The following is a 71,553-nucleotide window of genomic DNA, read 5'->3' on the forward strand; positions in this document are numbered from 1 at the left end:
AAGATTAATTAATTAATTAATTAAAAAAAAATATGAAATTGGGTCACTAAGGTTTGTACACGTCACTTTGGAGCCAACAACTTATCAACATAGACAAGGGTAGGATTAATAAGTCTATCACTAGTATGTCATATATGATAATAATAATAATAATAAAAAAGCTTTGATGCATTATTGACTACAATAATTCTCAAACTTATCCTCGTTTCATGACTTTTGATGACCATTGATGGAGGATTATCTAGTAAAATGGAATACTACAAAATTGGTTTTGAACACATTGTCTTTTGGGTTGCGTTCCCACCCCAATTGAAATTACATATTATCCAAGTGGTAAAAATCCATTCCCGATTACTCGAGCATCATTCACGTTCTTATCACAAGACAAACTTGGATGAGCTCCAAGAAAAAACGTCTCATGTAGTCAAATCTTGAAAAGTTAGATTATCACAAAACATACAAACCCTACTCTACAAATTATCATAAATGATTGTTGACAAGCTTTAGCAATTGATGCCACCTTGGTAAAATGATTAAATGGTTGACTTGCCAAAGTAAGTAAGCTAAGCAAAACATGCAAAATTACAAATTGAACAAAAATTTGCTAGTGCAGACTTTATCTATTAAGCTAATGATCTAATCGCATGATATCATCTTTAACAATACTCTTTAAAGTAAAGAGCATTTTTTACCAAAAAATGATAAATATTATTTCAACTAGTCTAAAATTTATTGACTCAACAAATCTTTCTTTATTTTTAATATTTTATATTATTTTATATTTGTTAAAATTTAGTTAAATTCATCCAACGATCATGAGTCCGCATCTTGACATTCAAAAACATGATCTAATGTCACAAGTTTGTAGATAATGGAATTCTAAATTTTTTGAAAAAAATAGAAGCACACACACATACACACATAAATTTTCACCGTTAAATTTTAATTTTAAATTTTGAGAGTCATGTAGTCTTTCATTTTCATCACCTTGAATCAAGATTGAAAAATATTTGAAAAAAAACAATTTGATATAAGCTTTTCTATGAAATCTAAAAAGAAGTTGTGTTGGATTTCTAGTGTGGTAATCCATGTGAGCCTAACAACTCTTAGTTAAGATTTAAAATCTTATTAATCTAATAAGAAAAATGTTTTCCATTATTTGACATTAAATAACTAATTTAAGAGACTTTTTACATGTAGAATGTGAAACCTTAATATTTATTTTAACATTTACTTCTAAAGAATTTCTTGCAACCAAATTTTTATCTTTCACCTTTTTAAATAAAGAAATAATAGACTTTACAGAATGAAGAGGCTACGGAATTTAAAGAGTCAATCTATTCCAAAAATTTCTCTCTAGTAACCAACAACTCTCACTTATTTAATATATATAGCATTGAATCATAACTTAACACATAAATTTTTAAACAACAAATCTTTGTTGGTATTTGCCCAAGTCACGGAAGAAGAAGTATAAGATAACTAGAAGTCTAAACACGTTTTTACCTAATTACATATCAACTCTCATGAGAATAATGTCCACTAAATAATTCATGAGTCATGTGGAGGCGAAAACTAGCTCCACCTTGAGATCCTTCTTATACAAGTCTTCTCATTTTTCTTATGTACTTGTGAGAAGGTCTGCAACAAAATCACTTCGACGTCCAAGTTAAAATTTTTAATGTCGATTCAATAATATATTTTCAGATAGGATATTTCATATCTTTTTGGTGTATTGGTCTCTTGTACTTATAGGATTTTTTGCTCTTAGATCTTCTTGGATTTTTTCTGTGATTCTCGTCGAAGTGGTTATACTTGCTTAATGATTTATCTTGATTTTCACGGGAGCAATTACATCTAATTTCTCAGTTGCGAGAGCAGTTATACCTAATGTCCCAGATTTTACGAAATTTGCTTCGACCTCCACACCAATGTAGCTTGGGAGATTGATTTTAATGTTGATCGATTAACTTATCACATAGTTTGGTTCTTCGACTAAAATTCTTTAAAATTACCACGTGTCACTTGGTTGAAAAATATTCTCCATAATTCATATAAATATTTTAAATTCAATAAATGCAAGATATGCGATTTCCCATTTTGAAATTTAAACTTTGCCAATTTTCAATTGAATTAGATCGAAGTGTGTATGTAAGTCTTTGCCTTGATTATATGTCCACGTGGCAGCGTTTGAATTTCAATTTTTTAGCTGATTTGGCAATACCTTTGATGTTGGGGAAAAAATTCCCGCCACAAAAGATATTTTGGCCGGTCCTGCAAGCTGTCTTTCCTACCACGTCAGCAAATAGTGGCCCCACTGTTAAAATAGACCTAAATGCAAGGGTCATGCGCCCTAAATTCACTCCTAATTCAACTCTACTCAAATATAAGACGGTCAGGTTTTCGGGCAGAGGGAAAGTCACAGAAACCGTAGGATTAACATTCCTCTGTGGATCAACGGATAAAGATCAACCCAAAGCTTAGACGGGCAGATCTGGTTTCCTTTAAGAAGTGATGCTAGTGCACCATTGCTCCTCGCTTGTGAGGGTTTTGGTAACCGATTTCCCTCGCTTCTACAATGGCTCCTTGCAGGTTTTTGTTTGAGTTTTCTCGGCGGAAGATCGCCGAATTCCGTCTGATCTGAGAGGTACCGTACATGTATGGCTTCCGCTCTCTTGGCCGATCGGAATGAATCTTGTTGGACAGAACGAAAGGTTTACATGAGGAAAAACCCTAATTTGAAGGCTAATCCTTCCTCTAGATCTAAAAGAAGTCCTAATAAACAGATCTGTGATCCATCAATCCGGATTTATGGCAGGAAAACGGACGAATCGGCGGTCACTGCACCGGTCGCATCGAACGATTCATCTTCTCTCAACAGGAAATTTGTCAGTCTCAACCACCGGAGAGAATCCTCCCTCGACGGATACGTCACCTTCAACATCGCTCTGTATTCGAGAAGAAAGCTGAAAGATCTGAAGAAACGACTGCTTGCGGAGCTGGAACAGGTCAGGATCTTAAGCGATCGGATTGAATCGAGAGAATTTCAATCTAGAAATGGCTACAATTCTTCTCAATTGTCTGGTGGTTATCGCGGAAGGGATGCTCCAGATGCTTTTGGTGATGAGAGATTGAAAGAGAAGCAAACATCGAAGGAGAATGAGAGGAATCCATCTGAAAATCTCAAGAAAATTTCAGGAATTAAGCGTCCACTTCCATCAATTTCTAGTAAGGATTCAAAGCGTCTGGCATTGGAGCCTGAAGCCAGAAAGAAATTATCCATCATGATGAAGAAATGCGGACACTTCTTGTCAAAGTTAATGAAGCACAAACATGCCTGGATCTTCAATGTGCCTGTTGATGTTGCCGGCTTGGGGCTTCATGACTACAATCAGATAATCAAACATCCAATGGATCTTGGATCTGTGAAATCGAAGCTTGGAAAGAATCTCTATGCATCACCACTTGATTTTGCAACCGATGTTCGATTAACCTTTGAAAATGCTTTGGTTTACAATCCAAAAGGTCATGATGTTTATGTCATGGCGGAGCAGATGCTAGCAAGTTTTGAAGAAATGTTCGAACCTGAGTACAAGAAGTATAAGAATAAGGAGAGGGAGATTCAATGGAGTTCACCCAATCAAATTAGGGCTCTGGAGACTGCGACGAAACCTGATCCAACCCCGGTGTTAAACCTACCACGGCCATCACCTACACAAGCGGAACCATCTGTTAAATTTGGGAAGCAACCTAAGCCCAAAGCCAAGGATCCTCACAAACGAGAGATGAGCTTCGAGGAGAAGCAAATGCTGAGTATGAACTTGCAAAGCCTCCCACAGGAGAAGATGGATCAGGTGGTGCAGATCATTAAGAAAAGGAATGCTAATCTGGCACAGCATGATGACGAGATTGAGGTCGACATTGAGGTTGTTGACAACGAGACACTTTGGGAGCTTGAGCGATTTGTGGGTTATTGTAAAAAGATGATGAGCAAGATCAAGAGGCAAGCAGTTGCTATCAATCAGAACTCCTTGGCGGCCCAAGGGAACAAAGTTAAGGCTTTGTTAGTGCATAATTCAGATGAAGAGATGCCCGAAGTTGCAGTATCTTCGAAGAAGAGCACGAAAGGGGAAACAGGGAGCGTGGAAGAGGATGTTGACATTGGTGAGGAGATGCCAGCAAATAATTTTCCTCCCGTGGAGATTGACAAGGATGCTGGATCAAGCAGTTCCAGTAGCGATAACTCATCGTCCAGTGGTAATTAACTTTCTTTCTTCCCCCATTTGTTCTATGGGACTCGTTTCAGATTGCATAGAAATTTCTGACCTGTGTTTTGATTATGCTATTGTATGTATTGGGCCTTGCAGATTCGGATTCTGGGAGTTCGTCTGGAAGTGATTCTGATGCAGATGATGCTGAGTCACCTGGACATTGAATAGAAAGCTTCACCAGGGAACTTAATAGGAGGGATTGATGTGTTGTGTCCTTTCTGCTTCCATTGCTGAGAAGTGGAGGAGATAGAGAGGTATGAATGAATACTGCTGTTTGTGATGCTACTCAGAAATTTATATGATGGGGATGATGGGTCTGAAGTGAATGTGAATTTCGTGTGTTTGTGTTTGGTTGTTGCAGTTTTGCAGATTCAAAGAAGGAAGAAAAAGGGTTTTGGGTTGGGTGTGGCTTTGATGTTTGGCTCAGGTGTACGATATGTAAATGTAAGGAGGACCAAAAACAGATGAAAAGAAGATTCATTAAGAGTAGGTTTTGTGCAGTCTAGTAGAATCCACTATCCAGTGAGAGAACAAGAAAAAACGTTGCTATGTTCAAAGAAGGGTTGTAGACAATAGCTAATGTTGTAGTATTACAAGTGTTAAACAGAACCTATTTGATCTCATTTTTAGTTGCAATTAAGGCGGCAGTGGAGAGGTGTTGTGAAGTTGTAAAGAAAGATATGAGAGAGAAAACAGGCAAGAAAAAAATAGGCTTTTCATATTTTTACCTTAATGAATGACAGACGTGCAAGTTTTTTTTTTATCTGCCCCATCAGTTGTTATTTGTTAGTTTCTGCTTGCTTTACAACTAGTTAGCATTACTTAAAGCTGTTGGCCATCAGTTTGTTATTTAGAAAAATCTTGAGCAATGCTTGAAAATGAAGTTCACATGTGTTGATTTGTTTATTGTTGGTAACTTATATCTTCTATATGAAGAGGGTTTAAGCTGCATACACACAGAGACGTCTTCATCTAACATCACATAAAACTTGTAGAATGTTGGGAAACCAGCACTTAAACAGAATTCTGAATTCCTTGATGATTAATGCTGGAGTGACCTTGGGAAAGGGGGGGGGGGGGGAGACACACACGGGGGACGGGACATCTTAATGTGGTGGCGCGAGCATGTACCCAGCTGAGTTCACTCTAGCACGACTCTTCCTTGATGGAGATTGGGCATGCAAACCAGGCATTATTTCCACCCAAGGCTTGGTGAAGTGCTAACTGGTGGAGTTTTGTGCCCATGTCTTAAGTTCAAACCATGGTTTTAAAACTTGTATGAGATCAAGACGTATTGTCAGAGTCATCTTGGTATCGCCCAACAATGAGATGGGCGGACATACTTTTTGGGATTGGCAGCATCACACGAGCTGAACAACACTATTCAATCTCCTCTATTTTCATCCTAGCCCTATCTTTTTATTTTCAAATCAATTATTTCTTCTCTTCTCAATCAAGTGAATCAGAGAACATAGGGGTTTGCTAAAAAATCTTCATTTTCTCTATATACCTATCAAAAAGAAAGGTTGACACCTGGTGTGACACCCCAATAGGAACCCTATTGATCATGTGAGAGTGAATGGTATTCTTGAAGGGATTCATGGCATAGTGGGGAGGCACATCAAGATTAACGTGAATAGTTTGCTTCAAAAAATACCCCAGATCCAATGTCTCAACTGTTCACCACTCTATGTAGGGTAGAATCCATGATTTTAAAACTCGGTTTCGTGTCTCATCTCATCCATGCCTGATACCGAGTTGACTCGGACAATACATCTCTTTTTGAATCTTCTTGTTTTAATATTGAGACAATGATTTTTAACCATTAAAAAAATCTGATGAAGAAAATGAAAATTTTCACCCCATTTGAATTCAAAGCCTTAGTTCTCTGGATCACTTAGTTGAGAAGAGAAGCAAAACTCGATTTGGGAGTAAAAATGATACGATTTCAATCATGAAAACTAGTAAAATTCATTCGTCTCAGATATCTCGACTGAGATTTTCTATATCTCGTCTGAGACGTAACATTCATCTCGTGAGATTCCGCAAAACCAAAGTACCTTGTCCATTCGTCTCGGCCATGCCTGATACCAAGATGACTTGGGTCATCCATCTTGGTCTTGAAACCATGGTGGGATCACAAAAATCCCTTAGTGTCCATGACAAGGTTTATCAAATTTTGGTTAAGATTTGACCTATGAATGACACTACTTGCATACACCCATTTGGGTAAAGGAATTAAATGCGGCCCTCAGCCAATAGCATTGAAGGTCGCAAATGGGGAATGAAGCTGGGAGCAATAAAAGCAGATAGAAAGAAACCTGGTAACTTTCACAGGAATGAATCCAGGTAAATTCAAGCTAGAAATGGAGAATCACAGATCAGAAGATGACAAATTTTTTTTTTTTTTTTTTCTTTTCAATTGCAGTCATTTAAAGGAGTGTCCTTAACTGCCAGGCAAAATTTGTCATGGCTAAAGCCTAGATCATCAATTACTGAAACAATTAGCTAGGTATAACATAACTGAGCATCGAAAAAGAACAACTAAATAGGTTGTTCTAGATCTAGTTGACTCAAATAACCCTACAAATCCACAAAAACAACTGAATTGCCTTGTATAGCAGAAAATGAAAAGAAAAAAAAAAAAAATTGGTGATCATACCCCCAAAAAAAAAAAAATTTATAGGCACCAACTACATCTTGCCTGTAACACCTACTTCTTCACCTCTTCATACTCGGCCTCTGGTGGCTGGTCACCGCCTTGAGACCCCCCACTGGAATCACCTGCCATGTGCTGCCCAATCTTTGAAACAGCTTTGTTTGCAGCATCAAGTTTAGCTTGAATCTCATCCACGTTGTCCCCAGACACTGCCTGCCTCAGATCTGCAATTGCAGTCTCAATCTCAGTAGCAACCTCAGCAGGAATCTTGTCTCTGTACTCACTCAAGCTCTTTTCTATACTGTACAATGTTGTATCAGCACTGTTCTTGATGTCAATTAGTGCTTTCCTCTCCTGGTCTTTTTGAGCATGTAACTCAGCCTCCTTCACCATTTTCTCAATCTCATCTTCCGCTAATCCACCTGAGGATCGAATTGTAATTTGTTGTTCCTTTCCGGTGGCTTTGTCCCTTGCTGACACAGTCACAATCCCATTGGCATCAATGTCAAATGTGACCTCAATCTGGGGCATACCCCTTGGAGCGGGAGGAATGCCCATAAGCTCAAACTCTCCTAGGAGCTTGTTGTCAGCTGCCATTCCACGCTCACCTTGCAGCACACGGACACCCACCTGAGTCTGGTTGTCTGCAGCAGTTGAGAATACCTGGATGCACAGATTAGGGAAGTTCCAAGTTAATTGGCACAAAATATACCAAGACACAAATTTCATACCAAAACGTGAAAACATTGTATAATTAATTACCTGACTCTTTTTTGTGGGAATAGTTGTATTTCTATTGATCAACCTTGTGAAGATACCACCAAGAGTCTCGATACCAAGAGATAGAGGAGTGACATCCAAGAGAAGTAACTCCTTGACATCTCCACGAAGGATACCACCTTGAATTGCAGCTCCCATAGCAACAGCCTCATCGGGATTCACCCCTTTACTTGGATTCTTCCCAAAGATTTGTGTAACGACTTCTTGCACTTTTGGAACTCGAGTCATTCCTCCTACAAGAAGTACCTCATCCACATCCTTTATAGATATGCCAGCATCCTTCAAACAACTCTTACAAGGATTTTTTGTTCTCTCGATTAAGTGATTCACCAAACCCTCAAACTTTGATCTTGTCAGAGTGATATTCAAATGTTTTGCACCTGATGCATCAGCGGTGATAAACGGCAGGTTGATCTCAGTTTGGGACGTGGATGAGAGTTCTATCTTGGCTTTCTCAGCTGCTTCCCGAAGCCTCTGCAATGCCAGCTTATCTTTTGTAAGATCAATCCCTTCGGTTCTCTTGAACTCATCTACTAAATACTCTAAGAGGGCATTGTCAAAATCTTCCCCACCCAAGAAAGTATCACCATTTGTTGATTTCACCTGAAAGAAGGCAGCACTTCAATAGATGGTATCTACTTAACTAAAAATCTTGAAAAAGGAAGAACGATATGCCTACCTCAAAGACACCGTTGGAGATTTCTAGAATGGAAACATCAAAAGTTCCACCCCCCAAATCAAAGACTGCTATGAGACCCTCCTTGTTATTTAACCCATAGGAAAGTGCAGCTGCTGTCGGCTCGTTGATGATTCTCTGTACATCTAAACCTGCAATTCTCCCGGCATCCTTTGTTGCCTGCCTTTGAGCATCGTTGAAATATGCTGGAACTGTAATCACAGCTTTGGAAACAGACTTTCCAAGATAAGATTCGGCAGTTTCTTTCATTTTGGTAAGAATGAATGCTCCAATCTGGCTTGGTGAATACTGCTGCCCATTGGCTTCTACCCATGCATCTCCATTGGGAGCCTTTACTATCTTGTATGGAACCATCTTCATTTCTTTCTGCGTCTGTGGATCATCAAAACGTCTGCCTATCAAACGTTTGGTTCCAAATACTGTATTTGTTGGGTTGGTCACAGCCTGACGCTTGGCTGGAGTTCCCACAAGTAGCTCTCCTTTCTGGTTGAAGGCAACAACTGATGGTGTGGTTCGAGCTCCTTCAGAGTTCTCAATCACTTTAGCATTCTGCACATCATGCTAGAAGTCATCAGAGAGAGCTTCACCAAAATAAATCTTTCAAGCCACCAAGAAATCTTACCTTTCCCTCCATAACAGAAACACACGAGTTAGTGGTACCCAAGTCAATACCAATAACATCACTCCCAGCTGGTTTTGAGCTGGATCAGAAAAAGAAATGATCTCATTATGAAACAAACAGAGGACAAGAGAGACAAGTTGTGGTGTTAAATGTCAAACAAACCACTGGTACCTGAATGGTCTTGCCAGACTTGCCCATTTATGACTCAATGGAGAGCTAGCCCATGATGTGGTAGCATTGCTAGTCAACTGTCAACAATCCAGAACAAGTGTGGCATTTAGATAGTGATAGAGATGCTCATATAAGTTGTGGAAAAGAAATCTCAAGCATAATTTATTGGGTCACTAATATATCACCATGGATGGATATGGGTACACAGGCACACCAAACCTCAAAAGTTTGGATCATGCATCACAAATCTTCATATTTTCTCGAGTAATGTGATGATGATATAAATACAGTCTCCTCGAATATAGAATCCAAAACAAAGACAATTCAACAGATTCTAACATTTCCATATCAAGCCCCTCATCCAAGAAATAATTCACCGCTGTTAACTTGCCTAATACACGTGAAGGTTCTTAACAGATAAAATTCCAAATCATCATTAGGATTTAGAAGAGGCTTACAGTATCCAACACCATTGTCTCTAAAGCACATCACCCAATGCCACAATTTATAAACCCATTTTCAGTTTGCATTCTTGCTCCTCTCATTGTTGAACGAGCCTTCTCAAACATATCGGAAAACTCGTCCAAGACGGCAAAACGAGTTTTAAAACCATGATTACAAGTAGTTTTTGTTTTATTTACACCAATGATTGTAATACTACTAACAACTGATCCGAGTCAACTTGTTGATCATTTATATGAATCAAATGACAAATGGGTCAAGTGAGTTTTGGGGTTTTAAAAGGCTACTCAGCCACAACTACAATATAACTATAATTGCTAACAAAATCGAAAAGCACCAAAACACAAATCCACATGAATTCGAAGGAGAACACAAATAATTGCTTACAAAAATTCTAATAACAAAAAACCGAAACACTGAAAACCTAAATTTCATTATTAAGAATAAGAAAGACACCAAAATTCCTGAAATACTAAAGCAATCTAGAGCATTTACACACGGAACACACTCGTTTATTTCTCAAAAATTCTAAACTAATGGAAAAAAAACGAGGGTCTAGACTAATCACTGTAGATCTCAAGTAACATCAAGAAGCAAAAAACACAGCTAAACCCAAAACAAGAAAAAGCAAAGATTGTGGAAAACAGTCAAACAAACAAGAAATGAATCACAAAAGATACATCAAAAGACACACAAAAATAAAATGAAACACGTACGGATCTATAAGCAGATAATGATGAAGAGATATCGCGACGCCTCAGAGATCTGAGCAACACCGAAGTCGCCATAAACGATCTTCTGTAAAGAAAGAAGAGGATAAAGAGGGTTTTAGGGTTTAAGAGGTTTTACTTTTGTCCTGCACAGCGACAAATGTAATTCGTTCCAATCCCCCGAACTAAATACTTCACCTCAGAAGTGTGTAGAATTTCTGGTGGTCTTAATAATCTTATTGACCATTACTGACACGTGGGTCAATCCCAAATAATGTATACAATGTTGCAAAATCGATTGACGTCCACAAATAAGATTATACCGAGTTACGATTGATAATCTCGAGGAAAACGGCAGCGTTCATATATTCCTACCAAGACAAGACATTCAGGTGGTATCAATAAATACCAGCGTTCAGCCGTTAAATTAACGGTGAATTTGCCACGTCTTCATTAAAATGTAAAATTTTGCAACACAATTATATTTTGGGAAATTCTTTCATAGTAAAATTTTAAGCATTAGTGGGGGTCGTTTTGTTCAAATGAATCGTAACATTGCAATCCAACGTCACAGCCCTCTAATCTCATAAATTTTTTTTTTCAAAAATCAATTTTGTTTGGATTTGATCCAAGGTTTTGAAAATGGATGGGATTATCAAATTTTCACTTCATTCCCAAAATTTAAAATTAAAATTCAATAATAAAAAATTAAATTAATTTATTTTTTTAAAGTTCATATAATTTTATTCTCTACAATGCTTAAGCATTAGATCATGGTTTTCAATGTCACAATGGGAGCCCATGGAGCCTTAGTAAAGCTAGTTGAACCCATATATTTTAACCTTAGATTTAACAACTTAAAAAAAAAAATGCAGTTTAAAGGATATTGAAGGAAAATTAATTTTGCACTAATATTTAATAATTAATTATAATTTTCCATGACCGTTCAAAAAAAAAAATTATAATTTTCCATGATATTGAAATTTTGATAAGAAAACTACATTTAGTTGAGAGAGAAATTGTTTATTGAGATCTTGTAACTTGGGGTCTTTGTCCAATATTACAAAATTATAATAAATGAAAAAGATTGATTAATTAAAAATACCTAGTATCGTTGCTCCCCATTACTTAAAAAAATACCCCAGTTTGCATTCTTGGCTAAGTTGCATTTCTAAAAATAAACTCTTAAGAATAAGAGTACATATCATTATCATCTTAGTTTTGTTTATTATTTTCCACCGTCATTATCATCTTCTTCTTCTAAAATTGCACTTCATACATATAACTGCAATAGTGAGAAAACATGCACACTAGTTCGACTGATAATAATGTCAAAAAATTGGAACACAGAATGAAGCCCCATAACTGTTTAACACACCCTTCGGTGGTGAAGGGGCAATGTGTCGTGATATCTCTGTCTTTGTGTTCGACATGAAAAAGTGCTAAAAAACCGTGTCACCATCAAATGAGATTTAGTTTACTAAGTTGATTAATAGTCAAATCCCAAAATGCTCTCTCCCTCATCCATATGAATCTTATCATTCTCACATTTGCAGACCAAACAATCTAGATAATTGAAGACGAATATACCAGTTTAAAATAGGTAATTTTGCTTTTCAACGTCCAGTCTTATTATGTTATGCCCTAGATTTTAGATTTTGAAGGAAAGATTAATGGAAAATAACCAAAGTATCCTCAATGTCAAGTCTTATTATATTATGCCCTAGATTTTGAAGGTAACATTAATGGAAAATAACCAAAGTATCCTTAATCTCAACCTCAACTGCTAACCAAAAACCTATTTGATTTTCCTATTCAACCTGAAGGATTCATCTTGTTCAACCTTCAAGCTTCAAGAACAAGATAGGGTTTGTTCACGAGATAGTCATCCCAAGTATGAGCGATTTGAGAGCTTGTAGTCCTGTTAATATCCAAATGATAGGTAAAGAGAAAAAAAAAAAAACTGAACGAGTGGATGACAAGAGGTTGAAGATGAGAGGATATTTAGATAACTTTTAATTAAAACTTTCACACAAGATCACGGTAACGAATCTCAAATTACATCAAAACACGGAGGGATATGCCAAAATTAGCAGGTACACCAACCTCTACATTAAATCAATAGAAGAAAAACGAGAGAAACAAAATCATAGCCACGAGTCACACCATCTATGGGGAGCCGGCACCAAGGCCTACGCTCCATTCAGGAGGATCAGCCTCTCAAGGTCAACAGACAATGAGAAAAGATTATAATTGCAAATTTGAGTTTCAGGACATTGGGATGACAGACACTCCACCTAATCAGAAGGTAAAAGTGCTCTTTTACAATTGCTTGTATTATACATTAAGAAAGTGAAAAAGTACCGAAATCCATTAGGTGGGGACACAAAAGGGAAATCATATTCATTCCACGAGTAGACTATAAAGATTTTTAAAAACAATGTTAAATTTGATCGCATCATCACATTCTTCTGGTCACAACCTCCTCATATTCTATTTGTTATCTATGATCTATTTCTTCAAAATCAAATAAAAGTAAAAAAAAAAAAAAAAAAAAAACACATGGTCTAACGGACTATGGATGCCAAAATGTTCATAGGAACCATTGGAAAATGGCAAAAGAGAGTTTGTCTTGTGTTTAGTGTGTTAGGATAACATTTGATGGGAAATACATTTTCATGGAAGGGTGCAGTTGCTGGTAGAAAGTCTGGAAGGAAATAATACACTTGAAAATTGCATTTTTTAAAGAAAATCAAATTCATGCGCATTTTCCAGGCACAATGATGTGTGTTCTGACATTGGTGATGAAGAATTCTAGGATTTAATTATGGAATACCGATTAATTCTACCTGAAAATTAGTTCTGTATTATGTTTGCTTCTCCTAATGGTGCATGAAGCACCTAAAACACTAATAAAAGCTAATATATTAACTGTTTCCATTCATTAGTATTTTTTTGGGTTAGACTTAAACAGAGAGTTCCAAGTTACACACAGATTTTTTCATTTTTCTGGAAAAAACGTATTATACAGCTCAACTTTCCAAAGGTGCAATAAAACCTAAGTATTTTTGCCAGTATATCGAACACAAATTAGAAATATATCACACATTAATTGTGATTTTCAAACATCTCAATTTAGCATAAAATTATAAAATCATCATTTTTTATTTTTTTATCTCTGCTGAAATGTTTAACGAAAAAAACAGACTGAATTATTCTTACCCTATATTTGTAGTGCACTTGCTAACTATGCCATGAGATGGGTGACAAAAATAAAGGAATTGTAGTTGGTGAAAAAATTCGAAATCTAAGTTCACAAATACAAATCGCAATTGATATATTTGTTTACCATAAGCATTTATACAAATTATATAGTTCCACACTTATCCAAGTACTACTGAATGATTCAGTGACGTTCTGCTTTTCTTCAGGGAGAAGAATAATTATAAATCTAAAACTCTTGCAATGACAACTTCAGCAAATTGAATTATGTTGGTGTCATTGTCCTTCAATATTTTCTAAACAATCAAGACCAAGTCCATGGGGTTCCCACGTCACTAATTCATTAAGATTTATAACCAAAAAGTTTAATGTGTGAAAAAAAGAAATAACAAAGAGAAAAACATGGAGAGGAGGTCTGCATTTTGTAGGAAGTCTTGAATATAAGAATGCACATTGTGTGAAAAAAGGAAACACAAGAGTCCTCGAATGTTGATCCTATTGTTTCTCCTCTTGAAGGGTTCAATTTTTCAACTTTCCTTAAAAACATGCTTATTGGTTAAACACAAAAAAGTACTTCAGGTATCCCGAATTCGGATTTTTGGGTAATCTTTCCATAGGCACCAGGTGTAGGAACACAATGGAAATTGTAAATGAATTTGGATATGAATCTAAATAACTCTCTTAATGTTAAATTCGTTTTCAGATTTAAATATGGAAGTTTTCAGACACAAAAGGTTCTACTTATTGTGATTCAAAATCCTTTGTTTACTTTTCTTGTAAAGCAAGCTAAATAAATACAAGATTTTGGAAGGGTTAAACCATGCATCAATGTAATAAGGGCAATCCATTGGGTTCGACATGTCAGACATTGGGTCATACAAATCTTATGAAATATTTTATATTTCACCATGTAATCAGATACTTCAGGGATCCAGTTATGGTTGTCAAGCTCAAGTACATCAGATAGGAAGACTGATATGCAATTAATATTTTCAGAGAGAACATGTCAAATATCTTTTCTTTGAAGTCTATTACAAAAAACTAGTGAGCTACTACATGACTTGAAAAAAGCTCAATACTTTGTGGAACATAATTAGCAAAGAACATAAACTACAAGGAAAACTAATTACCTTTTAAAAGGGATTGCAGAATCAGGGAATTTATTTATATATGTGTTGTTTTTTTACTACAATAACATCATCCAGAAAGGAATCAAGTAAAAAGAGAAGGATTGGCAGATGCTGTACCCACTTGGACTTCAAGAAGCTCAAGACGACGCTCCAATGTATTGAGCTTCTCATTCAGAGATGCTAATTTGCTCTTTGTTGTTGCCTCTGGAAGTGTGGAAGAAACCATTAAACGTCAGAGATAGGCATAGACACAATAAACTACCACTACAATGTATCAGTATTACCTACTAATCGAAAATAAAGTTATCAATCTTTGTCAATGGCATACTTATAAAGTCAGATTATTGGTGGAAGGGCTCCAAGTAAAGTAATTGTTTCTACTAAAGTAGAACCTCCCCACTCTTACCTAAAGAATGGCCACAGTGATCCAAGTGAACAAATAAAAAATGGACTTAGGCACACCAGAATGTTAGATAAGAGAAAAAAAAAGTTCCTGATACGTGTCTAAGGCATGATTTTAAATCTCGTATGATATGTCTCGGTATCATCTACCAACGAGATGGATAGACAAGTCAAACGTTTCGGACGAGATTTAAAACCATGGTTCATTGGTCTCATTGTTGAGCGAGATGACTAAAACATACCGGAAAACTCATCCGAGACGACTCGGTCTCGTTCATGGACGAGACGTCAAAACGAGTTTTAAAACCATGGTCTAAGGAGAACTTTGGCCACATCTAGGTCTCAAAAACAGTGATACCGAAGTATCCCATCTCGAGATGAAATTGGCCAAAATGATCTATTTTGTAGAAAGAACATGCAACAATCTATGTTACCTATAACAACAGGAACTGCAAAAGAAGATAGCTTAGGAGGATAAGCGAAAAGATGACAACCTATAGCCCTTACAGATCATTATAAAAAAGCAAAATTATGATACATGGAACACATCCAAAAACCCTCACTTCTGAATTAGTTGGCTCAATATCTCAATATTAGAATTTTGAGAATCATGAAAATGAAAGTAAACATTCTAAAATAAACCAACAATGGGGTCCCTTGTTTGGTAAGATCTAGTTATAATCTTGAAATTGAGAGCAATGAAGATTAACATTTTCATATAATCTTGAAAATCAAGAAGATAACAGAGACTATGCAAGCATCAACAATTGAGAGTCTGAAACATTGAAGAACATGATCATCGTCATCATTAGAAACTTATTGAATCACAGAGTTTGATTTAAGCCCTAATTAAAGAACATTGACCCTAAATCATCAATAAAAAACAACAAAGAAGAAAAAATCTAGTGAGTGAGGAATGGGATTGACACCAACCGAACTGAATGAGGAATTCAAAGAGGCGACGGACATTAAGAGAGATATGAGAGATGAATTCTCGATTCTCCCAATCTGCTTGGACGGCAATTCCAACATTAACTGCATTTGTAATCCCGATTCCTCCAGCTCTCGCCATTCCCCAAACTCAATTAGCTCTTCTGAAAAATAAATTCGAAACCCTAATATCCAATCGAGATAGTAAGAGAGACTAAACTTAAAAAAATAAAAAAAAACACACTAAAAAGAAAGAACGTTCGAAGAACAGACCTTTATATTTACGGAGATCTATTAATGGCGGCGTTCATTCACTGCTTGAGAAAGTAAAGCATGAGAGAGAGGGCTTTGGTTTTGTCTGGACAGTATATTATGACTGCGAGAGTGCGAGTTGACCAAGCTGTCTGAAAAACTAAACAAGGTGTATTTAGTGGATTTTGTTAAGGTGTGCCCTAAGGGCACACGTTAAAGTACAATAACTACACTTTGGATATTGGATTTTGTACCAAAAATGACCTTAAACAAATTAGTTTTTATTAAAATACCCTCAGATTCCAATTTCCAAAGTGTATTTATTGCACTTTAAGTAATAATTGTCGTAATTGTTGTTGTTTGTTTTTCATTGTTTTTAATTTTAGAGAGCTTCTATTGCCGCACCATCTTTTGCTAAGAGCACTCCAAAATATATGGGGATTTTCCCCAAAACGTGCATAACTTATGTGCAAATTCCAGTTTCGGTACTTTTCATTTTAATTCCCTAAACATACATTTCGAGTGAATTCATCACTTTTATAATCAATTAATTCATTGGTATATCTATGAATTCATATATATTAAAAGTGATAAACTCACGAGTTGCTAAGTTATAAAAATGACAAATGCATGTTTTGAAAATTAAAATGAACAGTGTATTGAATTCGGAATTTGTTAATATTTAGTGCACGTAATAGAACTTCACCCAAATAAATACTATTCTTTATTGGGTGAATCTCTATTTCGTGCACTAAATATGAAGAAATTCTGAATTCGGTACACTACTTATTTTAATTCTCAAAACATGCATTCGTCATTTTTATAACCTATGAACTTGTGAGTTCATCACTTTTAACATCCACGAATTCGTAGATGTACCAATGAATTCATTGATTATAAAAGTGACGAAGTCAATAAAAATATAAGTTTGGGAATTAAAATGATAAGTGTACTAAAATTGGAATTTGTACATAAGTTGCATGTTTTAGGAAAAATCTCATTCTTTATTAATAACATATGATTGGGGTGCTATTAGTAAAATTTGGTGTGCCAATAAAATATCACTTATTTTATAATATATACTTGGACTTGAGCACTTGACCGTGATCAAATGGGGTAAAGATAAGAATATAAATTGGTTTTAACTTAACCATAAATTCAAGTAATCCAAAATCGAAATTAGCACACTTAGAGCTTTGGAGTGGATCCGAATAAAAAAATGGGTAAAATATGATTATGATCCATCCATATCCAAATAAGATATTACTTTGAAAATTATATATTTATGAGTTGTGCTGGGGTCTACATTGGGATCTACTGCGATTCTCACATTTCTGATGTGAAGTGCATATAACCATAGATGCATTTTCTCGAGATATGAATAAAAGCATTTATGGTTATGTGTGAACCTCCAAGTCAGAAATGTGAGAATCACCGGTAAATCCAATGTCACCCAAGCATTAGTGATCTTTAAGAATAAATTTTTTATTCTTTTTTTACCATATAAATTCTTATAGGGTCTTGTTATCCTGTGATACACTTCAGAAATTATATTTTATACCAAAAATACCCTTAAAAATCATTTTGTACCAAAATGCCATCAGATGCTTATTCCCTCTCCCCCTCCTTAATTTTTGGAAAAAAAAAAAAAAAAAAACATAATGTATCAATTTACAAAGAATAAAATGGAAGGAGCGGGGGCGATCGTTCAACTGGTCCAGAATTACTCAATGTGGATACTTTCCGATCTGACGGGCAGGACCCATACCTAGGTGATGACATTGGCTCCAAGTCCAATTCCATAATATAAAAAAATTCTCGAATTATTTGCACAAGTGAGTGGTGGGGACGTGGTCTTCGAGAATCCAATCTAATCATTTCTTTTATAAGCTAGGAGTGATGGCTATTAGCTTTTAAGGCAAAGAAAGATGATGTACAAGTGTGCATTAGAAGTGAAGATAGTGTCATTACCAAATTCGAACCGCGAGTGCGATGTCAACATCTCCCTCACGTCTTGTCTTTCTTCAATGTTCTTTTTCTTTCGATTATTACTTTTATGCTCAACATGCCTTCAGAATTTTTTTACCAACAGACCTTCACAATTCTAACTCACGAAGGCTGGTGTTCCTAATGTGCAGTAGTTACGACTTATGACTCTCTAGACTTGGAAACTTTATGTCCTCATCGATCCGAAAAGAAAAACTAGGATCTTAGAATGTGAGACGAAGATCTTAGAATCACCCATTTTGTAAGAAGTTGAAGTAAAACGCAACACCACAACTAGAGGGGAGATGAAACTCCTGCTTTGAAGACACAATGAAAGTCACTGAGTTTAACCTACAATGGTACCGACAAGGCTACTACTCTGTTGGCAAATTGCAGAAATTTCCATAGTAACAATAGAGCCTCAAATTCCACCAGTGTGGTCTATATGGTAAATACCAATTAAGAGTAAAGGATAGCAATTTGACTATTAGATTGTGACATTACTTATCAAGCAGATGCTGTAACTGGCAATAGGCCATTGTGCCTTAGCAATGCCTCTGGTGAAGGTTCACGGCCTCGAAATTCCACAAAAACCTGAAAGTAACATAGCACAACATCAAAAAGAAGAAGAAAAAAAAAAGCAGAAATCTAGAGAATAATTTTGTTGATGTGTTTATAACAAACAATTCAGTGTTTAGCCAGCATTGCGATGCCTGATCCTTGAACAGATTTGACATACAGAAGACTAAATTTACAGGGAATCTATGGAAATCTGTTGTCTTACCTCAAGTGGCGATTTACCACCTCCAAGGGCAAGAACGGTTTCCCGGAACTTGTGACCAGTTTCTTTGATAGCCTGTTCCAAGAAAGATTGGTATGTCACTCATCAAGCAAATTTATTTATCAGTTCCCAGAGGATTGAATATCTCCATCAAATGGTCAACGCTAATGGTCCTTAGAAGATAGACGCAATAATCAATCTTCAGAAATTATTTATATACGAAAAATTGACCTAAAATAATTATTTAAATAAACAGTCCAGATTTTTAAAATTAAACACAACTTTTCACTAGGTGCAAAATGGATTAAAACTTTGTGAAGCCGGTTTCCAAGGTATGGACAATTCCTTATAAATTTGGACTAGCTAGCATATATCAATATGAGCTCCAGAAGTGAGACTACGAATAAGGAATAGGTACAAACTATAATTCATATCATACATGCATATCTCAGTGCAAGTTGTGAAAAACAGTGACCACCTCTTGACAAATTTTTGAATGCACCATCGATGTATCTCTCAACTATATAATAATGAAAAAAGAACATTTGTGATGTTAGTCATTCTGAAAAAAAATTCCTCAAAACAAAACCCCCTTGTAGTATCAACTAATGATATTACTATTATTCAGGGAAATTTTGTATTTTTTTATTATCGGTAAGCCTGTTTTTAATGAGTTCAGTAACTCGATGCTGGCAGGATTCAATCCCAGGTTTATGGTATCATCACTCAAAGACATTACCCACTAAGCTAGCTGGCACAGGCTAAATTTTGGATTTTCATTATTAGACAGTTTGATTTGACTAAAATATTAGCTGTCTGGTTACATCTTGCAACAAAAAGTTTGTTTACTTTTATTTGACTAAATCCAATTTGTATAGAAACTGATTGCACAATCGGATGATAGTAACAGATAAATCTAACAATACTAGAGCAAGAAAATGGTCATGAGCCATAAGAATGATGTAGAACTTGGAACAATACTATTCTAAAGCAAGTTTAGGGCCATACCTTATCATTGTCCAACCCAGCCTCCTCAAATGCTGAGAAAGCATCAGCTGACAGAACCTCTGCCCACTGCAAAATCAAGACATAACATCAGCAAGAAATGCAAGGGAAGATATCCATACCAACCGTTTACTTCATAGTCCAACAAAACCACCACATCAAGGAAGACATAATTTCTGGTTTCATCACTGAACAGGACTACATGCACTGCATGATCTAGGGCACCAATTAAATACTAACATCTAGGGACATTACCTATATGGTGGACAGGAAACATGCAACAGCCACTTTTTGTTAGCATTTTGAATTAAAAAAAATTCATTGTGCCTCTATTTTCCAGATGCAGTCACAGTGATAAGGTGAACTTATCTAAATCAACCTCAAAATAACATTCAAGGATACACGTAAATTTCTTTTAAAAAAAAAGTCCCAGCTTCTTGTAGAAAATAAAACATTGGTTTCATGAAAGAAATCAATTTTGACAGAATAATGAGTGTAATTCTATGTTGCAAAGGTGAAAAATTATGATTAAGACAGGAGCTATCTGAAAAGCATGAAGTAAGAAGCAACCTTAAAAATAAAAAAACAAATGAAAACAGAGACAAAAGTTACCTTGTAACTGTAGTATCCAGCTGCATAGCCACCTGATAAGTACACAAACAAATGATTTAAACACCACCATACCGAATAGCAACTAAAACCATATAAAAACACTTGGAAAACACTTGGATTTAATGGACAAGTTAACTAGACAAGCAAACCTGCGAAGATATGGCTGAAACTGCAAAGAAACCTGTCCTCTGGAAGCGGTGGCATAACTTGTGTTTTTATACCCACTCTATGATCAATATCATATATAGATTCTGACCCACCAGGAACATACTTTGAATGCAGCTCCAAATCTATACTTGCAAATCGTATCTGAAAAATAATTACAACATAGCACACAGTCACTTAATGTCCTCCATTGTCCATGCTAGTTGATTTACAATTTAGTTGTTGCACATTTCTTAGAAGATCTATATTTAGGAGATTACAACACATTGACAACATTTTGTTGTGGCAAACTAGTGTGGGTTCAAGTTTAAAATTGGAGACCACAATTGAGGGAAAACAGTCATCAAAAGACAGCATTAATTGTCCATGTTTTCAGTTTTTTGAATACTAATAACTTCCCTACGCTTGCCAACGCAAGAAGGGATTCCAAGATGCATGCCTGGGCTAAATTCATATATCATGTCTATTGATGGCCTTTATGCAGCTACACCACCCTGCTTAAACACACCAAGATTGATGCTTTCATTGCTCCATATGGTAGATCATTTTCACAATAGGATGACTAAACAAAACCAACAGCAGAGGTCCTCATACTCATCCCAAAGATTTGGGTTCAGCTAACCAACAACAGAGGAAGTAACCAAAAGTACAATCCTTAAGAAAATTAAAACCAAGATCCGTAAGACACATTTTAAAATGCAAAACAAAACAAAACAGAACTCACCTAGCTTTGTGAACAAGAGCTAAACACATTACCTCAACAAAACCCTAGTGTATGAGCCAAATGTTTCAGAACATTTACTAACCTGGCGAAGGCTAAACGAACCAGCACGGAAAGTCCTTGCTGCAAGGAGTTTAAAAAATACTTCTTCTGGTAGACTCTCTCCAGTTTCATAGTGTTTTGCAATGCTCAGCAGAGTATCCCTGCAGCATACATTAAAAGCAAACTCACCGACGATGGCTGATGTTTACAAGAGGAGTTCATGTGCACATTTGAGAAACAAATATTTCAAATCAAATGATCAAGATAGACTAATTGAACAATATTCAAGCAGTCAACAAGTAGTGAACAACATGACGAGAACTTTGTTATCAAAGAAAATCAACCAGTTAATAAATAAACGATATATGAAATAATTAGAGATGAATGGCAATATTAAGTTTATAACATGTGTGTACAATGCTTTAAACCCAATCCAAAGTGAATAACAAGTTCCACCGTTAACTTAGAGGGCCATTTGTATTGAGTCATCCCCAACTCAGCCCTATATTCACTATGTGGAATCAAAACACCCTCTAAAGGTGAGAAGGCACCCCATTTATCGAAATAGAGAGACTCCAATCACTGGTATAATTGTGTATAAACCCTATCAGAATGATACCAGCAATATAGAATTCTTGTATCCCACAACAAAAACCCAATCATATCAGACTATAAAGTAATAAAACACAGCAGAAAAAGAACCACCAAAAATTCCCATATCTCGAAAAAAGAAGTGGAGAGCTTACGTTATACGATAACTTGGAAAGTTTGGAAATTTTGTTAACTATGGATTTTCTTTTGGGTCTTGTAGTGACATCTTGTGCATCCCTATCCCTCTTAATAAATATTCTTTTCATTTGGGAAAAACAATTAAACTACAATCCCAATTTAGTGAAATGAAGGAAAGAAAACATTGGTTGAACAACACTACCTCTGATAACACCAGTTCTCCATGAATTGAGAAGGCAATTCAACAGCATCCCATTCTATTCCACGGATACCCGAAACTAAACCCTCATCTTGCTTGGTGAGCATATGCTGAAGTGCATGACCAAACTCATGGAAAACAGTCTCAACCTGCGTAAAATCCGAACAATTAATATGAAGACTTTAAATCCAAAAGTTCAAAACCAATTTGACTTTGCGACGTTTCAATGCCCTGTCAGAAATAAAAAGTGAAAATTTAAGGACAACACCGTTAGACCAAGCGTGTATGGCTTAGTTCCCATTCATGGTGAATGGTTCGAGTGCCACAACGGTTTCCAAGAGGTCCATGCTTTCCAATACTAAGTTGTTGGCGGTGTGTTCCTGAGAGAGTGTGGTAGACATCCATTCGCTTGTCAGGGATGTTCGATCTCATTGGGTATAAATGTTTCTGACATTGTACTGACCATCCCACTAAGGAGTATCATTGTGAGAAATGTGGCACGGATTTTCACCTCATGAGAATTTACCCCTCCTTACCTCATAGGGCATCTATATGTCTCCCTTCCCTCCTCCAGAGGAAGGGATGGCTTCTTTGGCATCTTCAATCCTCCTTTTTGGAAGATCTTTTTCATGGTATACAAGCTCATTCAGATTTTTCTCCTATGTAACCCAGAGGTCATACCCATCACCCCTCTTCTTATTCTCTCTTTTAGGATTCCCCTCCTTTCCTCAAAGATCGTAAAGGTGACCGAACAGCTAATGATGTGGTTCAGGCAGCCGTCAGAGGCACCTCTATGGTATTCCTAACTTGGCACCCATTAAATCATCTATGATTGGCCACTCTGGCCATTTCTCCGCTGACTCGGCAATTCTAGTATGCATCATTATTCACACTAATCATAGCAATACAAATCACTTTTATGATTCAAATGTAACTGCCATATGAACAAAGATGTTTATTGAAAGGTTTACCTCACGGAAGGTCATAAGGCTTGGCTTGTCCCCCAATGGTGGAGTTTGATTGCACACCATGTGGGCAATAGGCAACCTAGCAGAGGCACCATCACGTGCAAGTGCCCGACTTCGAGCAACAACCTCATCCATCCATGCCCCACCACGTTTTTCAGATGGACGAGAATATGGATCAAAATAAAAATAGGCAATCGGATTACCTAAAGAATCTTTGACACAATAGAATCTGACATCATTATTCCATACCTGGAGAATAGTACAACTTTGTAGTTAGGATATGAAAAACATGTTGATGTTACAATAACTAAAGAAGCAAGCAAAAGAAGAAATCGAATAGATATATTACTGGAGCTAGGCCATCGGCTGGCTCTATATCAATTTCGAAGAGCATCTTTGCAAGACTAAAAAGACCATCCATAACCTTCGGCAAGGAGAAAAATGGGCGTAATTCTTCCTGTTAAGTTAAAGCAGAGAAAAACAACACATAAGCCTCTTGGTACAAAAGCACATGCATATTTGTATTGCAGGAGTCCTCTTACATAATGCTCATGCAAGATTTAGATAACTCCAAATTTGATGGTATTTCTTTTTTTATTTTTTTTATAGGTAAATTAGAGACAAATCTAACAGACAATCTTTATAACATGCCTAAACGCACATCCATTTCATTACTAATTGGTATCAATAATCAACACTTCCAAATTAGCTCCTTTACTCATTCTACACTACCAACGTGTCATCTTTGATATACATAAACTTTCATTATATCCTTCCTCACACACTAAGAGCAGGGACAAAATCATAAGCATTTTTCTTCTATTCCCAGATTATATAATAAGGACCGAAGTCATTACAGCATTCCTTAATGGGAGAAATCACAGCTTCTAATTTAAGTATGATCACTAGCCAACTCAAAAATACAACAGATTCTAACCAGTGTTTTAAAAGTCGTATGCCTCGAGGCAAGGCGAGGCTTATGATTCATGCCTTGAGGCTTAAGCCTCAACAAATATCAGTGAGGCTTATGCCTCACACCTTAATATGTTCTGCAGCCACCAAAGTAGTGGGTAAAAAAAAATTGATTTTTTGTTTTCTTGCTTTATTTTACACCAATACCCCCCATATCTTTTATTTCCAAAATCTACGAAATAGAAGTGTTTTTTTCGTCTTTTAAACATATGTTGTTTTTTTTTATAAATATAAATTGTATAAATAAAAAAGAAAGGGAGGCTGAGGTAGCCCCCAAACAACAACAATAGAAAAGCAACAAAGGATAAGCAAAAAGAAATAAAAAAATACACGCCCCGCGGGGAGCTAACTAACACCAAAGATATCCCAGTTAAAAACAAAATCTTGGAAACGCACTCCCTCAAAGTCTTTGCTCATCTTTGACCACATGAATAGAAACCCCAAAATCTCTAAGATCACTGTATGAGACGAGCTCTCTTTGCAATGGAAGACCCTGTTATTGCGCTCTCTCCAAAGACTCCAAGCAATGGCAAAAGGCAGGATAGCCCAGAGAAATCTCTTTCTTGAATAGAAGATATTGAAACTCCACCCCTCCAAAAGTTCATAAAAAGATAAGGGAAAAACCCAATCCACATGGAAGCGAGCTAAGAAAAACATCCAAATAACTCGAGAAAAAGGACAATGGCTAAGAATATGATTAACAGACTCTCCATCCCTATAATAAAGAAGGCAAAAGTTTGGAGTAATCCACCCTCGTTTTATCAAATTATCCAAAGTAAAGATTCTACCCAACGAGGCAAGCCACATAAAGAACGATACCTTAGAAGGAACATAAACGGACCAAACGCCAGATGGTAAGGATGAGACTTCACCCGACGGCAACAAACAATAATAGAAAGACTTAACGGAGAACTTCTTATCCTTAACCTGGACCCACTCCCTTCTGTCATGCTCGTTCTCTCTGAATTGGATCGAATTCAAGAGATTTAGAAGAGATGTAACTTCCGTCAATTCTCAATCGTTGAAATTCCTCCTAAATCCCAGATCCCAAGAGTTTGTGTTCCTGTATCGAATCAAACACTGCCTAACAGAGTTATTTTTTAAACATATGTTATCAAGAGATCTCTCAAAATCACTCTTTGAAACCCTAACATCTCCCTACATCTCCCAATACTCATCCAATTTCGAATCCATCGATTCCTACCAGTGTTTTCAGAGGAGCTTGAGGCGTAAGCCTTGAGAAGCGCCTCAAGGCGAGGCACACTAAAAGGGTGCCGAGGTGTTAGGGTGAGGCGACCAAACATTTGAGACGTGGTTGAGTCGTATAAAAGGCATACGCCTCAACTGAGACGCAAGTAATTTTGTTGAGGTGTAAGCCTCAGATGTAAATTAATTTTTAAAAAAAATCACTATTAATTTCATGTAAGTATTTTTATATACCTATAATACTACTAAACAAGTTGTTGTGGATGTTTTAGAAAATGATACCATATGATCAAATCAAGAAGAAGATGATACGGATGATGTAGAAGCATTTCATATGGTAGAATATAGAAAGTGATTGGGTCTTGAGATTATTTTTTAGTGGTGGACGTGAACTTTTTAATTTTATATATTATAATGGTGGATCATGAACATGCTTAGTATTGAGTATTGGCCATCAACTCTTAATTATAGGGGATTGAAACTTGAATTTGAGTATGGGGATTAAAACTTGGAATTTTAAAATTAAAAATATACGCTGGTTATCTTATTTTTTATTTAAATTATCTACATATTTTATACTAATTATTTGAAAAAAAAAAAAAAAAAAAATCATGCGCATGAGGCTTACGCCTTGAGGCACTGGAGATCCCAACGCCTTAGCGTATGAAAACATTGGTTCCTACAACTTTCTTACAAAGATTATAGTCAAATAGAACCAACAAATCAAGGATTTTCTATGGTTTTGAGGTATGTGATTTTTCTATGTACATTCTTGAACTTTTTACTTTTTTTTTTCTTCAAAATCTCATATTTCTCTCTTATTTTTGTGTTTGTTTCTTTTTTATTATTCTACCTATTTATAAGGGTGGTTGATAGAAATGCCTAGAGGAAGTGGATTTTTAGTTGTTTTAATTCTTCTCTAGTTTATAATAGGGTCTAAAACTTCATTCTTAGGCTTAGAGTAGTTGTTTATTTGATGTTTGATACTTTATTACTCTACGAGTGATGATACATTGTTATTTTGTTACTATATTACATTGATACTTCCCTACATTTTCATTGTTTAATATTTATTTGACACTTGAAGATTGTTTACTTGTTTTTATATTTTTTTGAATTTATTATAATTTATATATATTTTTTAGGAATTTTTTTTAAAAACTAATTGAGGCTTACACCTCGCCTCAAGAACCCAAAATGCCTCAAGTATGCCTTAGGTACTTTAAAACACTGATTCTAACAGCATAACAACACAGAGGAAACATTAAGGTATGCACCATGTCCGACTTCTCTGTGTCAACATTTCAGGACCTGTTTGGATGCACTTTATTTTTCACGTGTTAATCTGAGAAGTGTTAAAAATGAATCAATCCAAAATGCATGCTAAGAATGTAGTCTGAATCTGCTTTCAGTTTTCTTTGTCAAGTTTTAAAAGTTGGGTGAGAGCCTGAAAATTTGTGATGCCTATCAGTTTCTCTTTGTTTATTTCATTTGATCAGTTGGATAGTAAAAAACATGAGAAGTTCGGTTATGCTTCTTTTATTATCTTGTTTTGTAATCAGAACTTTATACTTGTTTTTATTTGATGCGATTCAACAGCATTTTGGCAGTCCAGATTTCTGGAAACATTAAAATATGCAAAATAACTTGAATAACCTGTACCAAAACCTGTACCAAAAGAGGCCCTAGCATATAAATTTGAACAACAAATAAGCTCCATGGGGACAAATAACCCCTATATCCAAGGCTCTGAAGTCTGAAGTGCATAAATCTAGGTAATTACGCATGCACCAAATCAATCTCTACGGTTTGCAAGACAAGTAACGGACAAACACAGTATTTTGACCTCTAAATAGTGATGTTTCCCATAAAGCTTTGCAACATTTTAGCTCGGTTGGAAGTAAGGGACCATAATTGAAACCTAGATTTCCCTTCCCAGTGTTAGTGGCTCATTATTTGCATATGTACATACTAACAATGTGTCTGGGTACTTTGAACCGTGGTCCAATATTTTCCCAAAAGAGGGATTTGCGCCAACCAAGTCCAGGAAAAGTACCTAGAATTTACAAAAACAAAGGTTGCAAGAACACATACCTTCCACACAAAGTTGCACAATAGTGAGACAAAAAGAACATGAATTCCACAAAACAGACCCAATTATATATAGATGCAAAAATACCCACTAACTTTACAACTACATCAAACTTGAGTATCGAGAAAGTAATAAATGTTTCTTATCCAAAAATAAAATAAAGCTGACCGTCTGCAAATTGCATTATGTTCTACTGATTCAAATCTATGAAGTGAATTTTTTTACTTATTTTATCTCAAAACAGTATGGAAGCACACATATGCACACATGCAAGCATATAGGAAGTGGTGAGACCTACCTCATTTATGTCATACTTTGATTCACGAAGTCTCTCACTCCAAAAGTTAATGTCCCAGTGGTTCAAATCATTAGCTTCTATAGCACCCTGGTCTCTAGAGAAATTCTTAAGGTCTTCCATATCTATAAGAAATCAAAAGAACATTAAGGTCACTGAAACCTTCGACAACTTAAAGTACTTGTTGGAAAAGAAAAGGTCTACATCAGGAAAGATGAATTCAGGAGAGAATACACTTTCAAACATTCACCACATAAAGGATAGACTAGGGAAATTGAGGAGCATAACAATTCCAAAGAACTCAAAAACAAAAGCAAGCATGACTTAAAACTATTTCCGCAAATAACTCAATGAATTTCAGTATATATAAATGAAAAAAAGAAATGAAAAGTAGAATGATTAAGAATCAATAACGCGCCAGATTTTTTTCTCTTAACGTAGGATTGCAAAATTAAAAAAGAAAAAGCATTGGTCGCTGCCAAATCAGTTTGCATTGCATGATTTTCAGTGCAGTCCTAGAATAATGAATTTTGAGACAGCAAGAAGATCTTCTATAGGCAAGTATCTTTTTCATGAGATTGAAATCCTAAAAATTTCCAACCTAGAGCATCAAGAAGTTGAATACATGCAGCAGGCTACCTTGAACTGCAGGATTCCAGGAAGCACTCCGAAGCTTTTCAAGGAGCTCTAATGCTTTATCAACAGTCGCCATTTTCAATGCCATGCTTACCTTGACGAAAGAAAATTTCCTTTCATTCATAAGTTTGTGAAAAAGGAGCATCACTAATAAATAAGACACCATACCTCAGCATAGTTGTTGTAACCAAGGAGCTTAGCCTTCTCTAACCTAAGCTTCAGGATTTGTTCTATAATTGGTGAATTATCGAGATCTCCACTAGAGGCACGAGTTACGTAGGCACGATAGACTTCCTCACGCAAAGATCGGTTCTTTGCATGTTGCACTACAGCCATGAAGCATGGAGCATCCAACGTAATAACCCATGGACCATCTTCAGCAGTAGCATTTTCATGCCCCTAAATGTAATTAAAGAAAATATTAAGGAGATGAAAGCAAAGTTTTAATATACCCGAGGGTAGAACTCAAACAATATAACAAATGCAAAAAAGCATATGTAGCATTTCAACATGAGTTACCTTGGACACTGCTGCCTGTGCAGCTAGACCAAGTGCAGTAGCAGGCAATCCTTCAATATCCTTCTTATCTGTAATTAATTTTTCAAACTTTTTAGTGGCATCCAGAACATTCTCCTCAAACTTTTGAGATAATTTTTCCAACTCCTGCAAACCACCACAGAGAGAAAGGAAAGAAATGATCAACACACAAAATGGACACATGGCATCGTCATCGGCTATATTTGATTGCATACCATTTATAGATTCAAAGTTTAACCCCAATGCTTACCCCAAAAAATAAATAAGGTTATCAATTCAACCCTTAGTGTAAGCTACTACCAGATTTCATTGAAAGTGCACATTTCTGATTTTGGGTTTAACAATCCTCGTACTCATTTCAACATCCTTATCACTACTATAGTCATTCTAGGAAAATATAGCTTCTTAATTCCTTCCCCAAATTTTGCTGTATAAAGCATAGCCATTATCATTGACACTTTATAAATTTATACCTATAGTTTAATTGGTATATGCCTGTCACATAACATGATAACAATCTAGGAGCATATCTTCGATTTAGCCACCCAACTTTATGGGAAGCATCTTTAATCTCTTGCTCCTCTAGCAATCCAATTCCAGTGCTTTTAATATACTCTTTCATGTAAAAATTCTATTAAGGCTCACGGCCACCTCAATTGCAATCCTTGACTTAGCAACAAAGATTTCCCCTCATCAAACTTCTTTGCTTAACCATTAACTCCCATAACTTCTAGTATGGATCAAAAGTTCGATGTCACGATGAACAGTGCATTTTTTATATCTTCTTTTTGTTCTTGTAAACATGTAACAAAGCCTAAAATAAATATCATCCATCAGAAAATGAAGAATATGGCATATATATAAAAAAATAAAAATGATGAATACACGTGCCCAGAAATGATAGATAAAATTCACATTGGACCTCCTTTAACTTACTAATCTAAAGCAGAAGATAACTCCTCGAAGTTGGTAATTTATTTGCAATTTTGCATATTAAATAATTCAACAAAATCAGCATGGAAGGTTCAATGGAATAACTTGCAAATAAAAAAGGACAGATATCAAGCATTGAAACAGACCTGCTGAACTTTGTTAAAATGTTCTCTTTTATCATCTTCAAGAGAAACACCATTAAGAACTGCCTCCTTTATCTGGGCTGCAGAAATATAAGGCTAATAAAATGTAGCGGAAACCTCGAGTTTATATGTGCCATTAAAATGCATATACACAGACACCTATCTGTTCATATAACATGTTACGATGCCAAAAAAAAAAGTTTACTCATCAACATATCTTTCGTTCAAAATAATACACTGTTTAAAAAAATAATAATAATAAAATCAAGATATTATCATCAGAATTTTTATTTTTATTTATAAAAAAAGCCGTTTTTTGTTACTATGATAATAAGAGCTTCTCTAGATAAATGTAATATAAAATTTGTTTAAAAGATAAGGGTGTAGAAAAAATATCTATGGCACTTTTGCGTTTTATTATATTTTTTTGAGCAAGATACTTTTGTGTATGTTATGGTTAGTACAATAAAATCAAGTAGGCGTTTGGATAGGACTCCTTAGCTACTTCTGACTCTTGCGGGGAGTTAGAAGTCGTTTGGATGCGTTTGTATGAACTACTCCCTCGAAGAGTTACTCCGCGCAAGAGCAATAAATTACTCTTTATGAAGAAGTCAAGAAAACCTATTTCTCAAAACTCTTCTTGCGGGGAGTCAAAATCTAATGGTTCGTTTTACCAAAATACCCCTAACTTTATTAATTTTCTATGAAAATATTTCTAATTCATTTGCCTTAAATCAAACAAAAGAAACATTTATTAATATTAAATTATTTTTTTTTAATTTTGAGTATAATGGATTTAAACACATTATATTAATATTTAATATTTAAAATATTATATTATATTATATTAATATTTATTATATTATATTATATTAATATTTATAGTTAAACACATTATATTAATATTTAATATTTAAAATATTAAATTATATTATATTATATTTATTATATTATATTATATTAATATTTATAGTTAAAATGTCAAAAATAATATAGTTTGAAGGCATATTATGACACTAAAAGACAGTCTGTCAATTTTTTTTTTAATTTTGAGTATAATGGATTTAAACACATTATATTAATATTTAATATTTAAAATATTATATTATATTATAATAATATTTATTATATTATATTATATTAATATTTATAGTTAAAATGTAAAAAACAATATAGTTTGAAGGCATATTATGACACTAAAAGACAGTCTGTCAATTTTTTTTTTAAATATTATGTCATATTATGTCAAAAACAGTCAATCAAATTTTTTTTAAAATTTTAAGTATAATGGATTTAAACATATTATATTAATATTTAATATTTAAAATATTATATTATATTTATTATATTAATATTTATAGTTAAAATGTCAAAAACAGTATAGTTTGAAGGCATATTATGACACTAAAAGATAAAAAACAGTAACTGGTATAATATAAGGGTATTCTGGTCTTTTTTCTAAAAGTCATGAGAAGTCAGTATGGTTCCCAAACAGACTTCCAGTACAAAAGTACTTCTGCCAGTACTTCATAGAGTTGATTGCCAAACGCCATTTCTGCACAGAATTACTTTTCCAGCTCCTCCATAGAGTACTTCAGCTTCTGTTCTTTGGAAGAGTAGTTCTGCTCCTGGTATCCAAACAGGCCCCAAGTTTCTACGGGCATCATAAATGAGGTATTTCAAGAGATGCCAAAAAAGTAATGAGAAGTTCAAAGAATATGCATATGATAGCTCAACCTCTTCAAAACACACACACACAATTGCTGACTGGCTGACTGCCATCGAAAATGTGGGACAATTACCTTCCACAATACGCTTACAAGCATCGTCCAAAGTATGCCAAGATGAAGATTCTTGAATGGCCTTGAAAGCATTGTAAATGGGCTTGCTTTGTCCCAATCTAAGTTCAAACTTAACCTTCTCTGGCTGCAAATACAAAGCTAATCAAGGTAAGTGATTGTTCAAACTTATTATCCAAAAGATCACAACAAGGTAACAACAACGCTCAATTCAAACCACTATTTTAGACTAAAAATACATGTTAAAACCCTAGAAGTAATCGAAACAAAAGACTAGTCTAAAAAAAATAAAAAATTAACGATACCTGCATTTCTTCGATGGCGGAACGCAGTTCAGGAGAATCTTTCACGGATTTCAGATGATTAACCATCCCCCAAACAACTTGCAATCGATCCACAATCTTCTCCAAAGGCTCAACCAACTTCGGCCATGTCGGTTCCACCGTCTTCTCTAATTCAACCAAATCAGTCTCCTGCAATCTCAATCGATCAATCAACCGTAAAATCCATAAAAATAATAATAAAGAAAAAGAAAGAGAAGATTTAACTTGCAAAGGAAATCTAGATAAAAGCCTACAAGTTCCTTCAACAAAGCTCTGATCCCCGATCGAACGTGCTTTGCTTCAACAACATCGAAAGGCGGGAAAACGAAATCCTGCAACAGAGGATTCTCTTCGAGCTTCTCTTCGGGCGCCAATGGAGGAGCTTCGGAAGCCATGAACAGAGCAGAAGATGAGCAGGACGAAGAGGAGGCGGAGAGAGAGGTTGATTTGTGGCGAAGAGAGAGACAGAAGGAGAAAGAAGAGGACCAGAGGGGACAAGGATGGGATTTGGGGAGATGTTTGGGAGAGATGAGGGGATAAAAAGAAGAGCGTAAGAGAGGTTTAGCAGAGCGAGAGATGGAAATACACGTCGCCATGAGCATGTTGACTATTATAAGTGCTCCGAGTTGGGCTCTAACTCTAACTGGTAAGTCTACCCTCATCTTTTTGTACGATGGTATATTGGATGAAATCCTTGATATTGGAAAACCAAAATGAATGAGAGATATTATGTCCTCTTTTGTCATTTACCAATGTCGTCCAAGGCTTAGATAGACCATTGGATGGACCATGAAAGTTGAGAGTGCTGAATGTTGATGACCATCACTAGGTATTTGAAGATTCCATCCAGTCATGGATGTACATTCGGTCCACCCGAAGCCAACCAAAATTTCAGGTTCGGGTTGGATTCTTTTGAAAACAAAGATATTGAAAAAATTATTTCTCTTATTATGAAAAAAAAGAAGAAGGAAAAGTAGAGGTAACCTATGAAAAAATAAAATAAATAAAAGAAGAAATCTAATTAGAATGATAACCTAAGTTTCAACCTCGTATATAGATACTATTATTTTTAGTCGCGCTGGAGTAACATTGAAATGTGCATCGATTCTCACATCGATAAGGTGGAGGTGCACACATAACCATAGATGCCTTCTACTCTATCTCGATGAAAAGCACCTATACATACATCCACATCAGTGATGTGAGAATCGATCTACAAAATAGTTATTCAATTTTTTATTTATTTTGATAATTGAGTATCCTTAGAGACAATTGATGGGATCCATATCTAGGCTTTGTCCAGTCCATAGACTATGGTTTTATTCAATGACTAGTCTCAGGGGCACGTGCAATGCCCACACATCACATGTACCAAGTAAGTGAAAGTGCCCTCATGGGTGGCCCTTGAAGAATTAATGTTCATACTGGATATTGAACTCACAACCTATGGGCATTAACCACTTATTGATTCAAAATTGCCATTGAGCCAATCTCTTGAGTTTACTCTGTTACCTACTTTATAACTTATAAAGATAGAAGTAATTTTTTTTATTGATTGATATGATAACTATGTATTATCTTAAAATAGTTACATTGTTGTCAGTATTATCTTTACTATTATAACGAGAGAAGACAGAATAGAAGTGGTTCAACACCAAAATTTGGATTTCAAAATATCCCCACTTTAACATTTAAAACTAATATAATAAGGATCATTTTTGTCAAAAATCAAAAAATTTGTAATTGCACGTCTCCAAAATCACATTAGTTTGTTTTTCAAAATTATAAAAATACTCTTTTTTCCTATGTAATATTCAAAAACAGTGTTAATTAACATTTTAAGCTACAAGTAAGCCCTTCAGATACATGTGTGGTTGCACATACTATCTTCTGGTAAATTATAATTATAAAAATAGAAAGAACAATATTTAAAGCATCCCTGCATTTTCAAAAAAATTCAAAATTTTGGTGGGATAAAAGATCTGGGTTTAGTTCTTGTTTCAGTCTGCTTCCAAGTTTACATACTCAATACCAAAATCAAATGGAACGATTTTCAGCTTGGTTTAGGTAGGAAGCTAGTTCGATTTGATTTTGGTCCACAATTTCAGTCAGATTTCAATTTAAGTTTCGGGGGTTTTTTTTTTTTTTTTTTTTTAACACCATCACATCCAGTCCCCAGCTACCCCTTTATGGCTTTATCACGTGGCTTGCCCATTAGGACATTTGCGTGATTAATATTTTGATTGAGTCCATCCATTAGAGAATCTGCACATAAATAGGCAAATGCGTTTCTTCAAAGCCCAACTTCGAGGGCCTCATTTTTTGTGTCTACAATTGGATGGTGATACAGCGCCCAAAATCATGAACTGGGCCAAAACAAGTGTACTTGCAGGGTTTAGGAGGAAAAAAAAGTGCCACGTGGCTTATTCGAAAGGTGTCCCAAGGTTAGGTGTCAACGTGGCAAATTTTTATTGTAGAAACACATCAGGCTGCATGTACGGCTGAGCTCTAAGTGTTTTAAACTCCAACAAAAACATGACAGGTAGACACCTTTCCTTTATCATAATTCCGGAACACCGTACTGGATGCCAACTCATAAGAATAATGATGCAGTGACATTGAAAATGACATCATGAAATATCAGTAATGTGTAAAACGATGTCAATTTCAATGTCATTTTGGATTCACATAGTGAGGGGAAGACCTGATAAATGTAGACATAGTGAAAGCGAAAAAAGAATTCACCTTCAATATCAGAAGACTTAAGACTCTAAAAATTAAAAGTGGAATAGATGAACATAATTCATTTAGCCAACTCCAAATCTTTAGGATGAACTATGTACCAATATTTTAAGAGACTTGTATATTTGAAGTTTGGACTTTATAAGAGCTTTCGGGGAGTTCAAAAACTTCTAGATCGACATGGTGTGGTCCACTTCCTCAAGTAGATCAAAGTGGGAGCGATTTTCATTTGTAAGCATACTTAAGAGAGTAAGAAAGGTTAAGAGGGTGAAAAATAGAAGCTCATGCGCAAGAACTCATTGGAGAAGACTTACTTGGATCAGTAGGGAAGTTAACTCAGAGTTCCGCTTAGACAAGATGCTTGGAAAGCATAGTCTGAGTTGCAATGCTTGAGCAGTCATTAGTTGATTCCTGACATGCCAAGATCCGGCTCGTGAACTAAATAGTTAGAAATGCAAAACCATACGATTGAGACCAGATGCTGCACTCCCCAAGAGTCAAGTTATTGGAAATTCAAACTCCTTCACACATTAGCATCACGTGTCCCACTACGTGACAGTAACTCGATTTAGTGGGCACTACTACTGTTTAGTGATTCAAGCCATTTACAAGATTCAATGTAATAACAGTTTAGCACAGCTGAAAACACTTATGACGTTAATGAATTTGCTCTTACAGAACTCCCGTGAGTATTTATAAGATCATTACACTACAAATTCAAAACTGAAACATCTGTGAAAACTCATGAAACAATAAATAAACGTCATAATTCATTAACAGATGTTTCAAAAGACGAGGCCCTCGTCATCAACTAAGAACCACCCTTTCATGAGCGATACCACCATCTCATCTGTACATGTGCCAGTGCGGGCATCTTGTGTACCCAAGCATAAAAATTCTTTGAAGATGAATTTAACCTGAAAAATCCCAGTGGTTGAAGATGCATATGATGAACAAATTGTTTTTCATTCTAAGAGAACATTTACAAATTAGTTATTAAAAAAAAAAAAAAGGAGAAACAGAATACATACCGCAATGTCACCAAAGCCTCTATTCAAATGCGGAGGTAATCCCCTCTCTCCTGAAATCCACCATGAAAAGTTCTCTTTAAGAACGACTTCCTATTCAGTGACCAATTCTTCGCTGCCTTCCGCTTCCTCCAATCAGCTACGCGGGCATAGAGAGCTGGGAAAGCAAAGCACAGCAGTACAAGCAACAGCACTGCAACACATACAAACAAGACATTGCGAAAACCATCTTTTATGGCAGGATCCTTTTGCCCTGTCCATGGAACGCCTCCCACATTCATCCCAAACACTGTTAAGAGCACAACCCAAAAGAAGAGATTGGAGTCACAATTTTCTTGGTCTGATGGAAATTATCTATTAAAACTACAATTAACTTCAGAAGGAATTTTACCTCCAGTGATGATGGACAAAGGAAGGAATATTATTGAAAGGAATGAGAGATAGTAAAGCTTCCTGTTTATTTGTTCGGCTTGCCAACTGTCAAGACCAGCCTGCACTGCTGTGACACGATTGGCTATAAACCCAACATTTTCTTTTAGCCTCCTGAGCCGTCCAATTAGCTCTTCGAGAGAGACAATGTCTTCACTGGCAAACCAACTTTTTGTAGCACATTTTTCTTTAACACGCGGGAAAACTTGTTCCCCATGTGCGATCACCTGGGCAAAAGCAGAATTAAGTTATATTTTTAACCAAACCAAACCCACGGCATACTTGATTGCAAATTGGCATGACCCATTCTACAAGATCACCTACAACCAATTTAGGTTTAAAGTAATGGTGAATAATGTAGGAATTAATATCCATATGAGAAATCCTTATGATCATCCGATTGGGTCAATTTTGGAGTAGAAGATTTTCTAAGTGGAATGCATCAAATGATGGGTCTGACAACCGATCCTGTGTGTGCAATATGTACCACTATTTCATTGGTAAAATGTCCATAAGGTCTACCTCAAAATTTTTCTTTCCATATACAATTGAGTATGTTTTTTTTTTGGTTAAAAAATGGCTAGTCTAAGAAGCTACCTGTAGGAGACGCTGCAAATTTAGATGCAATTTGGGAAATCTTCTGTCATCCTGCATTTGCTTCTTCAAAGCAAAACCACCTGCAATCAAGATAAAGAGATCAGACTTTGAGTTCTAAACCAAGAACAAACCATGCAAACCCACAAAAGAACAATATGCACTCAGAACTCCCATATTTAGTATTGGGACAAAAACATAGTAAAAGGAAAACAATACACCATTGAATTGGCAAGAACAATGAAAACAAGGAATTCTATTCTTTAAATCATTTTCTATGTTTCGCTACTTACCAAAAATGTTTAATTAAATAAAGAGAATGGCTACCTATAATTAATTACATTATTCATGTTTAAAATCAAAGAGGTTGGCAATAAGTTTGAAATTCAAGAATGACCACAAGCCAATTCTATATATATATGTATAATCTACAAATAGTAATTAAACTCCATAGTTTAAAATAATGGGCATTATAGCAGTTCACAAGGGACCAATTACAATATATTTAAATAACATCTAAACATTACTGACCCATTTCCCTGTTCATAGCAGATTATATCTTTTAAAATAAAACGGCTAACACATTACGTAACCTCATCATTTAGGCATAAATTTTTTCAAAAGTAATGATTTTAAAGTGTAAATAATGGTATTATTTTGTTGTTTTTTTATATGAAAATACAGCTGTTACAACAGTTTTAATTTCTTTTAAGTTCATTTTCTGAACCCCGTTTTTACAAATGTTGTTTAGCATCAATTTTGAGTGACATCTCCATAGAATGCCATTATAATGGTTGCAACTGTATCAGCAACATACCACCTTCACATCAATATAATGGAGATGTAGAAAAACAGAAAAATATTCTCCCAATTGAGCACCAAGAGCACAAATTAATTATCCATATGTATCACAAAAGTCAACATCCTATTTTCCTCGTAACCAATCAAAAGAAAAAAAAAAGAACCGATCCACCAATGAACTAATCATCGACAAAATGGAAATAAAAAGTAAACAGGATTCATTGGGTAGCTGAAAACTGCTATTAGATGGAAATTACCTTTATCCAAATCAAGCTCCACTGAATCCAACTCGATCTCAAGATTGGTCACTATGTCCTGAAGGTGATCCATGTGTGTATCGATAACATGGACAAGAAGATTCGAAATGGTAGTTGGAACCGGATTATCGCCCTCCTCAGAATGATTCATTGTCAATAGAAACTTAAGAACATGTTCCTTAATTACAATTCCACTTCCCTCCTCCTCTTCACCTCTAACCACATTAGGACTCTCTACACTAGGAATCTCAGAAAGAAGAGATTGACCCGTTGGCGAGAAACCCAATCTAGGAACACGGCCCAATGACACAGTGATCAGTGAGTTCTCAGTGAGTCTTGCGGCAATCTTGATGGTAAAATTACTAGAACCGGGGCCCGGTGAATTCGCCCTGAAGATGAGGGCCCCATCAACATGCCCACAAAAGGGTCCGTTACTGACGAGCGAAAGGATGTCCTGGAGTTTCAATGGAGGGCAAAGAACATCGATAAGGTATTCTGCGGATAACGAGAGCCTTTGATTTCCCCTTGGAAGTTCAACATGATACCAACAAAATTCTTTACCAATACCTTCTGTGAGATCCCATTCCTTGGTAAAATAATTCCCAAACCCGTCGAATGTATAAGCTTTTTGTCTCACTGCACCAGGAAAATGGGGTCTATAGAGACGGGTTTCCTTGAAAGGAGTTTCTGTCGAAGGTTCTCTATCTATTTCTTCTGACTCTCCATTTGGTTCTTTGTGAGTAGCCTCCATATAGGTACAAGGTTCAATAAAATAGAAACCTAATTCTAATCTATCTCTGTTAACAATAAAAGATCAAATATTGGAATCCTAAATCACCTTAGACAAGATCTAGATAATTTAAAGCCTACACCTTAGAAACCCAGTTAAGTTTGTTGTTTCTTGTAAGTAATCTGTGTAAATTGATCTATTTCAGTACTGAAGTGCTGGGAAATCAATTTCTTCAGATTGAATTCGAATCAAAGTGAATTTCATTAAAACAAGGACAACCCAAATCTAGTAATCAAAAACCCATATCAGAATCAACAAAACCACGCCATTTCTAAACTCTAGAAACCAGCAAGATTTCGAATATTCAGTATTTAGCATTCATCCAACCCAGAAAAAAAATAAAAAATCAACCTTTCAGAATTCATTCAATCCCCTCTACAGATCAAACACATAATCAACCATAACCCACAAGTTCCTACATCATTCAAACCCCAGAAAATCAGTAACCTTCCTTCCAAAATAAAAAACCCAACTCAGAAAAAGTAAAACCAATTTATAAAAAAAAGTTCAGAAATCGACACAAAAAGTGGACTCAATTTGCCTGTTTTGACCCTGTTGAAGTTGGTTGAACAACAAATATTGAAAATTAACAAACAAGATAAGCGTGGAAGGCTTCAATACACATAAGGAGAAGATCAAGGGAAGAAAGATTAAGAAATCTAGAAGGACACGTAGTAAACATTATTTAATTGTTATTAAAATTTTAAAAATAACACAAATATGAAAGTCCACACGTTAGCCCATTATCTGTACATCTTCGCTCTGAATTCTAGGGTGTCACTGTCACCTTAAATTTACCAAATTTGGGATCCGACCGGCACTAAATATTGGAAACCACCATCCTTGTTGTACCGATTGAAGTATGAAACCTCGATTGGATCAGTCGGATGTTAATGTTGTTTTTGTTTTTGGATTTTTTTTTTTTTTTAAGTCGTGCGCGCGCGTGGTTTTTACTAAGGTTTAAAAGTCGTATTAATTTGATAAATGTATCTAAGTAAAGCGTTGGGAAGATTTGAGTTGGTATTAATTTAGATTAATTATGATTAGTATCATCGAGAATGGCTTGGTCAACACCAAATCCGTCAGTCCAAAACCAGATCAGGCGATCCTAGAAATTGGTTTTTAAAATCACAATTTATCCCTTTCATTTATTAGACCGCATGATGCAAGTTGCAACATCTCCTCCGGGGCTCATAACCTAAATCTGATTGAAAACAAATAATTTTAAATTGTGTATTTTACATCTGCATGGTATCCTATCATGTTTTTCAATTCCACGAGGATGTGTGATTAGAAAATTTTCCAAAGTTAAGAAAGTTTCTAAACAAGTAATTTAGAAGAGTCAATTAAAAATAAAGAAATCTCAATTGTTGGTATTATCGTCAATATTGAAAGTGTATTAAATGTTGACAAAACCATCACACATATAAAAGTCTTACTAACACTTATGGAATAGTTTATTAATATTATTTGATAGTTCTATCAACACTTATGACACTCTTGGCATTTATGACAATATCAATAATTATTTAAGAATTTTCCCTTAAAAATAAGAGTTTACTCTCCTTCCATATAACCCTATCATCCTCTATTTTTGCAACCCCCTTGCCATGAAGTCATTGTTTAGAGCTCTATGATAGTAATTGCTTTAAAAGTTATGCCATGTTTAAGTTCAAGATTGGTATGATATCAATAGAGTAGTGATTCCTTTGATATTGAAAAGTAGAAATAAATAGTATAATTTGATAGATCTTCACGAGCCACTCTATTGATAATTAATAGATGTTGAGTTTACACGATCAAGGTTGTGTGTTAATTCTTGAGTCAACGATACCCAACCATATATACACTAGCAGGATCAATAGATCACTAAAAACACAAGCTTTTGATCTTATATGGGTTTGAAGTTCGGAATGGACTAGTTTTAGGTGACGATGATCTTTAAGGTGAGGAGATGGTTGATTCCAAAACTTCTAACCCATATAAGAAAAAGAATAATTTTTTTTTTTTGTTTGGCTGAAACACACTTCCACGGATTAGATCTCTCTAGAAATGTTTGGATCTTAGAACACCACACCCTTCCTTTAGTAGTGCTAGCCTATATGGGCCTACATTTAAAAAAGAAGGGTGGGGTAGCTTAGATTTCCTTAGGAAAATGTATCCCTAGAAGATCGGTACTGCTCTCCATGGAATCAATATTTTAGCTCTTATCACAAGCATCTGTTTGATGGAGAGCCTCAACCAGGGGTTGAGACTAGAAAGACTCTTTTAACAAAGGAGTGGCCAAAAACAACTCCAATATCATTTGAATTGAAATATTGTGGCAAGTTGCATTTTGAAACGTCGTTATTAAAAATACTTTTCTAACTTTGAACACAACTCTCTTTGTCAAACATACAGCTGAGATGGGAGAAATGTACAATTCTCTAGGAATCGATATATTTTTCCTAGGAATTTGCTTTTCTAAAGAATGTTAGGAATGTCTTTCCATCTCAATCAATTGAGACTAAAACAATAAACGTGGTTGGAGATTAGACCCATTTACTTCTAAATTAGCTTCTTCAAGCCCAACCCAACTTAGGAATGCTAGACATTTGATTACATTAACCTCGAAAATGTCTTATCTGCTATCATAGAGACCCTTGGTGAAAGTTCTCCATCATAAATGACAATGAGTACAACCTTTAGTGGTGGATTGGCATAAATTTCTGTATTTCATTCTTTATTTTGCTCTAATTGTTCGCGTGTCATCATGATAATTTTGGTTGCAATAGCATTCTTCTAATCAAAATTTAAAATCTCATCTCAAGGCAATATTTCAAAAAGGAAAAAAAGCAATTTTGTGAAATTGAAATATTCGGCCAAAACATTCTGAAACAAAAAGGAAATTGTAGACGCCTGAGAACGGCTTTCGCTTGTGACACCCCGTGTAGTGTCGGGATCGGTACTGATGTTGCCCCAACTTTTAAAGCCAGCTAGAGAAGCAGTCACGTGTCGGGGGGGCTTTTCATGCCTGGAAACCAGACAATTGAGGGAGTGCGTCTTGTGTACGATCACGAAACACACTTGAATGATGTGTTAATAAGAGGATGCCACCTGGGCGGAGCGCAAGATCTCATGATCGTGCATCCGCACCGATCAAGGATTACCAACAGGTAGGAGAACCCCCCATAGATTCCTAAAAAAGGGGAGATTAAGTGGGTACCTGAAAGGGCATATTTTCTGGAATAGGATATTCTTTGTATGAGTCTTACCCATACTCCATAGAAATTTTTATTCAAACAACTCACATTTAAACCTGAATTCTAAGGGCCTGTTTGATTTGAATTATTGACTTGATTTTTTTCATAATTAAAAACCAAAAATACAGAGAATTAGAAATAGTTCTCATAATGTTAGCTCTTCTTATTCTCACACTATCCAGTTATAACGATCTTGAGATACTTCTTGCTATAAAAATAATAATAATAATTAACAATAATGATATTAATAATATAATTATTATTAAAAATAATATCAATGTAATAGTAACATTACAACAACAATAATAATAATCATAGTTTTTTTTTATATGTAAAAATAGAAAATTATCATCGGGTAATCTCAATGTGTCCCTTAAATGTATAATTCACTTGAAAACTAATAGAAAATGACCTAAATGCCTTCTTTTTCAATCTCTTTCCAAAAAAAAAATTTATTGTCTAAAAAATCCATTGTTTCCAATCTTAAGGACAAGTAATTTTTTTTTTCTAATTGAGTGTCCGAGTCAATTTGCGTACACCACAACTAATCTCAGGGAGGACTACCACAGCAACCCACCGCCATGGTCCCCCAATTAAATAATGAGAAAAATCTAAGAGGGGAATCGAACCCGTGACGTGCGTCTAACCCATACTTTACGAGCTCGCCCTTACCACTTAGGCAACCCAAAAAAAAATTGGACCATTTCTCAATTTGTGTGTGTCATCCTTGCGCAGGGACCAAGCAAATCTTCTCTATATCGTTCCAATTTTATCCGATGTCTCCGAAGAGATTATTACCATTTTAATCTTAAGATGTGTAATTGACTAATTTTTTTTCACAAGATCAATTTTTAAGAACAATGTTAACAAATGAAATTTTGGATTCTGAAAATCAGTTTAATTCCATAATCTAATTTTGACAATCAGAATCAAGTTTCACAATTCAAATCAAATACCCCTTAACAACTTTACCATAGGGGAGTACTACGTTGTACACGAGTAGATCCTATGTAGGTTCGTTTTTTCCATAGCTCTCCATTATTTAAATTTACGAGTTCAGTGACCATCCATTTTTAAACACTTAATCTGATACAAGATGTTTTTTTCCTTCCAAATCTGATCTAAACCATGAGTATTAGAGGACTGAGTTGTTATTTATTTTCAATGTGATGTTTTGTGGACTGTAAAATAGAGAGCTACAGAGGATCTGTTCCCTTTGTACACTACCACTAGATCTAATCCGCACCATCCATTCGTCATAACATGGTCAAACACATATTTTAATACGATAATTCACTCATGCAAACAATGTAAAAGAAACGCTTATAAATTTACTAAACTAAAACTTACACTTGTTTTCTGTTCAAATTACAAAATTAGCCATCTATATCATTACTCTTCTTCCACGTTGTAACGGGACATGAATCCATCAGTTGAATCACACACCAACCCACCACCTCACCTCAAGCGGTTTCACCAACCCCTCAAAAACCACTTCCTGAAACCAGAAAACCGGTTTTCATTGATCATCATGAAGTGGTTTTGGGACAGGAGCAGCAAACCTAGAAGAAAACCCACGATAGGAATCCTCACTTTCTTCGTCCCAACCACCATCATCGAAGTTCTGAGAATAGCTTATAGGGTCATACCTGAATCCTTGGGATTTGGGTTTTGATTGCTTGATTTTGAGAGACTTTGCTATGTTGTAACCAACAGTACTTGTTTTTCTACTTTTTCTCCATTGGAGCTTAAGCTTGAGACGACCCCAGCAAGAAAATAAACCGACTTCTTCTGCTTCTGTGGGAGAGGAGGACTTCTCCATAGCTTAATTATCTCTTTTGGAGGAAAGACTTTCAAGCTTGAGAAGTGAAGAATTATTATATATATTTTTTATTTTTGTAGGGTTGCTCTCTCCTTCTCCGTCTCTATGTGTGTGTGTGTGTGTGTGTGAAAGAGATAAGAGAGCGAGAGAGAGAGAGAGAGAGAGAGAGAGAGAGAGTGTCGATGGACTGAATAAATAGAAATAGGAATATGTCGTTTTGGCTTGATTTTTTGTTGCAAGTAAATAGCAAAAAGAATCTTGTATGACTGTGTGGTTGTTGGACTTTCCTGAAAACTGGAAAATTACTATTTAAATTCGTTGAGTTGGGTTGGGTCCTAGTCGATCTAGGAGAATAGGACCAATCCAATGAGAATAGAATCCGTTAATATCGATCCAATATGAAACCGATTTGATAACAATTGGATTGGATCCGGATCAAATCAAAGTCAAACTGTGAATTTGAAAGTGTGTTGACGTGGTCCGGACTTGGAGAGAATCTTCTCCAACAGAGATGATTTCAAGCACAAAGTCGAAGTCGATAGAAAGATTATTAGGATCATTCAAAATCATCTCAACGAAGATCATACCGCATGAGTAATTGCCTTTGATGAGGTAGTAGAAACATATTTCTGTAAACTTGCAAGCACCACCATCAAACAAAGATGTCCCTTTCATCAAAGGCAATAACTCATACACTATGATCTTTATTGCGATGATTTTTAATGATCCTAATAATCTTTCTGCCGACTTCGACTTTGTTTATTCATTAAGAGAGGATGAAATAATGTGGTTGAAATTAGGGATGTCAATGGGTATCCATCTAACCAAATCAAAATCGAAAACTCTGATTCTAATTCCTTCTTATTGGAATCAATTAGAGCTGGATCTAGAGTGGAATTGAATCGATAAGAATTGGAATCATTAGGTTTTATCCAATGGATACCCACGTGTACTCGGAATCGATTTATTTTGTCATTTCTTTTCATACTATAGATGATTTAAAGTATTTTTTTTATTTCAAAATAAATACATGTTGTATAAAATTCTTCACTTTTTCATATAAATTATCCATTACAGCTTAAAATGAGTTTCTCTTCTAAAAATTTATTCATTTTAACTAAGATAAATTTTATTTTTGAAAAAAATAATTAATTTGTATCTTCGATATACCAAATTATAATTAACTTAATAATTCTACTGCTAATATGTTAATTTTTTGAAAATATATTTTTTTTATAATGATTTGAAATATTTTTTTCTCATTCAATTCTTGAAAATCGGAACCAATGGGTATATGTGATTTTTGACAGTTCCGATTTCATTTATTTTGGAACCGGAACCAATATCCAAACTAAATACAATGGTTTACTTAGAAACAGATCCATTGTCACCCCTATACACCACAAACTCATTTGTAAATGTTTTACAATGCAAATGGTTTGTGATGAATGATTGACTGTGCTGATTTGTGATATTTTTTGTGCCGCAAATCATTTGTTGAAATTTCTTAAGAATTTAGGTGATCCATACTAACTCTCATTCCATTACATAAAACACTTAAAATTTAATTCTCAATAAACATATTGGTAAATCAAGAATTCGGGTGGTATGATGGTAAACAAATTGAGTTTTTCCAAGAAATGTTACTTGCGAGTGTACAATTTCCTCAATGTACCCTCTTGGTGGGAAAACATTGTTTGACTCAAGCCCTTGAGAAACTGATTTTCTTGTTGGAAAAAAAAACCATAATGTTACAATTTCCTCAATGTACCCTCTTGGTGGGAAAACATTGTTTGACTCAAGCCCTTGAGAAACTGATTTTCTTGTTGGGAAAAAAAACCATAATGTTACTCCCGACGATTACACCCACTCCCCCCCCCCCCAAAAAAAAAAAAAAAAAAAAAAAAAACATTAAAAAATATTAAGCTGCTTAAGTGCAACCAAACATAGGGAAATAAGTTACTTGGAAATCCATTTTCTTCATGACACTTTTCTCGAGAAATTGATTTTCCAAAAAGAAAAACAGTATCACTTCCAAAAGGAAATATTTTCACAGAAAAGATCATAGGGGAAATATACTTTGGAGAACCATCCTTCGAGTCGAACATGCTGTGGGCATGATAGTTGCAAGTCGGAAACAGAGATGAAAAAAGAATAAAAACAAAAATGAAAAGGATGTGTTCTGCACTTGGGGATGAGGATAAACACATGCTGCTGGGACAATGATAGCACAGCCCAAAATAATGTTCACAATGTACTCAAATAGCATTAAAACAACTCTAGTTAATTTAATTATCATCGGAAATTTCAGGTGATAAGAGCCCATAGTTTGGAACTATGTTACCTGGTTTATTGGTTCAAATTCGGGTTCATGCTTCGCCACTCTAGAATGAACCCGGTTCGTTGGGGGTAGGCAGAGATAATTCCTTTCTTGATTCACTTTTGTTTCATAGATCGGTTTGCTAGCTTAGTTCGCTTGTGCTTATATATATTTCAAATTTACAAGTTAAAAGAACAATTATAATGTTAAAAAATTCTTAGTTAAATAGAAACAAATTAATACAGTAATTCAAATTTCAAATGTAAATAATGAAAAGAAAATAAAAAATTGGTCTGGTTCACCAAACTAATTATAAAATTGTTTGGTTTGCCAAACCAAATCAAAATTTCTGTGGGTTCGTGGTTCGCTTGATTTTACAAACCGAGTGCAAACCTCAGTTCATACCTGTTCATGGTTCGAATTAGTAGCAATGACTTGGGTAACATAGGTTTGGAATGGTTGGCAACACCCGTCAGGTTAATATTGGCCTAGGAGATCTTCTAGGTGGTATTCACTGAATCATAGAGAAAACAATATCGAGATGACTTCAACGGACTCGACCCATGTTTTCATCAGCATTAAAAATCTTGTTTCGTATGAATCTCTCTCCCCAAGCACCTAAAACCTCTCAAAATAGACATCTTAGATGCAGCCCAGATTACAAAATTATTGAGTTTGGCAGTAAAAGCTCAAAATAACAGGTCTAAAATCTGGAGAGCAACTTCCAAAAGGAACAAATCCACTCATACATCAAACTCAATCTATTGTTAGACCAATTAAAGGCCCTCTTACCTATGTTTTTGAGATGCGACACATTCTGTTCTTGAACATTCAGGAGGTTCGTGATTCAGTCATCAAAATTAAGCACTAAAAAGCTCAGGCAGTATGCTTCTCGACCTAAACTGAACAAAGGTAACATATGTTATCCTTAACAAAAGGCACCTTTTTTTGGTTTGTGTGTGTGTGTGTGTCCTATCTCCCCTGATGCTAGATTATGGCAGACAAGCACAAAAGCTTCTTATGATAAGTTGAGGTTTGTTTTCCATCTAGAACCTCTTCTTGTCAAGTTTTTAGTTCTATGGTGCCAACTTTCAACCACTAAGATATTCTATTACTAAAGTCGAGACCTAAAGCTGAGTCTCAATATCTAAGATAGAGGATGACATGCTCAGAGTCAAGTCAACTCATTTTTTATCGCTTGTGGGGAACCACCTCAACCTTCACAGCTTAGGTAACATACAAGTTTTTGTCTTTCTATGTGATGTAAGGTCAAACATTTTTTTATGGGTAAGCTACTAAGCTGGACTTGAATCCACGATAAACTATATTACTTGTTCAGTTATAAAGTACAACAAGTAACAATGCTTCCGGGGCCGAATCAAGTTTGCACAACCCCTACAACTTCTTCTTTGATCGGTAACAAATGAAGGTGGGGTTTCAATCTAGGTCTGTAGCACAACCACTCACAGACTTTACAAACTAACCAAGTTGGCACCTTCAAACCTCGTGACTTTTAGCTCTTAATTTTACTATTGGTTAAACAATACCTAGCCTCTGCACCTAGTTAGCACTAATGTTTGAGGCAACTATCCAACATCAGCTTGTGGGGAGAATACTTTAATCCCATCTTTTCATCAGTAAAAGAGACATTTATTAGAAATGGAACAAAAAAAGTTACAAGGAATAACAACAAGGAGGAAATCAGTAAGAAAAATTCAACAACAGAACAACACTGCTTCTATATTTTAACCATCTATATAAAAAGAAATGATAACATTATCACACAAAAGCAGACCTTGGAAGTAGAATAGCCAAAAAACTGATTAACCATTCATTCTTACAAGGGAAAAGATCCATTAGATTCCCTTGGTGGAAACACAACACTCTATATTGATGAGAAAATAACTTTTTCAATAGCAATAACAGTAAGAAATAAATGCAAACATATTCTTGTCAATGAGAGAAAACTATGACATCTGTGCAAAGAAAATGAAAGGACAAGGCACACTTAATTAAGTACATATATTTAATATAAAAATTAGATATCCAAGTATATAAGAGATATAAAGTACAACTCATAACTGGGAGGGACTAGGGATTTTGTACCAAAATTGAGTTTGATTGCACTTGTTATGACAAGGAAAAGAAGCCTGATCAAGGTAAATGAAAAATGGTTGAGAAGCTTATGCAGCCATCTATGGAGGAAAATTTAAACAAACAAAATCCAATGTATAAGTTACTCCCACCCATCCAAGACCTCGACAAAGTTCACTGTCCAACCTACATCTTGATTGTCACATGTTGTGCTGAGCTTTTCTGCACAACACCTCTGTAGCACAATTCATTTAATAACTCCAAAGCCTCATTGACAAGACCTTCATAAGCTACACCTTCAATAAGGATGGTGTATGTAGCTTCCGTAGGTTTACACCCCTTAGATACCATAGAGGCCAAAAGATCGATAGCACGGTCAGTCTGACGAGCCTTGCAAAGCCCCAACATGATGGAATTATAAGTAATTGCGTTCGGTTTGACACCCAATCCTTCTAGTTCATGAAAGAACTCAATGGCTTCATTAACCTTACCTTCTCTACTTAGCCCAGACACTAGCGACGAATAGGTGATTACATCAGGTTGGAGACCTTTTGCTAGCATCTCTTCCAGAAGTTCTATGGCACGTTCTGTATCCCCCATCTTTGAAAGCCCATCGATTACCGTATTATATGTGATCAGCACGGGAGTACAACCTTTACTACCTAGCTGGTGAAGTAGCTCGACAGCAATTTCAACCTTGCCATCCTTGCATAAAGCAGTGAGCAACGTATTGTACGTCACAATGTCTGGATAACAACCTCGAGACACCATTACATCCAAGTATTGGATCGCCCGGTCCATTTTCTTTTCTTTGCAGAACCCATGAAGCAATGGGTTGTAACTGAGAGAATTGGGAATGCATCCATGTTGTGGCATCTTCTCCAAGATATCAATAGCTCGACCCAATAGACCTTTCCTACACAAGAAGTTGATCAAGATATTGAACGTAACAACACTAGGCGAACAACCTTTCCCAAGCATGTCGGCCAAGAGTTTCTCTGCATCCATCCATCTTCCAGTGCTACACATGCTACGTAGAATTATATTGTGAGTTATCACATTGGGCTGGCAACCATAAGATGACATGTTATTCAGAAACTTGATCGCTTCATCCAATCGTCCTTCCTTGCAAATCCCATTTATAAGAACGTTATAAGTAACCACATCAGGTTTACAACCCTTAGTCCTCATCTCATCCAGGAGTTTCATCGCCTGCCCAACCCCACTCTCCTTACATGTCGCTTCAATCAAAATCGTATATGTGATGACATCAGGATAACACTCCCTTTGCAACTGATGATCAAGAACTTCCATGGCTTGTTTCAACTTTCCACTATCACATAAGCTACGCAGAATTGTATTATATGTAACAACATCAGGTGCAACACTCATTCGATCCAACACCTGAAGAGCATTATCAATCTCACCCGACTTGCAATACCCACTAATCAACACATTGTAAGTTATAACATCAGGAACAGCCCCAGAATCTTCAAGAATCTCCAAAACCCTAGTTGCTTTCTTAGTCTTACCAACTTTACAAAAACCCCTAATCAGACTTGTACACGGGATTATGTCCGGAATGTCTCCGTGATAGACCATGTTCTCCAAAAACGTGAAACCTTCCTCCAATTCCCCATTTCTAACCAAGCGACGAAGATGATTATTAGTCTCGAAATCTTCGAAACTACGTGAATGATGCACCGAAGCAGAAGATGAATGCCCATTACTCGAATCCCCGTGAGTGGTTTTGGCTAGTTTGGGTAACCTACCATTAGAGCTAACAGTTTCCAACTTCGAAACAACCAAAGTCTGAGTCCTTCCGTTATTTCGATATCCATAAGGTTTTCTCACCACACTATCCGAAGATAAAACACAGCAACAAACCTTATACCCTAGAGAAACCTTTGTGAGAGAACAATTGTTGTTGTTTAAACTGAAGTCAGAATAAACCCTCGTCTTAACCCAAGAACCCAAGCTATTCTTCTCGGTGGTATCTCTCTGAACGCAGTTAAACGAAGAAAACCATCCATGGGTTTGTTTTGCAGGTATAACAAAATCCATCTTTTTCTTCAGTAGTAGTCAACAAAACTTATACCCAAATGTTTATAGAGAAAAGCCCAATAAAATCAGGGTTTTTAGTACATATGAGACTGTTTAGTAGAACAGAGTGCGAGGGTTTTAAACGGGTTTTGTACCACAGAAATCAACAAAAAATAAATAAATAAATATCCGGAGAGAAAGAGCTTACTCTGTAAGTAATGAGAGATTTGAGGAGACAGAGAAAGCTAAGAGAACGATAAAAAAAAAATCTTCTATGGTGGGACGATGTTTCATCTTGTATCTCAGTACGACACAACTATGGTTCTTACGCCTTATCCACTTTATTATGTGCCGAGAGTGCATTAGGGCATGAGATGGACAATTTAAATGTCAAACGTTGGTTAATCATATATCTGTTTGGCTGCGTTGATAAGCTCTCCAATATGAGGATGAAGGTGAGGTTTCCCCATTTCTACATGAGTCGTGATAATCTGGCTCTCCCACGGTGGCAAACTCAAAATACTCTCTTCACCTGGCATGTGCTGGAACCATAGATTTTAGGCCTTGGGATACATCTGCACATCCACATAAATACGTGCAGTTGTGGATCCCAAGAGAAAAGATCTATGTTTCTAGCCCATTCCACATTAGGAGAGTATTTTGAGTAGGGCACGTGGAGGAGCCAGAAAATTGTTACTCTTTCGACATTTGTTTTACTCTTCAAGCATGTGACTAGATAAGACCCCGACGAACATAGCATATTCTTGACATCTGTTCGACTAGGGGTGCAACTTGGTTCGGATTGATTTGGTTTGGGGTCAAATTGGAACTGAATCAAATCAAACCAAACTAAACCGAAAAACCAATAGAACCAAACCAACCCAAATAAAACTAAGGTCGATTTGGTTTAGTTCGATTCTATGGGTAATCAATATTCTATAAACTTTCTTAGAAGTAACATATTTTTATTTGAAAAAAAAAAATTGAATATATAATAAGCATAAAATTTTCTATAATAAATCAATAATTTATCAAAAAAAAAAACAAGTCATGAACCTTTGTCCCAACTCCTAAAATAATTCATAGTAAATTAATATATATTTATTTATTACATGAGAGTTCAGTTCATGGTTTTGTTTGATTTTATTCAAGTCTTGAATAGATAACTGAATCAAATTGATCGATTCTCTATTTTCTCAATCCAAACAGAACTGTAACTTATTCCAAACCAACCCAAAGCCATCGGTTTTGTTCAACTCTCGATTTGAATTGGACCAAGTTGCACCCCTAGTTCAAAGTGAATTAGTGGTGCATCACATTACTTCAAACAACCCTAACAAAGGCTTCAAATTGGCATCTTCTTCGTTATAAAGCCCTCAAACCACTTTTGAACTTCAAACCAGTCCCTACTTCAAAGCACTATTCACTTTAGAAAATTTACAAGACAATAGAAAAATTGAAAAAGATGAACATTGATGGAGTCAAGGGCTTCAAAAATCTCTATGTGCTTTATACATGAAGTCGTGAATAGTGATATAGAGCCCAAATCTTCAAAGTGAAGTCCGATTGGAGTTTAGCTCAAAGGGCTTCATCTTTCAATTTAGAGATTTGAAGCTTGGTTGGAGTTACTCTCAGTAATCTCTTTTCTTTTTTAATAAATTTTGTTTGTTGTTGCCCTAGAATAAAAGAGGTAACACATAGAAATTCTCCAAATTCCTGTTCTTGTTTATGGAGTTGGAAGCACCTCCAACTAATTTTAAGTTGTTTGGATAGATAAGCCAGTCTATTGCTTCCCGCAAGAGTTAGAAGCACATATTGAGAGTAGTACTCCCTATTGTTCTTTTGTTTCTAGCTTCCTTGAGAAGTTAATCACCATCGAATGTAAATTTTAAGTTTACTATTTTAATCTCTCTCTATATATATAATCCCCATGAGAATCACTCCATACACTTTTAACCTCAAATTTATTTATTTTTCTGGTTCTTATTGGTGTTTAGCTTCTAACATTTACTTTTTAGTGAGAATTGATAACTGATAGTTAATGCGTCTTACTAAATAATCATTGATCAAGGATTAATCTCTGATGTTTGAAAAAAAAATGAAAATGTAATAAAAATTTATAATTATTGGTCACTAATTGTGGATATATTCACCAAATGATCATTGATCATCCATAAGTGATATGTGAGCACTAATCATTGACCAGACACTTCTTTTTTTTATATATATAATAAAAATTATAATATAAATATAGATCAATAGCTACTAGCCATTCAAGAGACCCACAATTGGAAGATCCAATGCAAGGGAAGATCTGATTGTTCATCTATTGCACCAAATGATCATTACTCAATTTGGACGTACAAATGTTTTTTTTAGTTGATCTTACCGTTGAACATTTTCATATGGCATTTAAAAATAATAATAATAATAATAATTTGGATATTAGGTTTTAATTTTTGTTATTTTTTTCTTAATATTTATTTACAATCAAGTTTTTTTTTTAATGTTGTTTTTATTGGTGGATCCCACAAAACATACTTCAAGACATATTATTTGCTTTTGGGGGGCTAACAAGTTATGTACAGTTTATTTCATTTCGTGTGTACGAGTATCAAAATCCAAGTTCGAAGTTATTTCTCCCAAACTATAATCCCCAACTTTAACAATCTCTCGTTGGTATAATGCAGGGTCAACAGTTCCACCCAAAAAAAAAAATTTGTTCTAAATAAGAAAGAAGTTAAAAACTATGGATTTTTAGAAACAGGTGATTTTGTAAAGAAGTTGAATCGATGTTAGGGATTTTGAAGTTTTTATTTTATCTTTTTGGTTAATTTCGAACAAAAGACCATGGTCAAGTGGTTATTTGATACCACGGGGTTGTCCCAACTGTCAAATCCTCACCAAATTAAATAAAGATTATATTATGACTAAATTTTGGGTATGTCTAAATATCCACTGACGAATTTTAAATCCCTTTTTAGGCCAAGGTCTTGTTGTTAAAGAAACTTTACCGAATGGGTTCATTAGTTGCAAATTGGTAGAGTGTCAATGGGTACTCATTTACTATATGGGTTTATTGGAATTGATTAGAGTTGGGTTCAATCTGAACGAACCATTAAGAATCATAACCATTAGGTTCTATCCGATGGGTATCAACAAGTCCTCGAAACCGATTTATTTTATTATTCATTTTGATATTATTATAATTTAAGATTTTTCTCTATTTTAAAATTAACATATATGTTATATAAAATTCTTTAATTTTTCATATAAATTGAATATCGAAACTTGGAATGACTGATCCCTTTGTAAAGTTTATTACTTGTAAAGAATGTGATTTTTAATTTTTGAAAAAGTCATTAAATCATATTTTTAGTGAAACAAATTATAATTGAATTGATACTTTGGAGATGATATGTTATTTTTTTATATAATGATTTTAAAATATTTTTTTTCCTATTCGATTCTTGAGAATCAAAATCAATGGGTGCCAATGATTTTTGGGGATTCTAATTCTGATTCCACTTATTTTAAAACTGGATTTGGAACCGACCCATTGACACCCCTAGTGAAAGGTGGGCACTGAAATCCTATATTAAATGATTCATTATTTCTTAACCAAACAAGTTATGGTTACAAAGAGCCATATTAAACGGATACATTGGAAATTAATTGCTAACAAAAATTAAGGAGACTTTAGGGTATGCTTGATTGCATGAAAAGTGACTTTTCATAGAATTTGAAATCCATGAAAAAATTGTGATAGAAAATAGGTAGGATTGGAAAATCAAATTCTATTATTTGATTTTACTTGGATAAAATTATGAGAAAATTAAATGAGGAAAAAGAAAAAGAAGGAGAGGATGAGGAGGAGAAAGAAGATGAGAGGAGGGAGAGAGAAAGAAGAAGATGAGTGGGAGTGGCGGTGGCGACGGTGGTGATGGCGGTGGCGACGGTGGTGATAGTGATGGTGACGACTGTGGTCGTGGTTGTGACGATGGCGACGAAGGTAAATGAGGAAGAAGATGAGGGGAGAACGTGATGGTGGTGGTGGTGACGAAGGTGAGGGATGGAGAAGGAAAAGAAGAGAGAGAGAGAGAGAGGAAAAGTGGTCGAAAATGGTTATGACGGCGGGATTTGTGTAATGGTGGTGGTGGTGGTGAAGAAGAAAATATAAGTGTGAAAAAATTGGGGATGGGAAATATAGATTTCATTTTCCCACCCATAGGGGTAGGAAAGTGAAATCTATGTTTTGGTGGACTCTTTGATTGAGGTGGAAAATGAATTTTCATTTCCATGTGCAATCAAATACTTGAAAAATGTCATTTTCCATGTGCAATCAAACATACCCTTAGGGTATGTTTGATTGCACATGAAAAATAGGGTGGAAAATCAATTTCCATGGAAAATGACATTTTTCAAGTGTTTGATTGCACATGAAAATGGAAATTCATTTTCCACCCCATTCAAAAAGTCCACTAAATCATGGATTTCACTTTCCCACCCATATGGGTGGGAAAATGAAATCCACCCATATTTTCCATCCTCAATTCTTCCCTACCACCACCACTACCATCATTACACTAACCTCGTCGTCGTCGTCGCCGTCGGCTCCGTCTCCGACCACCTTCTCTCCCTCTTCTTCTCCATCCCTCACCTCCTCCACCACCACCACCACCACGTTCTCCCCCATCTTCCTCACTTACCTCCGTCGTAGCCGCTGCTACCGTCGTCGTCGTCGCCACATCCTCCCCCCTCCCTCTTCCTCGTCATCTTCTTCTTCCTCTCCCTCTCTGTAGACACCTCATTTTTGCACTCGCCTGATTAATCAACTCGTCAACCCGATCGCAATGATTCCCAATGATGGATGTGTATTATATTGTTTTATTTTGTTACCAGATATGTTTCAGAAATTCGGATGAGGTATCTCGAATTGACAAAACCTTAGAAACCACGCTACGCTAGGAAAATACGACCCCAGAAACATAGAAATCATCATCTTGCAAACCAGAAAGAAGCTTCACGATAAAAATCACTAAAATTGACCAAATTACCAAAATACCCCTAACCTCAAAACAACCCTAGAGCCTACGTTACGCTTAGGAAAACTCTCTCGAACACATAAAATAACAAATCGGAACCAAATAAATCATTTCACCAATTTTAACAGAATTTGACAAAATTACGAAAATGCCCCTTATAAAGTTCACAATCATTTCACATAAAATTTTTCATAAATGACACAAACCAACATTCTCATTGAATTCCTTACGAAAAACCGATTATAAAACATCCTAGAACATTAAAAACCGACTTGAAACGTGAAATGTCCTCTTCGGGGGCAAAACGGTAATTTCACATTTTCATAATTAAAAAATTCGAAATTAATAAATAAAATATTAAATAATTAAAGTGAAACATTGATGAAATTAATTTAAAATTTTGAACCTAAAAATCGATCAATCGGACTTTCGGGTAAAATTGTTGAGGGTTCGTAAGATATTTCTTTAAGGACCCCTCCATTTGGGGGTCCAAAGAATTAAATATATTTTAGAGGGGGGTTCTCCAAAATTAAAAGTAAATCAAGCAAGACTGAAGTCAAGGTATTAAAGTCAATCAAGTGAGACTGAAGTCAAAATAAAGTCAATTAAGTAAGACTAAAGTCAAGATATTAAAAGTCAATCAATTAAGACTAAAGTCAAAACATTAAAAGTCAATCAAATAAGACCAAAAGTCATAATAGAATTATAATTGATTAATAACTCTATCTAATAGAGTTCTAACTTAAAAACAATTCTACCTAAAATAATTCTAATTAAAACACAATTCTACCTAAAATAATTTTAACTAAAACACAACTCTAATTAAAAGATCTCTAATTAAACACTAACTCTATCCAAATCAACCATAAAAAAATTCTATAAATAGAGGTGCTCACACCCTATTTTGGTATAAAATCATAAACCCTAAGAGAAGTAGGTCTAGAAGCTCCCCTAGCCCCCCATAAACCCTAGTTTTGGAGCCCCAACTCCTTACATAACATCCCTCCTTCAATTTTAGTCTAGAAAATACCTAAAATCCCTCCAAAAACACCCCCAAATCCGCAACAAACTTGAAGAGTTCAGATCCAAAAACAAGGAGATACCTTGATCTAGGAGATCCAAAGTCAAATCCGGAGATAGAACGAAGCAAGGGAGTACCGTACAATGAGCTCTTTTTGTCAGATCTGAGGGAACAAAATCCTTGCTATCAGAAATGTATGTAATTTTTTTATTTTTATCTAGGTTTTTAGCAATGTGATATATTTGGGAAGTTAGTAAAGACCGGCTTTGGCCGGGCGGGGTTAGTGCCTAACACCTTCAAACCCCGTAACATGATCCCCGAATTCAGATTTTTTGTGTTAGATTAGTTATTTTTATCCATGTTAGAGTCAGTTTGGTTCCTAGACCACAATAACTAGGTGGCGACTCCCAAACCTCAAGAGTCAAAAGCGGATCCGCGCACCCCGCGGATCAAGGGCGCTTTCACTCTCCTCTCATCTTCTTCCTCCTTCTCCTCTTCTTCTTTTTTCTCATATTTTTTCCATTATTTTATCCAAGTGAAATCAAACAATAGAATTTGATTTTCTAACCCTATCTATTTTCCACAACTAATTTTCCTTGGATTTCAAATTCCATGGAAAGTGACTTTCCATGCAATCAAACATACCCTTAGTGGAAAACCAGTATATTAATTATATCATATTCCTGGCTGTAGGTTGCCTAAATAAGTGCGCCAGCCATGTGGCACACTTCTTTACTGAACAAACCCAAAATAGTCTGATTGACGATTTCCACTCGTTGGATTCAAGTTCACATGACCACCAGATCTGAGCATTTTCCATGATGCTCTAATCCAATGGCTAAAAATCACTGTCATCAGTATAGATGGGCCAAACATTCCTGAGTGCATGAGCTGGGCCCAAGAGGGTGAACTTGCCATCTTGAAAGAATAAAGGTTCTGTATTTGGTCCTTTTGTTTTAAGAAAAGGAATCTTTTAAAAAGAAGAAGAAAACAAAAGAGAGATGGGCGCCAAACCATTGAATTTTTATTCTCGACAATCACTTAATTTGTTTTTTACTAACAGAGAGAAGACGACAAGGGATTGAGTACCTAAGGTTTCGTTTGTGTGGCTGTTAGAGAGGATCGGTTGTACCAAACTCACATGCTTCTAATGATAGTTAATTAATAAAATTCCTTATCTTTTACATTTTATTACATATATATACAATTAAAAGGTTTATAATGATCCGTTATAATGGCGTTATAATAGTGTTTGTTACCATCTTATGATGTATGGGAAGTAACTGACATTTAAATGTAATATTTGAAGCTCAAGTTTAAATGTATATATAGCTGTTATTTTGTAAAAATTGTAAAATGGGTTACAATTTTTCAAGGTTCCTCTATGTTTATCACTTAGTTTGTCGTTCCATTTTTATTTTATTTTTCTTTTATGAGAATAAATGTCAGCCAAGTATCCAAGTTTTATGGGTTTCTTGGACCTTATCTGTTTTTTTGGCTCCACTCATATCCTATCCATCATTCCAAGAGAGGCTCCAAAATGTTTTTATCTTTTTATCTTTTTTTTTTTTTTTTTCTTTGATAACGAAGGGTATCTGGGTCAGTTTGCGCACACCAGACTAGTCTCTACGCCCCGCACTCAGGCTATACCCTACTACGTGGAGCGGTGCGTGACCACCAAGATTTTTTATAGGTAGTGGGATTTGAACTTGAAATCATAGAAAGAGCAGATTCCTTGACCCCAAATTACTACCATTCAGCCACCCCCTTGGTGGTTTATCTTCTTTTTCTCTTTCTCTCTCTCTCTCTCTCTATATATATTACCTTAAGAGAACGAAGGAGATGAGAGATGTTTAACAATCATTTTTAATTTGAAAAATAAATAAATAAATAAAATAAAATCATGCTTGACTTGTTTTCGTGGGTCATCATGATTTGGGCTTGGGTTACACAGCTTAATGAGTGGCCGGACGTGAAACAAGCCGTGATGATGGGCTTTAGCAAACAAGCACAAGTCCAACACTACAACAAGCTAGGCTAACACATCTATTTATGAAAAATATGTTTTTAATTTTTAATTATTTTCCGGGGATTGTTTTGATTGATGGGTTGGGTTCCTTCACCACTTTTTGATGGGCCTAATAAATTCATTTCCAAGCTCAATCCAATGTTTCTTAACCAAATTGGCTCGCTTAGGGCCCATTAACTTATCCAGACCATTGGACCTTAAATTAATATGAAAAATCATGTTAGGAAGAATTATAAAAGATATACACCCTCCTCTTCCACATGCACTCAAAGGCATTGGGAAACATAAAAAGTTTGTTAAGAGGCAATAGTTCAGAATAGCTAAATAGATAACAGATGGGGACCGATCTGACCCACCGGCGATCATCATACTTATCAGGCTGTATGACATCGCAAACCGAGCACGAAGAATACCATCGTATACAAATGTGTGGTGGAAATGTAAGTAACAGCGGCGGAGGCCGCGGTGGAAGTAGGTGGCGTAATCTTCTGAGGAGGTTTGTGAGAGAAAGCAAAAGCATGTACGCCTCCAAGAGATTGACATTTCAATATGACGCAGTCAGCTACTCTCAGAACTTCGATGATGGTTGCCGAGATGAAGAATCTTAGCGGTGTTCGACTACTGTTTTACGAGATTTCAGATGGGATGATGTTAGATCATGCACCAGTTGAAGTCTTGTTGGTAACTACAATTGTTCAGATCTTTACTGTTAGCTATTTGGATCTTGTGATATGTGGGTGCTAATCACTTTTCATCTAATTGTTGTTTCATTTTCTTAAAAATTAAATAGATTTTGGTTATTTTCCAATTTGACAAAAATATTAATAATTTAATTTCTTGGGACCAGAATGAGTCGGGGAATATTTTTCTAAGATATATTGGAAAATTATTCTCTGTGATGATAAATTTTCAGCAAAATGTAGGATCATATATATCCATGAACAATGGTGTAAATAGATGGGTATATAACTGAGCTTTTACGGTAACGCTTCATGGTAGAGCGAATTCCATTAGCATCCCAATTTTTTACTTATTGCATTCGAATTACTTGAATGATTTATGGCACCCACTTTTTATTTTTATTTTAAATGTCATTTAGCATGAAAATTAATACTTTCACACCATAATTTCTCATAACACACATATAGAAATTGCACAAGATGGAAAAACTACTAACAACATATCAAAGAATTCATCTCAAACTAAAAAAGTTGTAAATCAAGAATGAATAAAAATCAAATATTCTAATAAGGTAAAATTATTTTTCTTAAAAGAAATTTCATATACCTAACAACTAATGGGATTATAAATCTCTAAAATTCAAAATTTAAATGATAAGTAATATCATTCCAACTCTCTCTCTCTCTCTCTCTCAATTAAAATGGATCAGGTTTGGACCAGATCCAAGTATATCCATATTCAGATCTGAATTTTTTATATGAATTTGAATTTGCATTCAAATACGACTCAGATCTTACTACCTAAGACCATATCCAAATCATTTTGCTTTCACGTCAACCGGATCTAACCCGATCAAATTGCTTGATTTAGGTTGGGTTGGGTCCGATAATTCCAAACTGTTCAATATTTTTTTGCTATATGTATTTTTTTCAATTGCTATACTATTCTATTTTACCGTTACAATTTTTTTCATTTTATAAGAATTCATGTTACATTAAAGTAGTAGAAAAATATATATTTTGAAAATTTTAATTTTCAAAGTAATATATTATTCGAATCTAGGTGGATTTAGATATAGATCTGTATCTGTTTTGGATCCGACAGATCAAGGGACATGAACCTATATTTGACCCATTTTTTATTCGGATGTATTCCAAGGGTCCAAACTCACTAAATTTGGATTTTAGATCACTCAATTTCGGATAAAATTCCACCCATTTTATGCCCTATCTCTAGAGGTGTCAATGGACTGGTTCGTGGGTTTGTTTGAGTCCTAACCCTAAAGAGGCAGGCTCTACCTATACTAGTGCTATATGATTATTGAGCCTAATTGGACTAAGCTCTAGCCTGGGCCTAGTGAACTTGGACGTGACTCGGGCTGGGTTCAGGCCAAATAAGATGACATTTCAACATTTTTTATGAAAAAGATGTTTTTTTCAAATAATTTTTGTTTGTATATTTAAATATTATCCAAATGAATTTGAAATTAATGTATTATTAACCTATAAAATTTATAGATCATAGTTAAATTGTAAGTAGAAGATACATTTTATTTTTATTAGAAAAATATTCATTTAATTAAATAGATTATGAATATTTCTAAAAGATTTAGTAACGGGCTGGGTTGTATACTAAATGGCGCAAGCCCAATCCGGATTGGACGGGTATAGAGCTCGGCCCAATCATTTTGCGGGCTTAATAGGAAGGCCCTAACCTTAATTTTCTCGGGTGGGCTCTCTCTCTCTTTCTCTAAAACGATAAATATTTTCGGTGTTTTGGAAAATGAAGAGTATATCTCACCACATTAAATTCGGGTTGGGATCCATATACACGTGGCAAAGAACTCATATGGTCACACACAATTTCAACCTTATTACTGTTAAATTCAATGGCCAAAATTTATCTTAGACACTTGTGATATATTAGTGAGAAACAAGATTTATTTTGCATTTACACAATCAAGATTGTGAGTGAACGTATGAGATCCTTTGCCACAAGTCAACTGATCCTTACCCTTAAAAATATGACAATGGTTTGTATGCATTGTAAAACAAAAATTTATATTGTCACAATGGCTTTTTCTTAGAACACACCAATATATGGTAGTGGTAGACTATATAAGTTTCATTTAAGAAACCTTCAAATTACTTGGGTTTTGGAGTCGCAACCATTCATGAATTGAAATCAAGGTATGAATGATCACCTAAAAATCAATTTTCTAGTATATTTTTTTCTTTGAAAGTGATTCTTAAAACTAGTCTTAACCGAAAGTTTCAGGTAAAGAGATTCAGCTTAAGGATATAGAGAAAGTATTATGCAACCTATCCTGCCCACCAAGTTAGTGGTTAACTAGGCCTTGGCTATGTGTGTAGACTTTGGTAGTTTATGAATTTTTTTTTTGTAGTTAGTAGAATGACAATGCATGCTGAATGTATGTATGTATAAGAGAGTCTAAATGTGTGCCTATGATTGGTGTAAATGAAATATTTCCACTTATGATTGAGAGTGGCCAGTCATGATGATATCACTCATGTGATTCTAGCATCTTTAATGGTGTCATACATGTAATGCTAATGTACCCAAAGTTGAGCTTAAGTTTTTTTGTAGAAGAGATTTTGATAAACAATATCTAAGTAAGATTGTTCTCCAATGACTTAGTTTTTTTTTACATATATCTTCAAAAAAATAAAATAAAAAATCTTGAACATGACTTTTTCCTCCTTAAATTCTTTCTGACGAAATGGTGTTTCCAAAACTCGATTAAAATGTAAAAAATCTAATTTTTTGACAAAAAGAATGAGATCGAATAATTATGACATTCATTCATGAGAAATGTGGTGAATAGGATTCAGGACTGATCAGAAAAAAAAAAAAAAAAATTTACTAAATGAACTATTAAGAGGAATCCTAAAAATTGGGGATTAATTAGAAAGAAATCCCTTTGTTAGAGTCCTTTTAAGTAATTTCTCAGTTAAATGTAAATATGAGGGCATTAGTGGGATCCAAAATTTGTTGTCTAGCCAATTATACTCCTCTTCCCGTAATAGTAAAGAAGATATGGAAATCAAAATATGCTATAAAATCTTTTTTCTGTTTAGTATTTTTGCCTTTGCCCCCGAAGCACTAGCACATATAAGGTCAGAACATCGACTACGCGTTCGTTTTGCATTTTTTAACAAAATTATTATTATTAAAAGAAAACGTCTCAGACCACAATATGATTATTTTATAATATAACCTAGGTACGATAAATTTATTATTTTTCTAATATCTTCGTTACACGTAAGTAGTTAGCTCACTTTAGTAAAGTTTTATAACTTAATGAGTCAAATCTATGACACGTAGCTAAATCTAGGTACCGACTATGATTCTTACCTGTGTTACCCGTAGATCTTGATTGCAAAATCTGGAAAGTAAATGACGTGTTTTGATTCCTATCGGTGGATGGTTGTTAATTCGAACAGAACGAATTACTTGTTTATATATATATCTACATAAATGTCTCAGCTATTGAGACCGATATCTGGAAGAAAGAGTTACACTACTTAGCTGGAAAGTGATGCGTTGGGAACAGATTGGATCAACTTGCATTTTCTTGAGGAATCAATTTCCCATAAATTGAGAATGAAATGCAACAAATTACACTTTACAGTAAAATTAAAAATTTTCCATCCATTAACAAAGGCTCATATCACAAAGAAGAATGGATTTGTTGTAAGAGCTATCATTGAGTAAAAAGAGATTTAAATAAAGCCCAAATGCAATATTCAGGAATACCAATCAAGTGGCCCAAATCATATGGAATCAATGGACATATTTAAGTATATGGAGTTTTTCCATTATTAAACTAGTTTCGTGACTCGAAAAGTGAATGCAAGTCTCTTGTCTTTTTTGTTTATTTTTGACTTAGAATCCACAACCACAAAGTTGGTATTGCAATATGTCATTATTTAGCACACTGAAAAACATTTTTATATAAAATGAGACATAAATTTTAAATTAAAAGTTTAATCATGACATTATAAAATATAAAAAATTCCAAAAATTTCTTTATTTTTTTACCTATTTTCATTTATTTTTTGTTTTTGTTTAGTGTTGAAATCAAAAAGTGTTTTGCAAAAATTGCTAATAGGTTTTAATATTCACTTAAATGATCTCTGAGCTAATTTTGTAGGGATTTTTTTAGCCTTAACAGTTGCATATTATATAGTCACATTTTTAATTAACTTACTTATTTACCTTCTTGTGATCCTACCTCCAACTTAAGGGTGCAAAGGTAAATTCAAAAAATTTGTATAACTATTTTTCTAAATATTAAAATATAATAATGCTGAAGTGATCTATTTACCATAGATGCTTTTCACTTGTATCTTGATGAAATATATATATGATTCTTATGCACTTCCACGTCAAGAAAGTGTGATATGAGGTAAATTTTTGATGTCACTTTAGCATGATTCATAAAAATATAACTGATTTAATAACTTAACAAATTATATAATTCTTTTCAAAAGTACTTTGTGCTTCGAAACTTGACAATAGCCCCTTTGTCGTTGCCCAAAGCCTGAGTACATACAATATGAGAATCTTGACGACGTGTTCACTTTGCATTCATGAATAAATTATTATATAAAGAGATATGATTTTTTTACTCGAAAATTTTCACTACTTGACTAATGTGGCAAGACACAAAATCAAAGATCTTTTTCTCCTGGATGCACAAGAAAAAGATGAATGATTATAATATATGTGAAGTGAAAATTTTCCAAGTAAAAAATCATTAATGTTATTTAGAGAACAAAATAACAGTCCCAATAAATACCTCGATAAAATTATAAGGTGGTGCTGACATGACTCAAGATTGAAACTCATATTACACATCTCAAGGTGGAAGTGGATAGAACCATATATGCTTTTTCTTGAAAAACGTCCAGATTCGAAGATAAGTATTTATGGTCGGCGTACATTTTCACATCAGGTGTGTGAGGTGAGATTGTCATTTCAGCATTATTCTAAATTATATTACAAAATAATCCGATTTATTCGTTATTATAAACCGGATTTATTACTTTTCCATAACCAAATGGAAATATCTTCATTATGTGTGAGTGCACGGAAGGAACTAGTTCACTCTTTGGGGTACAAACTAAATTCCAACGTCTTTAGTAAGATTAGACTCTAGTGACTGACGCGTCTACTTTTACAACACGTAACTAAAAAATAGGTTTGAAAGATGCTTCTAGCTGTTGGTCTGATTATCTCGGAATACAAAAGCTGGGAAACTAGTGGAGAACAACCCCACGACGTGTTCGCTTTATATCCGTGGAGAATAATTGTTAATTATAATGAAATTACGTGTTTACCTGGATAAATGTTTCAGTTCTTCGGACCCAACTTACCTACGCAGAAAGTGACGCATCGGCTACTGGAGACTTGCAGCTTGGGTAATAGTCGTGCTGGGGTGACAAAAGGGAGACACAAGAGTGACAAAAACACGTGCTGTCAGTGCACATTATTGTAGATGTTTTTCTATGAGATATGAATAAAAAATATCTACGATTATGTGCGTGCCACTACATCATTTTTATCACTTTTATGCACGTTTGTGTCATTGCAACATTTTTCCCTTAGGTAATACGATTTGATAACTACATCCATGGTTCCTATGCTACAAAGGAAATATCTTTCCTTTCTAATTTAGTAAGGTGTTAGAACTTGCTAAGGGTGATGGTTGTTGAGATCTAATGGGTTGACCTCAAATGAATTCTCACATTGGCAATCCAACACCATACACCTCTAGATTTCAGGAAAAGAAAAACATCAAATTTTTTTTTGGAGGGGGGGTCCTCTACAACCTTGTGGAATCAAACCATGTTTTTGGATGCCACAGGGTGATGTCAACATCTATATTTGTTGTGAGGGAAAATTTGTCATTATCTTGGGAGCTACAATGATACTTTGATCCACTCGACTTGATTTCATTGATATCCATACTCATCTGAGTTGTATCTGTAAAAACACTCAAACTCTTAAGTTAGTTAGTGTGCAAATTGGGTTTTCTACTTGTTGGTCCATTTTGTCCTAATTTTCTCTTATTTTGAAGATTTTAGAATCTTATATCTTCATGAATCTCATCTCATGATTTTAGTCTCCTATCATGTCATTAGTTTTCTATCTAACAATATTTTATAACTGTCAAGAATATTGCAATTTCACCATCATCTTTGAAGTATGTTAGTGGTTGATGCATCTAACTAATTGCCTATTCCAACATAACATTGATCAAAATTCGATGACAATTTCAAGGGAACAAGAGATAAGAAAACTAAATTTTTAGACAAAAAAACAATCAATATAAAGAAAAAAAAAGTTCACAATTTTCATAGTGATTGTATGACATAAAAAAACAGAGGTGCTATTGGCTTGCCAATATTATTTATCACATCCCAATTAAAAATTAAAAATATAATTGAATCATTGAAAGTAAGTAAAAGTTGGGGTGCCAATAAATGCATTCTCGTTTTTTTTTGCTAGATTTCAATTTCTTTGAGTGTACGCTTTTATACGAGCCTAATCAAAATTGTCAACAACCATTGAAATTATTTGAATGAGTAGTACCATATTTTGTAATATTGAGATTAATTTGAATTAAACCTTGATAATGTTTGAAGAGCGTTCTAAACTTTAATGGGGAGGGGGGGGGGTTTGAAATAATTTAAGAGATTGGGTGTAATAAATAAAAGTTAAGGTGCCAATAGCAGTTTTCTCTAAAAGAATGAACAAACAAGGGGATGTTTGGTTGTCAGTAATAAACTTACTATAAATTAGCTCTTTCTGTGGCTTGGCTAAGCCAGAAATGCAGCCGATTCGATGCTGTCAATCAGTTGTTCCCCCAAAAAACGAAAAAAGGAAAAAGAAACCAAGAATAAAGAAAATTTGAGACCGAGACAACGTGGAAATTAAGTGGGGCATCCAATCCCCTCGTGTTATTAGTTAAATCCTCAGGAATCGATGTTCTCTCTCGATATATTTTCCTTCTCTCGTTTCTCTCAACTTCGTTCTCTCGAGTACGATTGTCTCGTCTCCATCCAAGAATCTGATATACTCTTCTCCTGTTCATCGTTAATTTTCCTCTTATTCATATTATTCTTCGTTGATTATGTCCTAGATCTTCGTATGTTCTCGCATTTTTTTATTGAGTTTCGAGACAACTGAGTAGATTTTCATCTACTTTTCTGCAAATTACGTACGGATTCGCTCGTTTCTCACGTAGATTATTGACATTTCATGTTGTTTTTCTTTTGTCAAATTTATGGAGTTTTCTCGGATTGTTACTGTGTAAAGCGTCTGATTCCTCACCTTTTTGATGTTTATGAAAAGTTTTGTTTGGATCAGAATTGTTTCTGATTTTTAATTATTTTCTTTCCGGTTAATGATCACGATCTTCTATATTTCCATTTTTTTTTCCTTTTCTTTTTGAATCCTCTACAGATGAAATTAATCGAAGAAACATCGTTACTGGATTTTGCTTCAATATGCTCTCTAAATTCCCAGGTGAAGAGGATCAATCCTTTTTGATATAATTTTTGAACTACTTTATATACAATAGTTAACCTTATAACTTAATGCTTTTACTTGCCTTGATGATTTACCTCGTTTGGTAATTTTATTTTACTGGGTTTCACTTACTTTTTTGGTCCCCTTGTTTTTTGTCCTTTGATATATTATTTAGTATCTGTTTTTCTCTATTCAATTATGTTATACTTGTATTTTGATGTTATACGAGTCCATGTCAATGCCGAGTGAGTTGTACTGTACTTCCTCTACATATTCTATTGGACTGTCAGTGTGTCACAACAATATAAATTTCTAGTTATTTGTTTTAATTGTTAGTCTATTGTTGCTTAGGAAGACTAAAAATCTCTTAGCTTATAAACAAGACTCACACCTGAAATTGCTGAGGTCACTTTCCTTCTAATTACCAGCCAGTTGATTGTTGACTCACGACTGAATTACTTAATTTGCGGTGTTTGATTTTCAAGATAGTACTAACCAAAGAATGACATTTAATAGTGATATTACTCATCTCTTACGAGTTTACAAGATTTTTGTTGGATGGAGATCAATGAACTAAGACAATACCTTGGAGTCTTTAAAAATTGGAAGAATACAATGTTCCCCTAACATATAATGGATGGATAGTGTAATGTCCCAGGCCCACAATAGAACAATATTGTCTGCTTTGGGCCAAAGTCCGCGGGACTTTAAAACGTGTTGTGTCAGGGTTATGGGACGGATTGAGCCCCACCCACAATATTGTTCTCTTTGGTGTCTCTACCTGTCTCATAGGTGGCCTTTTCCCCAGGGTTTTGTTTTCCACTGGTAGACTTTACCCACAGGTAGAACGCGTTGTACTATGTAGGGTTTGGTTTATCCTTATAGTCTAGTTTCTAAACGTTTTCCCATCTAATGTGGGAATTATTACACTCTTCCTTGTTATTTCACCCCGCAACGTTATGGTTCCAGTTCAACTCCTCAGTCTTTGCAACCATGTCTAGCTAGTGGCGCATTGTTGAGACCGTGACAACTTTACTAAAAAAAAAGCAGAGCCGTCATCGGCTTTGATACCATTTGTAACACCCCAAGCCGACAACAGTTCGATATTGTCCGTCTTGGGCCGAAGTCCCTTATGACTTTTTAACATGTTGAGTCAGGGTTACATAATAGACTGGGACCCACTCACAATATTGTCCTCTTTGGTGGCTCCTCCTGTCTCACAAACAACCCTTTCCTCAAGGTTTTGTCTCCCACTGACAGGCTTTACCCCCAGGCAAAACTTGTTGTTCCATGTAGAGTCTATTTGTTCTTATAGTCTAGGTACTGAACGTTTTCCTGTTTGATGTGAGACTAATCACACTCTAATGCCATTCCACCCCACAACGTGATGGCTTTACTTCGACCCCTCTGTCTTCACAACCTCTTTCATGCTTAGCTAGTGGTGCACCGACAAGGCTGTGACATACAAGGTCAACTAGTTTGAATATCATAAAACTTTTAGATATATTATGATGGATTTTTTGTTTTTGTTTTTGTTTTGACAAATTAGTTGATGCAACTATGCATATATAAGACACCACTTATCTATTTTAATTTAATATAAGGCAGAATAAATGAGTTTGGCTTAGAATTCAATGTATAAAATTTCAATAATAATTGATACAAGCACTCATAGGGTTGTACTCAATTTTTTTTTGGGGAAAATGCTCCATTATGAAGATGATGGAGCCTATTGTTCAAGAGTTTCTTGTGATTGATGCAATAGTAAACTAACCATGGCTTACATATATGAGGGGATGTGTTTGCATGTGATGAGATGAAGGCCGTTGAGCCGAGGCCTTGTAAATAATACCTAGACATCATAAAAGATGGTGCAAAAAAACTTCTAAAATATATTCACGAACTTACTTTTAACTTTCAATCTCTTATGCTGTGTTGTGCGTTAAGTTACATTTATCATACAATACTAATTGATCAACTTTTTCTAACCATAGCCTATATCTCAATCTAGTGTACTCTACGTCATAGAGTTTGGTGAAAAAAAGACCTCTTGGCATGTGTAAAGCGTGTAATAGAAAGATTGGTAGCTTATTATACTGTGTTTTCCAATGCATTATTTAAAATTTTTTTATCATCAAAACAAAGATTTTGCGGGCTGTTCAATTTTGCTTTATGTGGTTCGCATGCTCTACGAGACAAAGATATGTTGTGAGGCCATGTTTGGATTTAGCAATTGACATTGAATGCACGACCAAAGTCAGCACCAAGTCTATGTGCACATCTTATACATAATATTATTTCGAGTTTTTTTCTTCTTTTTTTAGACTTACTTACATCATGTGATTATTAATTTAAATCCAGTTAAGTGGTAGTTTATATGTGGTTATAATGTACCACATTTGAGAAAATTGTTGTTATGATACTAGCACAAACAATTTTCTCAAGTGGGTGAGAGAGATTGAAACATGTTTTCCCTGCCACACATAAAGCCCACAAATAGTATCTTAGTGAAAGTGTTGGAGTAAATGGTGTACTTGCACTATATCTTGAGATCGAGGTTGAAGCATGTTGTATAAAATAATCAAAAGGGTGAATATTGTTGAGCTTAGCCTCATATATGAGGATGCCAATTTGACCAATTCTTGGTAGAGACAAGATGCTAATGATCCATCAAGACCTAATGTCATGCTAGTCTCAGAGATGACGATCAACATTTGATCAAACAACAAAGGTTCAAGAGCCAGACAATGACTTTGATGATGAGAATGATTTTGGGTGATTGATGAGAGGGCCAATTGATTGGGGTGAAGATGATGGTGATGGCAAATGCAGTGGTTAATGAGGGACATAAAGGTAGTGGCCATGGAGGCAGCAATGGCAGTGGGTAGGATTCCAAGTTGTTATCGGTTGCAATCATAGCTGTGATTATCTTCGTTTATGAATGAGCAATATTTTGGTCATGCCACTCAATTTGATGATTGTGATTCTTGTCCTTTAGAAAATTATGGGTGTCGTTCATAGAAAGTTCAATCATTACCACATGGCATGGACGAGGGTTGCACGGGGAATCAATTTGATACGAGACTATTGGATATGGGACTAACTAGATATGGTGTCTATTATGGATATCTATTGTCATCTTATGGTTCATACTATTGTATCAAACATGGATCAGAGAATGACTCTTACGGTGCCTTCTTCACATCGTCCTTGAACAATGGATATGGCAATGTTTATGGGACAAGCTCATATCCATATTATGATTTTGAGTTAGTGCCGCAAGCAACCGTTGGTTGTTATACACATCCTTTCTCATTGTGATGCATGTCATTACCAGGAATTTGTAATATACTACACAATGTGCTACTGCGAGCATGTCAATTGGGTTGAATATTTCCAATATGTACAACAAACACGCCATGTGTAATTTTAAGAACTAGAAGACAACCCCAACTACTCTGAACCCTTACGCAAATCTACATCACACCGATCTTTTATGTGTGGCGCATTAATTTATATGTTTGTTCATTATGTTGTTGGTTTCTTTTATATTAGGTGTAAATTTTTTTTTCTTATAATGGTATTAGAAGAATTGTAGAAAGATAATTGTCAACTCTTATAATGAGAGTTTGCAGATATTTATAATAACTAATGTGTGACTGAACATAAATGCCCTTACATAGAAATAAATAGAAAACTCATACTACATTATTTCCAATAATCCCCCTCAAGCTGGGGCAAATACATCAACCAAATCCAGTTTGACAATGTGAGAGTTAGCGACAAATGGACCAATAGATTTCGTAAGCATGTCGGCAAGCTAATCTGAAGAAGACACAAATACTGTCTGAAGAGCACCAGATTGGACTTTCTCCCTGAAAAAGTGAACATCAACCTCTATATACTTAGTTCTTTGGTGAAGAATAGAATCAGAAGCAAGCATGATAGTATACTTGTTATCGTAAAACAGTGTGGAGGAACTAGAGACAGGAAATCCCAACTTTGTCAATAAAGACCGAAGCTAAATAAGCTCACATGTGCCAAGGGCTATAGCTTTATACTTAGCTTCAACAGAAGAACAAGAAACCATACTCTATTTCTTACTTTTCCATGAGATCAAGTTACCACCATGAAAAGTACAGAAACCAGAGGTAGAACTCTTATCTGTAAGAGAACTAGCATAGTCAACATCAATGAAACAAGGCAAATGAAGCTGAGTAGTGGACAAGTAGAAAAACCCAAAACTGAGACGCGACTTCAAGTAGCGAAGAATGTGATAAACGGTGTCAAGATGAGAAGTGCGTGGAGTATGCATGAATTGGCTGATTACACTAACCGCAAATGTCAAATCCAGTCTAGTGTTAGTCAGATAAATCAGATGACTTACGAGTTTCTGATAAGAAGAAAGATCAAATAATAGATCACTAGATTCTGCATGAAAGTAATGATTCTGGTCCATAGGAGAGGAAGTAGAACGACAAACAGGCATACCGGTGTCCTGGAAAAGATCCAAAGTGTATTTGTACTGAGCTAGTGAAATACCACGATGAGTGGGTCAGTTCTATCCCCAAGAAGTACTTGAGAGGACCCAAGTCCTTAACCTCAA

General features: G+C 35.2%; 6 protein-coding genes, 1 long non-coding RNA gene and 1 other non-coding gene across 13 annotated transcripts in view; 2 read left to right on the top strand and 6 right to left on the bottom strand.

The window, feature by feature from the left end:
- Positions 1-2,518: 2,518 nt before the first annotated feature.
- On the top strand, positions 2,519-5,034 carry LOC147402682 (transcription factor GTE7-like). Its single transcript, XM_086438015.1, has 3 exons — positions 2,519-4,257; positions 4,368-4,525; positions 4,633-5,034. Exons 1-2 carry the CDS (start codon positions 2,661-2,663, stop codon positions 4,433-4,435), a joined length of 1,665 nt encoding a protein of 554 aa, XP_086294141.1. The 5' UTR covers positions 2,519-2,660; the 3' UTR covers positions 4,436-4,525; positions 4,633-5,034.
- A 1,683-nt stretch (positions 5,035-6,717) lies between these two features.
- LOC147402683 (heat shock 70 kDa protein, mitochondrial-like) lies at positions 6,718-10,556 on the bottom strand. Its single transcript, XM_086438014.1, has 6 exons — positions 10,379-10,556; positions 9,201-9,277; positions 9,030-9,108; positions 8,390-8,956; positions 7,693-8,313; positions 6,718-7,593 (listed from the first exon to the last, which is right to left on the bottom strand). The coding sequence occupies exons 1-6, from the start codon at positions 10,448-10,450 to the stop codon at positions 6,985-6,987; spliced, it is 2,025 nt and encodes a 674-aa protein (XP_086294140.1). The 5' UTR covers positions 10,451-10,556; the 3' UTR covers positions 6,718-6,984.
- Positions 10,557-14,557: 4,001 nt separating this feature from the next.
- BRK1 (BRICK1) lies at positions 14,558-16,466 on the bottom strand. Of its 2 annotated transcripts, none has more exons than XM_086438017.1 (3): positions 16,330-16,466; positions 16,060-16,220; positions 14,558-14,928 (listed from the first exon to the last, which is right to left on the bottom strand). In XM_086438017.1, the coding sequence occupies exons 2-3, from the start codon at positions 16,196-16,198 to the stop codon at positions 14,807-14,809; spliced, it is 261 nt and encodes an 86-aa protein (XP_086294143.1). In that variant the 5' UTR covers positions 16,199-16,220; positions 16,330-16,466; the 3' UTR covers positions 14,558-14,806. The 2 variants fall into 2 exon arrangements, with proteins under 2 accessions (XP_086294143.1, XP_086294144.1); XM_086438018.1 differs by having other exon boundaries at positions 16,060-16,241; positions 16,330-16,460.
- A 2,206-nt stretch (positions 16,467-18,672) lies between these two features.
- LOC147402685 (putative cytosolic oligopeptidase A) lies at positions 18,673-33,124 on the bottom strand. The gene is made up of 17 exons (XM_086438016.1): positions 32,707-33,124; positions 32,435-32,602; positions 32,133-32,256; positions 30,334-30,410; positions 29,237-29,380; positions 28,886-29,116; positions 28,721-28,811; positions 28,085-28,206; positions 23,866-23,973; positions 23,520-23,765; positions 22,552-22,697; positions 21,664-21,781; positions 20,842-21,001; positions 20,693-20,724; positions 20,084-20,149; positions 19,079-19,150; positions 18,673-18,888 (listed from the first exon to the last, which is right to left on the bottom strand). The coding sequence occupies exons 1-17, from the start codon at positions 33,112-33,114 to the stop codon at positions 18,802-18,804; spliced, it is 2,400 nt and encodes a 799-aa protein (XP_086294142.1). The 5' UTR covers positions 33,115-33,124; the 3' UTR covers positions 18,673-18,801.
- Positions 33,125-35,812: 2,688 nt separating this feature from the next.
- LOC147402686 (uncharacterized) lies at positions 35,813-39,971 on the bottom strand. The gene is made up of 5 exons (XM_086438019.1): positions 38,304-39,971; positions 37,249-37,328; positions 36,614-36,878; positions 36,226-36,511; positions 35,813-36,111 (listed from the first exon to the last, which is right to left on the bottom strand). The coding sequence occupies exons 1-4, from the start codon at positions 39,052-39,054 to the stop codon at positions 36,249-36,251; spliced, it is 1,359 nt and encodes a 452-aa protein (XP_086294145.1). The 5' UTR covers positions 39,055-39,971; the 3' UTR covers positions 35,813-36,111; positions 36,226-36,248.
- A 3,053-nt stretch (positions 39,972-43,024) lies between these two features.
- On the bottom strand, positions 43,025-43,127 carry LOC147402687 (U6 spliceosomal RNA). Its single transcript, XR_015178162.1, has one exon. It is a non-coding gene; the product is annotated as a U6 spliceosomal RNA (small nuclear RNA).
- A 5,358-nt stretch (positions 43,128-48,485) lies between these two features.
- LOC147402688 (Pentatricopeptide repeat (PPR-like) superfamily protein) lies at positions 48,486-51,047 on the bottom strand. The gene has a single exon (XM_086438020.1). It carries the CDS (start codon positions 50,633-50,635, stop codon positions 48,758-48,760), a length of 1,878 nt encoding a protein of 625 aa, XP_086294146.1. The 5' UTR covers positions 50,636-51,047; the 3' UTR covers positions 48,486-48,757.
- Positions 51,048-66,280: 15,233 nt separating this feature from the next.
- LOC147402689 (uncharacterized) overlaps positions 66,281-71,553 on the top strand; it is a 22,529-nt gene continuing 17,256 nt past the window's right edge. The window contains exons 1-2 of one of the 5 annotated variants that reach the window (XR_015177321.1): positions 66,281-66,735; positions 66,882-66,944. This is a non-coding gene — a long non-coding RNA (uncharacterized LOC147402689). The remainder of the gene's footprint in view (positions 66,736-66,881; positions 66,945-71,553) is intronic. The other 4 variants (XR_015177318.1, XR_015177320.1, XR_015177322.1 and 1 more) reach the window with 4 other exon arrangements.

The sequence above is a fragment of the Akebia trifoliata genome, chromosome 4 (assembly GCF_017979445.1).
Source record: "Akebia trifoliata isolate Shusen 1 chromosome 4, ASM1797944v1, whole genome shotgun sequence".
In the NCBI taxonomy this organism is placed as follows: domain Eukaryota; kingdom Viridiplantae; phylum Streptophyta; class Magnoliopsida; order Ranunculales; family Lardizabalaceae; genus Akebia; species Akebia trifoliata.

Excerpts from the sequence above, each read along its gene's own strand:
- LOC147402682 (XM_086438015.1), top strand. The coding sequence starts at position 2,661 with ATGGCTTCCGCTCTCTTGGCCGATCGGAATGAATCTTGTTGGACAGAA. Across the intron at positions 4,258-4,367 it reads CGATAACTCATCGTCCAGTG|ATTCGGATTCTGGGAGTTCG; the intron begins GTAATTAACTTT and ends TGGGCCTTGCAG.
- LOC147402683 (XM_086438014.1), bottom strand. The coding sequence starts at position 10,450 with ATGGCGACTTCGGTGTTGCTCAGATCTCTGAGGCGTCGCGATATCTCT. Across the intron at positions 9,278-10,378 it reads CATTATCTGCTTATAGATCC|TTGACTAGCAATGCTACCAC; the intron begins GTACGTGTTTCA and ends GATTGTTGACAG. Across the intron at positions 9,109-9,200 it reads AGTCTGGCAAGACCATTCAG|CTCAAAACCAGCTGGGAGTG; the intron begins GTACCAGTGGTT and ends TTTCTGATCCAG.
- BRK1 (XM_086438017.1), bottom strand. The coding sequence starts at position 16,198 with ATGGCGAGAGCTGGAGGAATCGGGATTACAAATGCAGTTAATGTTGGA. Across the intron at positions 14,929-16,059 it reads TGAATTCCTCATTCAGTTCG|AGGCAACAACAAAGAGCAAA; the intron begins GTTGGTGTCAAT and ends CCACACTTCCAG.
- LOC147402685 (XM_086438016.1), bottom strand. The coding sequence starts at position 33,114 with ATGAGGGTAGACTTACCAGTTAGAGTTAGAGCCCAACTCGGAGCACTT. Across the intron at positions 28,207-28,720 it reads CTGGAATCCTGCAGTTCAAG|ATATGGAAGACCTTAAGAAT; the intron begins GTAGCCTGCTGC and ends GATTTCTTATAG. Across the intron at positions 21,002-21,663 it reads GTTCGTTTAGCCTTCGCCAG|ATACGATTTGCAAGTATAGA; the intron begins GTTAGTAAATGT and ends ATTATTTTTCAG.
- LOC147402686 (XM_086438019.1), bottom strand. The coding sequence starts at position 39,054 with ATGGAGGCTACTCACAAAGAACCAAATGGAGAGTCAGAAGAAATAGAT. Across the intron at positions 36,879-37,248 it reads ATTTGCAGCGTCTCCTACAG|GTGATCGCACATGGGGAACA; the intron begins GTAGCTTCTTAG and ends GCTTTTGCCCAG. Across the intron at positions 36,512-36,613 it reads TTTGTCCATCATCACTGGAG|TGTTTGGGATGAATGTGGGA; the intron begins GTAAAATTCCTT and ends TGCTCTTAACAG.
- LOC147402688 (XM_086438020.1), bottom strand. The coding sequence starts at position 50,635 with ATGGATTTTGTTATACCTGCAAAACAAACCCATGGATGGTTTTCTTCG.